Here is a 72,089-nt window from a genome sequence, read left to right on the forward strand (position 1 = left end):
TTGTAACAAGTCTTGACATGTGAAGAAAGATTGTACCAAATATCATGCCTGGTATGCAAAGAAAGGTATCATTCTTAATCTGGTCTGTTCTGAGATTAATTTAACTTCAACAAAGGTATAATTCTTAATTTGGTCTGTTCTGAGATTAATTTTACTTCAGTACCTAGAAACGCTTGGTAGATAGATTTTGGTGCTACTACTCACATAAGTGTTTCTATGCAGGGTTGCTTGAGTTACCAAAAGCCAAGTGATGGTGAAAGACACATCTTCGTAGGTGATGGAAGCGATTGGGCATTTTAGGTTGTTATTAGGAACTGGTTTTTATTTGGATTTAAAAGAAACTTTTATTGTACCGTCATTTAGACAGAATTTAGTTTCTGTTTCTTCGTTGGACAAATTTGGTTATTATTATTCATTCGGAAACAATCAATTTAGTTTGTCTTTAAATTTAAATGTTGTTAGAACTAGTTATTTAAATACTTATGACAACATTTATTTGCTAGAAACAGTTGCATCCTATAACGAAACATTGCATGTGGAATCACGTGGTATTAAACGCAAATTAAATAAGGAAACTTCAGCATCATTATGGCATAAGCACTTAAGTCAAATATCAAAAGTTAGAGTTGAACGTCTTGTGTCTAATGGTATTTTAGAGGCCATTGACTTCACAGACTTTGATGTTTATGTCGATTGCATTAAAGGAAAACAGACCAAAACCAAGAGATTGGGTGCCAACAGATCTTCATACGTCTTAGAATTAATTCATAGATATATTTGTGGGTCATTCCTTACGACATCCTGACATGGTCAACAATATTTCATAACATTCATAGACGATTACTTACATTATGGGTACCTATATCTCATTCATGAGAAATCTCATTCTCTAGATGTGTTCAAAGCTTATAAAGCTGAAGTTGAGAATCAACTCAACAAAAGGATTAAAAACGTCAGATCTGATCGTAGTTGTGAATACCACGGTTGATATAATGGCTCAGGTGAACAATGTCCAGGACCATTTGCAAAATTCCTAGAGGAATGTGGTATTATCCCACAGTACACCATGCTAGGATCACCTACTATGAATGTTGTAGCTGAAAAATGAAACAAGACTCTTAAGGATATGGTAACGTTCCTCTAAGGAGAAGCATTAAAGACAACAACTTACATTCTAAATAGAGTACCCAATAAAGCAGTTGCAAAAACACCTTATGAGCTTAAAAATCAATTTCTATTGAAATTACCTAATAAAATCATCTCATAAACAAATTAAAGCTTTAATTTCATTCTATTTCATCATAATCTTACAGCACTAAACCATGGTGACCTTCAATTTCATCCATGAAATCAAAACTAATGAATTTAATAGTAGGACCTAGTTGTAAAAGTCTTAGAAACACAAAAATTACAAGAAAAAGGCAAGGATTAACTCACTTGGTGCAAAAAGTATGGAATACCAGCTTAGATAACCCTCCAATGGCATTTTTTGCTGCTGGAATTGAAGAGAAATGAAGAGAAATCTAGATATTTCCTATTTAGTCCTAGCTTTATTTAGTTAATTTTGCAATATTCCGATTTTACCCTTAATTTATCAATTTTTCTGCTGATTTCATACCCTTTCCGTCCAGCCCAAATAACTTTTGGGTCTAATTGCCTTTTAAATCCTTTCTCATTAGACTCTTAAGCTATTTAATCATTCTAGCAACTTTTACACCTATTACAATTTAGTCCTTTTCGTTTAATTGACTACCCAAACATTAAAATTTATTAACAAAATTTTAATACCACATTAATAACATTTCATAAATATTTATAAAATTATTTTTGACTCAGTTTTACGAGATAGAGGTCTCGATACCTTGTTTTTACCCAATTTCTTCAATAATTTCTTTTTCCATCTAATCACTAAATTGGTAAAATTTTTCTATCAATATTTTCATACGATTTTCCTATCATATCAATTTTCAAGCAAAAATATTGAAATAAATTTCTCTTTAAATCGGATCTATGGTTACTAAACCATTGTTCCGATAACCTTGAATTTAGGCCATTACAACTCCCCCTCTTTAAGGATTTTCGTCCTCGAAAATCTTACCAGTAAAGAGGTTTGGGTATTGTTTCCTCATTACCTCCTCCGGTTCCTATGTCGCTTCCTCAATCCCGTGCTTTTGCCACAATACTTTCACCAAATTTATCTTTTTATTTCTAAGCTCTTTTGTCTCCCGTGCCAATATCTTGACCGGTTCTTCACCGTAAGTCATATCCGGTTGAATCTCTACTCATCGGAGAAATAACATGTGAAGGATCTGATCGATATCGTCGTAACATAGATACATGAAAAACATTATGGATTCTATCAAGTTCCGGTGGTAATGCCAATCGATAAGCGACCGGTCCAATTCTTTCTATGATTTCATAAGGCCCGATAAATCTTGGAATCAGTTTACCCTTTCGACCGAATCGGAGGACTTTTTTTCCAAGGAGACACTTTTAGAAATACCTTGTCACCGACTTGAAATTCAATCTCTTTTCGTTTAAGGTCGGCATATGATTTTTGACGATCGGAAGCTGCTTTTAGACTATCCCGAATAACTTTTACTTTTTCTTCTGTTTCCAGGATCAAATCAACCCCATGTGTCTTCCTTTCACTAAGCTCTAGCCAATATAACGGTGTTCTACATTTTCTACCATATAAAGCTTCATACGGAGCCATTTTAATACTAGACTGATAACTATTATTGTAAGCAAATTCAATCAAAGGTAGATACCTCTCCCAATTACCTTCAAACTCTAGTATACAACATCGGAGCATATCTTCCAATACTTGAATTACACGCTCAGATTGACCATCTGTTTGAGGATGAAATGCAGTGCTGAAATACAACTGAGTACCCAAGGCTTCTTGCAATTTGTCCCAGAAACGAGACGTAAATCGGGATCTCTATCGATATCTTCGAGACAGCACTCCATGTAGCCCGACAATCTCAGATATGTACAGTTCAGCTAGTTTATCTAAAGAATAATCCATACGTACCGGAATAAAGTGAGCTAACTTTGTTAATCGGTCAACAATCACCCAAATAGCATATTTTTTCCTCGGAGACAAAGGTAGCCCCGATACAAAATCCATAGTGATTCTTTCCCATTTCCATTCTGGTATAGTAATTGGCTAAAGTAACCCCGAAGGTACCTGATGTTCAGCTTTAACTTGTTGACATATTAAACACCTTGATACAAACTCAGAGATATCACATTTCATTCCCGACCACAAGTACATCTTTTTCAGATCATTATACATTTTATTACTCCCCGGATGTACAGACATAATACCGCTGTGAGCCTCGCGTAGAATCTTCTGTATAAGCTCTGAATTCTGAGCTACACATACTCTACCTCTAAATAATAAACAACCATCATAACCAATCTGAAATTCAAAATCATTACCTGACTCACACTGTGCCCGTTTAACTTGTAACTTCTCATCATTCTTCTGAGCTTCACATATTTGCTGTAAAAATGTCAGTTTAGCTCTTAATTCTGCTAGAATTGAACCATCATCAGTCAATGATAACCGGATATTCATAGCTCGTAAAGCAAACAGAGATTTCTGGCTTAAAGCATCAGCTACAACATTATCATTACCCATATGGTAATCAATAATCAAATCATAGTCCTTTATCAGTTCAAGCCACCTGCGCTGTCTCAAATTCAAATCTTTCTGTGTCATCAAATCTTTCAAGCTTTTATGATCAGTATAAATATGACATTTCTCACCGTACAAGTAATGCCGCCATAACTTCAGCGCAAATACAATAGCAGCTAATTCAAGATCATGTACTGGGTAATTTCTTTCATGTGGTTTAAGTTGTCTTGAAGCATAGGCTATTACTTTTCCTTCTTGCATCAAAACACAACCTAAACCATTTAATGAGGCATCACTTGTAAATAAAAATTCCTTACGGTTCAGTTGCACTAATCTGGTGCTTTCATTAATAGGTCTTTCAATCGGTTGAAACTTTGTTGACATTCATCAGTCCACTCGAAATTTACATCTTTCTGTAATAATCGAGTCATTGGAGAAGCTATCATAGAGAATCCCTGTACAAATCTTCGATAATAACCAGCTAAACCCAAGAAACTTCTAACTTCAGATACATTCTTCAGTGGATTCCAATTGACAATAGCTGATATTTTACTTGGATCTACCCTGATGCCTTCGGCAGATACAATGTGTCCAAGAAAACCCACTTCTAGAAGCCAAAATTCACATTTACTGAATTAGCATATAACTGCTTCTCTCGTAGAATTTTCAACACAATTCTCAAATGTTCTGCATGTTCTTCTTCATCCCGAGAATAAACCAAAATATCATCAATTAATACTACTACAAATCTGTCTAAGTACGGTCTGAATATCTGGTTCATCAAATCCATGAATACTGCAGGTGCATTAGTTAGCCCAAACGGCATAACTAGAAACTCATAATGCCCGTACCTGGTTCTAAAGGCTATTCTTGGCACATCTGACTCCTTTACCCGTAACTAATAATAACCTGATTGAAGATCAATCTTTGAAAACACAGTAGCACCTTTCAGCTGATCAAATAAATCATCAATCCGGGATAACGGGTACTTATTTTTTATGGTTACTTTATTAAATTGCCGGTAGTCGATACACAATCTCAAAGACCCATCTTTCTTTTTCACAAACAGAACCGGAGCACCCCAAGGTGAATGACTCGGTCGGACAAAGCCCTTGTCAACAAGTTCTTGCAACTGTGTCTTTAACTCCTTTAATTCTGTAGGAGTCATACGATATGGAGCTATGGAGATCGGAGTAGTTCCCGGAATCAAATTTATAGAAAATTCCACTTCTCTTTCTAGTGGCAATCCTGGTAATTCCTCTGAAAACACATCGGAAAATTCACATACCACTGGAACTGCCTGTATTTTTGACTTAGATACTTTGGTGTCAAGTACATAAGCTAAGTAAGCATCATACCCTTTTTTTGACATACCTCTATGCTGCCATTACCGAAATCACATCAGATAACCCCTCTGTCTGATCAGATTTAACCCGGAGCAACTCACCATTTTGACATTTTAGCACAATATATTTTTGTCTACAATTTATTACCACATCATGCTGGGTTAACCAATCCATGCCCAATATCACGCCAAATTCATCAAATGGCAGTAACATCAAATCAGCCGAGAAACAATAACCTCTTACCATTATTGGAAAATTTTTACAAATTTTATCCACCAACACAGACTGGCCTAGGGGGTTCGAGACTTTAACCACAAATTCAGTAGGTTCTACAAATAAATTTTTAATAATTGCAAGTTTAACACATATATATGAATGCGTAGAACCAGGATCAATCAATGCAGTAATATCAGTATCAAGTAAAGAAAATGTACCAGTAATAACATCGGGTGCTGAGGCATCTCCTCTGGCACGAATGGTATATGTCCTAGCAAAATTTCGTGCCTCAGGCCTACCTGCAGTATCTTTTGTAGCTCCTCGACTACCACTGACATTACCGGATGGTCGAGGTGGTCTACCTCTCGAAACTGGATTACTCAGCTTCGATATCTGTTCAGCTTCTTTTTCACCCCTTTCTGGACAATCTCTGAGGAAATGTTCAAAAGAATTACATCGGTAACAAGCCCCGCTCTTTAATCGACATTCACCAAAATGAGCTTTATTACAGTACTGGCATCTCGATTTAGGAGTGCCAACACTGCCAACACTGGTCACTGATGGAGTAGAATGCCTTAGATTAGTGCGTTGAAAACCTCGCTCTTTGCCCGAATACCCAATGGCTGAAGTAGAATGATCCTGATACTTCTTCAATTTCTTTGAAGCAGAAAACTGGAATTTTCCCATCGGTCTTTTACTAAAAATTCGAGCTTCCCTCTCAGCCTGTTTCTTTTCTTTGCTCAATTCTTCTGTTTTATAAGCTCTCTCTGCCAATGTAGCAAACTCTCGAATTTTAAGAATTCCGATCAGTAGTTTAATGTCTTCATTTAACCCTTCTTGAATCGTTTGCACATTTCACTTACCGATTGTACTCCATTCTCGAGCATATTTACTCAATCGAACAAATTTTCTTTCATATTCGAGATCTCGATCATTACCCTGTTTCAACTCAAGAAATTCTTTTCTTTTCTGATCGAGAAACCTCTGGTTGATATTTTTTTTCTGAACTCGGTCTGAAAGAATTCCCATGTAATTTCTTCTTTCGGAACAACTGAAGCTTTAGTATTCCACCAATGGTAAGCTGTGTCTTTTAGCAGTGAGACGACACATTTCAGACATTCTTCTGGTGTACAAGATAATTCCTCCAGAACCCGAGTAGTATTTTCTAACCAGAATTCAGCCCATTCGGAATCATCATCAACTGCTGCTCGAAATTCTTAGGCCTCATATTTTCGAATTTTATCTACTGGAGCTTTCCTTTTTGATGATTCGAAGCACTGCCTTGTGGGATCTCGGAACCGGTTGAGGAGCGGGAGGGGAGCTTGAACTTCTGCACTACTGAGGTTAGTTCTTAAGTATTGATTAAACCATTCATTCATCATTTGAAAGAAGGCCGTTTTGCCTTCTCCCTCGACCCTCTGTCTCGGGCCCTCTCTCGCTAGTTTCTTCTCTTTGTCTTGAAGCGGAGCATGACTCGACTTCCTCAGATTGAGCTCGGTCGGATGACATTACTATAAGAAAAACACATTTTAAATGGTCAGGAGATATCACACTATCAATAATAATTTAAATGGCATGTATAGCTAATCCCGTATTTTTTACATCGGTCCTAGAACCGGCTAAACCGTAGCTCTGATACCAATAAATGTAATACCCCTACCCGTTTTCATTGCCGGAATAGGGTACGAGGCATTACCGGAGTTTAAGAATTAAATTTTTTTTTATATTCAATATATCCCCTTTATAAATATCTAACCTTCCCTGCAATATTAAATCGAGACCAATCTACATCAATCAAATCAATTCAACATATTTTCAAGATAAATTCATGCATATTTATAAGATAATGTCATCACATATCTAAAACCAGGTTTGTTAACCATACTAATGGCTAACTTTACATTCATTTCACGTTAACATTTACTTTGTTAGCTTATACATGCCATTGATTTTCAAAATAAAGTTTCTTTATATACCGAAATCCCGAGGTTGATAAATGTGATGTGTCTCCCACCAAATCGGACCTCCGAGCTCTTAACACTACAAAACAGGGAAAAAGGAAGCGGGTAAGCACTTTGTGCTTAGTAAGCTCATGTAACAAGAATTATACTTACCTAATATTTTCAATACAATATAATAAACATTCATATATCCATTCAATGCATTATTACCCTAACATGCACAAACTCAACATTCAAGTTAGTACAATAATTTCCATGTATCAATAATATATATACCATGATTGATGAGCTCGTCAATACCATAATTTCCATTTCCTTGTTATTTTTCCATATTTATCCGTTGAATTTATAGGAATTTCGATGGATTTTCGGAGGTACACATTTATTGTACAATTCAGGTCCGTCAATTCATATTCATGTGCACATATCCATTTCAGAGAGCACACTCCGTGAACCTCAACCTTGCGGCGGGATTACCATTCAAAGCTAAATCCTCGCAATATAAACTCATAGAGTATTGTCGGGATTACCACCAAAGCTAAATCCCAACGACAATTACTCTAATGAGCTTGGATCCAATTACCAGTCCAAAGCTAAATTCAGACCCTAATTCGGATTACCCGTCCGGCTAAATCCATTTTACACATATTCTTGGAGGGCTATATCAGATAGGATCACCCGTCCTGCTAGATCCCTTTACCGTCAATTCCTTTTCGAGATCCATCGAATTTTCCTTTCATTCAAACGAGATTTCTTCCCATTTTATCAAATATATCAATGTTTCATAAATTTCCATATAATGAACATTCAAATCACATTCATATCAAAAACATGCATTTCAAGCATTTAAGAATATAATTCAAGTTACACGAACTTACCTTGATACTTGTTTGTAAACAATAAAAATCTACTAATCCCGAACTTTTTCCTTTCCTCGATCTAGCTTCATATTTGAATCTTCCGGATCTAAATAAATAAATTTAATTATCAATTTAATACATTTCATGTTCATATGCAACATTCTCTATAATTCAACTATTATTTATAGTTCACTCAAAGCTGTCTACTTGAGTCATAGTCACTAAATTATTTATAACTTGAGCTAAGGAACTCCAAATTAAGATCCGTTAATTTTCCCTGAAACTAGACTCATATATATATTTACCATAAAATTTTTAGAATTTTTGGTTTAGCCAATAAGTACAGTTTATTCTTTAAAGTCACCCCTGTTCTGCTGTCGAAAGTTCTGACCCTTCTTCACTAAAAATTAATTATCTCTTCATACAGAATTCAAATAATGTTCTTGTTTGTTTCTCTTAAAAATAGACTCATTAAGGATTCTAGAAATATAATTTAAGCCCATAATTGTTTTTCTTAAATTTTTTATGATTTTTCAAAGTCAGAATAGGGGAACCCGAATTCATTCTGACCTTATCTCATAAAATTCATTATATCTCAAAATTTACAAATTCATTGCTTACACTATTTCTTATATGAAAAACTAGACTTAATAAGCTTTAATCCCATATTTTTTTCATCTTCTAATTCAATTTCTACAATTTATGATGATTTTTTAAAGTTAGTCTACTGCTGCTGTCCAAACTGTTTTCGTGCAAGCTGTTTATTACCATTTTTCCCCTAAGCTTTTAATAAATGATAATTTCGTCCCTACTCAATTAGCCTCTCAATTGAGCTGATTTTTCTCAATTAACATTTTATTCTATCACCTTAAACTAGTTTACAACCTTTAGGAATCATAATTTCAGCAATGGACTTTAATTCCAAGCATTTTTACAATTAGGTCCTAAAAATCAATTTCTATTGAAATTACCTAATAAAATCATCTCAATAACAAATTAAAGCTTTAATTTCATTCTATTTCATCATAATCTTACAGCACTCAACCATGGTGACCTTCAATTTCATCCATGAAATCAAAAACTAATGAATTTAATAGTAGGACCTAGTTGTAAAAGTCTTAGAAACACAAAAATTACAAGAAAAAGGCAAGGATTAACTAACTTGGTGCAAAAATTATGGAATACCAGCTAATATAACCCTCATATTGCGTTTTTAGCTGCTGGAATTGAAGAGAAATGAAGAGAAATCTAGATATTTCCTATTTAGTCCTAGCTTTATTTAGTTAATTCTACAATATTCCAAATTTACCCTTAATTTATCAATTTTTCTGCTGATTTCATACCCTTGCCGTCCAGCCCAAATAACTTTTGGGTCTAATTGCCTTTTAAATCCTTTCTCATTAGACTCTTAAGCTATTTAATCATTCTAGCAACTTTTACACCTATTACAATTTAGTCCTTTTCATTTAATTGACTACCGAAACATTAAAATTTCCTAACGAAATTTTAATACCACATTAATAACATTTCATAAATATTTATAAAATTATTTTTGACTCGGTTTTACGAGATAGAGGTCTCGATACCTTATTTTTACCCAATTTCTTCAATAATTTCTTTTTCTATCTAATCACTAAATTGGTAAAATTTTTCTATCAATATTTCCATACGATTTTCCTATCATATCAATTTTCAAGCAAAAATATTGACATAAATTTCTCTTTAAATCGGATCTATGGTTACGAAACCATTGTTCCGATAACCTTGAATTTAGGCCATTACACTATCTTTCTTAATGGCAACATTGAAAAAACAATTTATATGATGCAACTAGAAAATTTTGAGTTGGAAGACTCAAAGAATATGGTTTGAAAATTGACAAAACTCATCTATGGACTTAAACAAGCTTCTCGTCAATAGTACTACAAGCTTCATCAAGTATTGTTTCGTTCGATTTTGAGATGAATATTGTTGATGATTGTGTGTATCACAATTTCAATAGGAGTAAGTACATATTTCTGGTTCTATATGTCAATGATATTCTACTTGCCGCTAATGATATAGGTTTATTGCACGAAACCAAAAGGTTTCTATCTAAGCATTTTGAGATGAAAGATGTTAGGGACGTCTCTTTTATTTTAGGAATTTAGATACATTGAGACTAATCTCAGGATATTCTTGGATTGTCACAAAAGAGCTATATCGATAAAGTACTCAAAAGGTTTGGCGTGCAAAGTTGTAGACCAGGTGACACCCCTATCGTTAAAGGAGAAAAATTTAGTCTTACTCAATGCCCTAAAAGTAACCTTAAAATTTAGGAAATGCAAAAGATTCCCTATGCATCACCTGTTGGGATTTAATGTATGCTCAAGTATGTAAGCGTTCGAATATTGCGTACATTGTTGGGATGTTAGACAGATATTTAAGCAACCTTACTATAGACCATTGGATAATAACCAAAAGGGTTATGAGATATTTTCAGAAACTAAAAGATTACATGCTTACTTATAGGAGATCAAATCTTTTGGAGATTGTAGGGTATTCTTATTCTGATTTCACTAAGTGCCAAGGTAGTAGGAAATCTACATTAGGCTATATTTACCTGTTAGCTGGACGAGCTATATCTTAGAAAAGTGTCAAATAGACACCTGTAGCTTCATCCACTATATTTACCTGTTAGCTGGAGGAGCTATACTTACAATAGAGGATGCCTCTGTACCAGACATCATTGCTGGTACTTTTTCTCTTCTTAATACTGATATTACTGCTTTGATTGATCTTGGTTCCACATATTCATACATATGCACAAATTTAGTGTCTGTTAAAAATTTACCTGTTGAATTCACTGAATTTGTGGTTAATGTTTCTAACCCCCTAAGCTAGAATGTTATGGTGGATAAAATTTGTAAAAATTATTCGTTGATGATAAGGGGTTATTGCTTTTCAACTTATTTAATGTTGTTACCCTTTGATGAATTTGATGTGATTTTAGGAATGGATTGGCTAACCCAGCATGATGCAATGGTGAATTGTAAACAAAAATACATTGTATTAAAATATCAGAATGGTGAGTTACTTCACGTTGAATCTGATAAACTAGATGCGTTATCTACTGTGATTTCAGCAATATCAGCACAAAAATATGTCAGAAAAGGTTATGATGCTTATCTTGCACATGTGTTGGATACTAAAGTATCTGAGTCAAAGATTCAGTCAGTGCCGGTTGTTTATGAATTTCTTGATGTATTTTCGGAAGAATTTCCTGGTTTACCACTGATTAGAGAAGTAGAGTTCTCTATAGATCTTATTCTGGGGACAACACCGATATCCATAGCATCCTATAAAATGGCTTCTATCGAATTGAAAGAGTTGAAAGCACAGTTACAAGAATTGATTGATAAAGGCTTCACTCGACCTAGCTTCTCACCTTGGGGTAGACCGGTTCTGTTTGTAAAAAAGAAATATGGATCATTGAGATTGTGTATTGATTACAGGCAGCTTAACAAAGTCACAATAAAGAATAAGTATCCATTACCTCGTATTAATGACTTGTTTAACCAGTTGAAAGGTGCCACTGCATTTTCGAAGATTGATATTCGTTCTAGTTATTATCAGCTACGGGTAAAAGATTCAGATGTGCCAAAAATAGCTTTTAAAACCAGGTATGGGCACTATGAGTTTCTTGTAATGTCGTTTGGCTTGAAAAATGCACCTACAGTATTCATGGATTTGATGAACAGAATTTTCAAACCATATCTAGACAGGTCTGTGGTGCTATTTATTGATGACATCTTGGTATATTATCAATATGAAAATGAACATGCTGATCATCTAAGAATTGCGTTGCAAACTTTGCGTGAGAAACAACTATATGCCAAGTTCAGTAAATGTGAATTTTGGCCGCGAGAAGTTGGTTTTCTCATACATATAATATCTAATAAAGGTATTTGGGTGGATCTAAATAAAATTTCAGCTATTGTTAATTGGAAACCACCAAATAATGTGTCTGAAGTTAGAAGTTTTTTGGGACTAGCTGGATATTAACGAAGGTTTGTTAAAGGGTTCTTAACGATAGCTTCTCCAATGACTCGATTGCTACAGAAAGATGTAAAATTTGAGTAATCTGATAAATGCCAGTAAAGTTTTGACAGATTAAAACCTTGTTGACTGAAGCACCTGTGTTAGTTCATCCTGAACAAGGTAAGGAATTTATAATTTACAATGATGCATCATTAAATAGTTTAGGATGTGTATTGATACAAGAAGGAAAAGTAATAGTCTATGCTTCTAGACAGCTAAAATTAGATGAAATAAATTACCTAATACATGATCTTGAATTGGTAGCTATTGTGTTTGCATTGAAAATATAGAGACATTATTTGTTTGGTGAAAAATGTCACATATTTACTAATCACAAGAGTTTGAAGTATTTGATGTTGCAAAAAGACTTGAACTTAAGACAGCACAGGTGACTTGAATTATTGAAAGATTATGATCTTATTATTGACTACCATCCGGGAAAAGCCAATGTGGTTGCTGATGCTCTAAGCAAAAAGTCTCTATTTTCTTTACGAGTAATGAATACTCGGTTATCATTGTCTGAAGATGGTTCAGTTATAGCTGAATTAAAAGCTAAACTGACATTTCTGCAACAATTCTATGAAACTCAGAAGGGATATGAAGAATTACAAGCTAAAAATGAGAACAGTGTGAGTTGAATCTTGATTCAGAATTTCAGATTGGGTTTGATGGTTGACTGTTATTCAAAGGCAGAATATGTGTACTGAAGAACTCAGAACTGCTATAGAAGATTCTACTTGAAGCTCATACTAGTACCATGTCTATTCATCTTGGTAGTAACAAAATGTATAATGATTAGAAAAAGATGTACTGGTGGCCGGGTATGAAACGGATATTTCTGAATTTGTATCTAAATGTTTGATATGTCAGCAAGTAAAAGCTGAACATCAGGTGCCTTCAGGATTATTACAGCCAATTACGAAACCGAAATAGAAATGACAAAGAATTACTATCGATTTTGTATCGGGATTACCCTTGTCTCTGAGGAAGAAAGATGTCATTTGGGTAATCGTCGACCATTTAAAAAAGTGTGTACACTTTACTCCGATACGTATGAATTTTTCTCTAGATAGTTTGGCTGAATTATATATTTCTGAAATTGTTAAACTGCATTGAGTACCGGTCTCTATTATTTCAGATAGAGATCTTCGATTTACATTCTGTGTAACACCCCACGCCCGTATCCGACGCCGGGATAGGGTTCAAGGTGCTACCAGAATTACAGACTAATAAAAAAAACAAAACCGAGTCATAAATTTGTATTTCAATTTAAAATTTCTTGAATTTCATCTTTAAGTCCCTAATATAGACCTATAACGCCCAAAATATGCTTAGGAAGTGATTTGGGACTAAACCGGGTACTTTGGAAACTTTTCCTTGAAAATAGGGGCACACGCCAGTGTGGCCTGCCCGTGGGGCTCCCATGGCCGTGGGTCTAGCCCGTGGGCAGATCTATTTTGCTCATATGACCGTTGGACTAGCCTGTGGGCTATTCTGACTTTGCCACACGGCTTGGGCATACGCCCATGTGACTTGGCTGTGTGAAAACCTGATTTTTCACCATTTTTAAGCTATTTTCACATATCAAACACACCTAGTTCATGCCCAAAACATTGACTTATAAATATTGATCAAATAACATTCATTTATCCATTTCCTGTACCTAAACACAATTATACACTAATAGAATCCAACCAATCAATTATTTCAAGCCAAAACATGTACATTTCATTTTCAAACACAAAACATCACATTCAACATACTTTGCGTACTTAATCATTTATACAATTACATTATCAAATCACCTCCTATACATGCCGTATAAATCAAAAAGTTGTTTAACAAAATCTACCAGAGTAAATCTGGATAGTGTGATCCTTATTGTAGATCCGATCCTCCATATGTATATAAGTCAATCTACAAAATAAATAACATACACAAGTAAGCTTATAGAAGCTTAGTAAGCTCATAGGCATAAATACACAAATCTTACCAAATATTGTACACAATCATATATCTATTAGCTTATATAATTCATCCTACAAATCACAATTTCATTAATAAACTCATTTGGATAATTTCCAGGTTGCTATTCACAAATTTAACTCCCTTTGGCCCACTTCTCATTTACTTCCATTGTCAAATTAGGGAACAATAAAGGAATTGAGTGCTTCATTATCACATTTTCATAGTAAACTATGGACTTTCACATTGTCACACATCACACACCGAAGCCATAGCCCTACTATGGTCTTACACGGATCACATCACACACCGATGCCATATCCCAGCTTTGGTCTTATACGGGAACACATATCACATTGCACCGATGCCATAGCCCAGCTATGGTCTTAAACGGGTGCACATATCACATCTTTTCCGTCGATTGATCATAGTCACAGAATTAAAGCACTCAAATCCATTGTTCCAAATAATATGTACTTTTAGTTAAATCCTATTTCATACTTTTTACAATTTAATAGTATTAATCTACAATAATATACTCAAAAACCATAATATTTTCATAACAAAACATTAAATTTTCCATATGAACTTACCTGGGCTAATTTGCAAAAGGCGTAGAAATTCAGGGACTATTCTTGAATTTTCTCCTTTCCACAATTCACTTCGTTTTCTTGATCTATAATTATAAAATCATTCCTTCATTAGCATCTATTTTGATTCTATTCTATTTCAAAACTTATGCCCTTAAATTTTTAAAATTACACTATTACCCCAAACTTTTTAATTTTTACAATTTAGTCCCTATTCAATTTATTCATCAATTAAACTAATTCATTTCAAATATCATTTTATCTAAACACTACAAACTACTTCACAGTCTTTGACATTCCAAGCTTTAACACAAAACCCTAATTTCAATAACTTTCACAATTAGGTCCTAAAATTAATTTCTATGAAAATCTCTTCATAAAATTATCATATAATAAAATTAAAACTTCAATTCCATGATAAATCATCATAAATTTTCAGCACTTATTCATGGGAACTTTCAAAATTACCCATGAAATCAAAAACTAATGAATTAAACAAGTGGACCTAGTTGTAAAAATCTTAAAAATACAAAAATTATAAGAAATAATCAAGAGTTGAACTTACATGCTGTAGAATATAAAAATCAGCTTCTTAACTCTAATGGTGTTTTTAGTTGATGAAGCTGAAGAAAAATGTTTAATTCTCTAGAATTACCAACTACATCATATTTTACTATTAAATTTTTACCCTATTTCCAATTTTGCCCCTTGTTCACACTTGATTTTTATTTTTCCTGCACACACATGCCATCCAGCCCAATAATAGGTGTTTAGTTGCCTATTTAGTCCTCCTTTAATTATTACTAGAGCTATTTATCACATCTTACAATTTTGCACTTAATTCAATTTAGTCCTTTTTACCCAATTAACTACCGAAACCTTAAAATTTCTTGGCGAAACTTTAATACTAACTTATTAACACTCCATTAATATTTCTAAAAATATTTATGGCTCGGTTTATGAATTTGAGGTCTCGATACCTCGTTTTTATCCCATTTTATCTACAACTTCCTTTAATTCATAATTTCACTATTTCAAAATTATTTCTAAAACCACACTTAACATTTTCTTACTAATATCTAAACTCATATGTTAGATTTAGTGATTTCAAATCACTATTCCGATATCACTAAAATTTGGGCCGTTACATCCTGATTCTGGAACAAATTGCAAGAAGCTCTGGGCACACAGTTACATTTCAATACTGCATTTCGTCCTCAGACTGATGGATAATCCGAACGTGTTATACAGATTTTTAAAGATATGCTTCGGTGTTGTATTTTGAAATTTGAATGTAATTGGTAAAAATATTTGCCTTTAGTTGAGTTTGCTTATAATAACAATTACTAGTCCAGTATTAAAATGGCACCATATGAGGCTCTGTATGGTCGTAAATGTAGGACTCCATTGTATTGGACAGAGCTCAGTGAGAAAAAAAGATACATGGAACTGACTTAGTCCGTGAAACTGAATAAAAGGTGAAAGTAATTCAAGATAATTTGAAAGCATCCTCTGATCGTCAAAAGTCTTATGCCGATCTTAAACGAAAAGATATAGAATTTAAGGTCGGTGATAAGGTCTTCTTGAAAGTATCACTTTGGAATAAAATTGAGTCCACGATTTATCATGCCATATGAGATTATTGAAATAATTGGACCTGTCGTATATCGGTTAGCATTACTACCAGAACTTGACCGGATTCATAATGTTTTTCATGTGTCTATGTTGCGACGGTATTGGTCAGATCCTTCACATGTTATTTCTCTGACAGAAGTTAAGATTCAACCTGATATGACTTACAGTGAGGAACCGATCAAAATCTTAGTACGTGAAACAAAAGAGTTAAGAAACAAAAAAGTGGTTTTAGTAAAAGTTCTTTAGCAACGACATGGCATAGAAGAGTCTACCTAAGAACCAGAGGACACTATGAGAAAGCAATATCCAAACCTCTTTACTAGTAAGATTTTTTAGGACGAAAATTCTTAAAGGATAAGAGTTGTAATAGCCCATTATTAGTGAAATCGGAATAGTGGTTTCGGGGCCACAAATTCAAGCTAGAAAGAAAATTTATTTTAATATTATTGCATGGTTCGTATTATGATAAGAATGTTATATGAAAATTCTAATAAGAAAATTTTACCGATTATGTGTTTAATTATGGAAATGACCAAATTGCATAAAATACAAGAGTTAAGTTCTAGTAGCTAAAAGGATCAATTAGCTCTATAATTCAAAATAAAAGGTCTTTATATGGTAATTAGATCATTAAAGAAAAGTTAGTATATATTTTTGGTGATTTATCCATGGAAAATTAGAAAAAGGTAAGGACTAAATTGGAAACTAAAATAATTAAAAGATGATAATAGAAAATATCATCTTATTTTCACCATCTTTCCCAAATTAAAACAAGGAAACCCTAGGAAAGAGAAAAGTGCTCAAGCAAGCTTTCTTGGCTTAATTGGATCTGGATAACTCAAATTCGAAGCTAGATCGAGGAAAAGAAAAAGTTATAGATTAGTAGATATTCATACACAAACAAGTATCGAGGTAAGTTTGTGTAACTTAAATATGTATATCATATTAATATGTTTAAATCGAATGTTGTACTTGTGTGATTGTATAAATGTTATAAATATATGAAATAATCATATGTCTGATCATGTCCGGAGAATATTACGTTCTGTTTGAATGATGAATTTTAATGGAGTTAAGTTTCGTTTGAATGATGAATTTCGATGGATATATGTGATTTCCTGTATTGAATATGGTCTTGCATATTTTGCGAACAGAATATAGCTTAGACGAGCAATCTTGTTATAGCCCTCTTGAGCATCCTGTTATATAGTTCCTGTGAGCATCTTGATCGGTAGCTATTTTGCATGTGTTACACACTACCGCAACTCTGTATGAGTGTCCTGTTACATGATTCAGTTGGTTCTGATCCAACATATTATGCGGACACAAACGTAGCTCTACGTGAGCATCCTGATATAGGCTCTTATGAGCTTCCTGACATGGCTCGCTTGAACTCCCTGCTACCTTATTCGTTGCTTCCTGATAATCACTCTTCGAATTTATCTGATAAGCTCTATGAGCTCCCTGATAAAACTCTTATGAGTTTCTTGTTTAACCCTGATAAGTGTCTTGTTACATGGCTCATCTGAGTATCCTGATATGTGGCTCGAGAGTGTGCTTTTTGATTAAGTGCTCTAATGGGTACCCCTGATTATGAGTTAACGGTTTACAGTTTTTTACACCTTGTGTGTACTACCTGAGAATCCATCGATATTTCAATAATTCAACGGATAAAACTCCTGACATGAGAAATTATGAGATTAAAAGAATTATGTCTCGAATGGTTCTGAAAATTTATAGCATGATGAGCTCATCCATGCTTGCTTGATGTACATGTGAATTATGTGACTGACTTGCTTATTTGAGTGTATGTGATTAGACAAATTTGCTAAATTGTTGGGAAGCATGTTATTGTATGCTTATCTTAAATGAATATGATTGGTAAGTTTAATTCTTGTTATACAAACTTATTAAACATTAAATGCTTACTAGGTTTTCTTTCTTTATTTTGTAGTGGTCAGAAGCTCGCAAAGGTTGGAGATCGGTCAGAGCATCATCACACTATCTACTAGCTCGTTTTGGTATAAGTAGTAAACTCATTTTGGTATAATGGCATGTATAGGCTAACTTTGCCAATGTTGGTATTTAAATGGTTGTTTGTAATCTAGCCATTGAAATGGCTAGCAATGGATTGATTTGATATATTTATAAGGTTATATCATGGTAATTACATATGTGTTTAGTATGGTTTGATTGAATTATGTTAAACATATATGTATATAAAAAGGTAAGATAGTAAACATGATTGCATATGATGATATATCATGTTAGATGTTAGAATTGGCTTGGTTATAATATTTGAATTGGCTGGTATATGTTTGGAAGTATTGATGTAGGTTGTTATCAAATTTGGGTAAGAAATAAAGCTAGGAAATAGCTTTATTTTGTCCACACGGGTAGACACATGGGCTTGTGACTTGACCGTGTGTGACACACGGCTTGGTACATGGGCATGTGGATTGGCCGTGTGTCCCCTACATCTTAAAATTGAGAAACAAAATGCTCAAAATTGGGCACACGAGTAGAGACACAGGCGTGTGTCTCAGTCATGTGTGATACACGGCCTAGAACACTGGCATATATGTTGGCCGTGTGAAACCTGCACCTAATTTGTGAAAATTAAAATTTACCACACGGCCTAACACACAGGTGTGTGGCAGACTGTGTGGCACAAGTCAGATAGTTAAACAGATAAGGACACGGGCTAGGACATGACCGTATGCCTCATATCGAATGCCCACACGGCCTGAGACATGGGCATGTCACCTCACACGGCCTACTTACACGGGCGTGTGACCCTTGTACATAAGAAAAATTTTGACATTTTGCAAAAAAAATTTTGAGTCCCCGATTTAGTCCCGATTTGTTTCTAATGCTTAAATCAGGCCTCGAGGGTCCATTCAATGGATGATATGATTGGTTTCAGATATGAATAGTAAATGATACGAATTATCTAAAATTGTTCTGTAAACTCTAGTAATGCTCTATAACCCTGTTCCGACGACGAATAAGGGTTAAAGGTGTTACATCACATATCCGACAATGTCCAACAAGAAATAAATCTCGTTTGAACAAATGAAATTAGATGGATACAGGGCTCCCGAAGTGGTTGTGGTTTTGCATATGTTGCGAACACACCATAGCTCGCAAGAGCGTCCCATTATAGCTTACATGAGCATCTTGATATAAGCTCTCTTGAGCTTTCCAATACATGGTTCTTCCAAGCTTCCAGTTTATATGCTTTTAAGAGCATTCTAATCGGTAATGATCCTGCATGTGTTGCGGATACGCTGTAGCTCTTATGAGCGTCCTGATATACGGCTATCTGAAGCTTCCTGATTAAAAGCTCTTTCATGAGTTTCCTGATAATAGTTCTTCGGAGTTACCAGTTAAGCTCGCATGAGCTTTCTGATTTAAGCTCTTATGAGCTTTCTGCTATTAAGCCCGAATAAGCTTCCTGTTACATGCTCACAGAGCTTTCTGTTATTTAGCTTGGAAGAGCTTCCCATTTAAATGCTCAATGAGCATTCCTAAATATGAATTGACGGATTTCAGACTTTTACACTTCATGTGTACTACCCTTGTATCCATCGATAATTTAAATGATTCAACGGGTAAAGTTATGATGTGAGATGATATGAATTCAAGATGAATTACTATGATAAATACTTGAAATACAAAGATATGGTATGTACATGTTCATGAACATTTGAAGTAATAAATACATGTATGTGAAAATTGAATATTGATGAGCTCATATATATTTCTTGGTGTTTATTTGACTAACATTGTAACACCCCTTACCCGTATCCGACACCGGGACAGGGTACGAGGCACAAGCATTCATACAAAATCGAGACATGGATTTCAGTCCAAATTTAAAACTTTTCATTCACATGCATACCATCCCTTATATGGGTCATCGAGGCCCAAAATATATAATGGGTGTGGTTCGGAACTAAACCAAGAACTTTCGGAACTTTCATACCACTTAGAAATTTTTCCTCAAAACAGGAGTCACATGCCCGTGTAGGCAGGTCGTGTGGTCACACATGCCCGTGTGGATTGGGACACGCCCGTGTCCTCAGCCTGTGTAACTCTCTATTTATGACGTCACCAATCGAAATAGGGTCACACGGCCAAGTCACACACCCATGTGCTAAGGTCGTGTCCTTTACACGGCTGAGACACACGGGTGTGTCTTTGCCCGTGTGGCCAAGAAAATGGCTATTTACCAAGATATTTGCCACCCTCATTTGCACACTCACATACAAACTTTCAATGGAACTTAACATGGCATAATTAAGCTACCAACACAACCATAATCAAGGCTTAAGCATATCAAAATAATTATTTACTGTTCATAGCAAAACTGTCAACTTGAGTCATAGTCACTAAATTATTTATATCTTGAGCTACAGAACTCTAAATTAAGATCCGCTTAATTTTTCCGAAATTATACTCAAGTATATTCCTACCATAAAATTTTTAGAATTTATGGTTTAGCCAATAAGTACAGTTAATTCTTCAAATTCATCCTTGTTCTGCTATTTGACAGTTTCAACCTTTCTTCACTAAAGATTAATTATCTCTTAGTACGGGATTCGGATGATGTTACTGTTTGTTTCTCTTGAAATTAGACTCATTAAGAAATTAAAAATATAAATTTAAACCCCCAAGTATTTTTATACAATTTTTAATGATTTTCCAAATTCATAGCAGGGGAACGCGAAATCATTCTGACATTGTCTCACAAAAATTCAAATATATCATAAAATGAAATTCTTTTGCTTACAATGTTTCTTCTATGTAAAACTAGAGTTAATAATATTTAATTTCATATTTTATTAAACATATAATTCAGTTTCCAAAATTTTTGGTGATTTTTCAAAGTTGAACTACTGCTGCTATCCAAAACTGTTTTAATGCTAATTTTACTCTCTCATGATTCCCTTATACTAAGTCCCTATACATGCCATAGACTTAATATACTTACATTCACTTATACCCCAAATGATAGCCTGATAGTGTGATAGAATCTCCAACGATCTCCAACCTGAGCTAGTTGAATAAACTTATGATATGTGGGAAAGAAAAGGGGGTAAGCCATATAGCTTAGTAAGTCCACATGCAAAAAAGATGCAACTTAAACAAGCATTAATCATATATTTGACATAATGAACATAATCTTGCATTTTATCAAATCTATTAAACTCATTCTTCATATATATATATATATATATACATGTTCTCACTACAAGTTCATCATGTCTCTTGTCATTCTCATGAGTTTGATATACATACATGTGCCCACTTGCACATAATAACTTACTTTCTCATCTTCGATGTAATCATCAAGATTACCCATTAACTTCTCTTAGAACTACCCATTGAGCACTTGGAATACTATCAGATGCATCAGAATCTCGCACCTAAGTGCCTCATATGTAGCCAACGCTACCTCATATCACATATCACATGTTGCTCGCTTTCGAGCTACTCACGGGTCTGCTCACATAGGCTGTCAGGTATCCACAACACATGCCAGACTATCCAGCCACCGGTAGAATATGCGAAACCTATACCCGAACGCCAAAACATGTGTCACATACATCATGAACTCAGACCACAACTCATGAGCTCAGATCACATAGTTCCTAGTGACATATCACTTATATCCTAAACTATTCCTAGGTTAAAATGGGATTCTTCGATATAATATTTCCATTGAGCTTGCTTGTAAAGTCGATTTCAATATCCATAGCACCAATCACATACTCATGGAATAATCAAGCATACTCATAATAGTAATAAAGTATTAAAATTCACTTGATGTCAAAACAATAGAAATATGACATAACATCTCATATAAACTTACCATACATGCAATATTAAAGCATTTAAAGTATGGCACATGTTGCAATATTTGCAAATGCACTTACCTCGACACCAAAATGGCAAAAAGGGACCTAATCGTTAATTTCTCGTTTTTTCCCGTTCTAGGTCTGAACCTTGCTTTCTTTGATCTATAATATCACATTTAGTCTATTTATTAGTCACATTAGTCAATGTGATCCAAAAATTATAGTATGGAAAATTTACATTTTTGCCCCTAAACTTTGTCATATTTACACTTTTTCTTCTAAGCTCGTAAAATGAAATTTATTCAATTTCTTTGTACTTTAAGCCTAGCCAAACCATTTTCATAACTATAACAGCCCACAATTTCCACTAGAACACACTTTTACTACATATTTTATAACTTTTACAATTTAGTCCTTTTAAGCATTTTCACCTAAAATCACTTAGCAAAAGTTGTTTCTCCAACCATAAACATGCATAATATACCATTAAACATCAAAATGCACAAATTTATAACATATTTCAAACCCTAGACCTTCATCATAATTCAAATAAATGGTAGAAATAGGTAGATCTTTTTACGAGGATTTCAAAAACGTAAAAATTATTAAAAATGGCACAAGAACAGACTTACAATCGAGCTTGGAAGCTTGGAAAAACCTAGCCATGGTTTCTTCATGTAAAACTCGGCCAAGGAAGAAGATGGACAAGAAATTTTGGCTTTTATTTTGTTTTTAATTCATTTTAATTACTAAATAACCAAAATGCCCCTAACTTAAAAATATTCTATTCCACCTATTTCACGTTCATTTTTGTCCAAAAAATTAACTAATGGTATAATTACCATTTAAGGGCCTCCAATTTAAAATTTCATAACAATTGGACACCTCTAATGTAGAACTCAACTTTTTCACTTTTTACAATTTAGTCCTTTTGACTAAATTGAGTGCCCAAACGTCAAAAATTTCAAACGAAATTTTTAAAAAATCATTCTGTGAAATTTTAGACCATAAAAATATAATAAAAATAATTTTTTTCTCATCGGATTTGTGGTCCCGAAACTACTGTTCCGATTAGGCCTAAAATCGGGCTGTTACAACATGATTTTTGAGGATATGTGTTAGGCTTTTGGCCATGTTGTTTGGAATATGTTTTATTTGCTTACCTTTAATGTGATTAAATGTTAAGTTAAATTCTTGTTATAAGAATTTACTAAGCATTAAATGTTTATTCTGTTTTATTTCATCTATTTTATAGTACTTTGAAAGCTTGTTGGGTTTGAAGCTTGGCGGAGATACTTCACACTATCCATCAACTCGTTTCAGTATAAAAAATAAATACATTTTGATTATAATGGCATGTATAGGCTAAAGTGGTCATGGATGGTATGTATATGTTTGGTTGAAATTAGCCATTTGATATGGTTTGTAATTTGGTATGTTTTGATATATATAAAATGATTTAATATGCTTAATGTGTGTTTGAATTGGAGGATTAAATCATATAGGCATACTGATTATGATGGTAAAATTGATTGAACATGCCTATATGTACATATGATATTTTGGTAAGTATAGATAGTTGAATATATGTGTTGATATGTTTTACATCAAAATTATTTTGGCTTGATTAGAATGATTTATATTGGATTGGCAATGTGTTTAAATGTTATTGTAGGTGAAAGACAAGTTTGGGTGAGAAATAAGGCTTGGAAATGGCCTTATTTTGTCCATACGGATAAAGACACGAGCGTGTGTCTCAACTGTGTATGACACACGGCCATGCGCACGGGCATGTGGATCGGTCGTGTGTCCCCTGCATCTTTAAATTTTCAATATAGAATGCTCAGGTATTTTCACACGGGCAGAGACACAGGCATGTGTCTCAATCGTGTGTGGCACACGGACGTGTGACTTGGTTGTGTAGTCCCTACAACTAATTAATGTAAATTAAAATGTTCACACAGGCATGTGGCTTGGCCGTGTGAGTCACACGGCTTGACCACACGGGCGTGTGTCCCTTGCATTTTGGAAAATTTTTGAGATTTTGAGAAAAATTTTCTGAGTACTTGGTTTAGTCCCGACTTGTTTTTAATATATGTTTTGGGCCTCGAAGGCTCATATAAGGGACAATATGATTGTTTATGATTGATTTCTGATATAAATGAGAAATGATATGAAATATCTGTATTTGATCTATTTATTCCGGTAATGCTCCGTAACCTTGTTCCGGCGACGGATATAGGTTAGGGGTGTTACAATGGACATCACATATATAATAAGGGTAATTACATGTTATTATTTACTATCATGATAGGTTAGCCCAACTTAAAAGTGATCTAAATTTGGTTAAGGTTTATTTGTTGGGCTTTAATTATTAAATAAAGTATGGGTCAAATATGTGTAGATAATCTAGTAATTAATTCCTAATTAATTTCTAATTAATGATAGGCTAATTAGGAATTAGGGCTAATGTGCCAAAGTTATATATATTAGGGTTATGGTCTACAAATTACACATAAGATAACTTTTCTAATATCTCATCCTTAGGAAAGAGAGAGCAAATATTCTCTAAATTTCTTGTTTGCTAATTTAGAAGATCAAATCCCCATGATCAAAAAAACTTCAAGGAATTCATGGATTCAGGTATGCTTTCGTGTCTAGTTTTGTTCTTGATTTATTCTTGATGATTTGACATGACAGATCCTAATTTATGATTTATTAAGTTTTGTATCAAGATTTTAACGATTCTAACACTATGATCTAAATCTTAAATTCTAATTAAGTCATAAAAGTAACAATATCATGTCAATAAAATTTTTCTATTCATCTAATCTAAAGGTGTTCATGGGTCGTTGGGTCACCTAACCTGCATTGGGTCAAGCTTGGGTTCATTTTTCAACTTCAAATTAGCTTTACCCATTTACTTTTCAAAATAAATAAAATAATTTTACTTTCATATTTATATATATTTATAATTAAATTTAAAAAAATGTTTTTTTTAACATTAAAACAAGCAATTTGGGTGAGTCTGAGCTCTTGCTTGAACTTGAATTTTTTTTTAACATTAATATTATTATAGGTTTTTATCATATTTTCTCTTTTTGGATACAATGTCTAAAACTATTCATAGCACATTCTCAACTCTTAAATAGGAAGATAATGCACTTCAACGCACTTGAACCTATGTCCTCTCGCACTGACAACAATACCGATACCAATCGAGTTAAGATTTAATCAGCCATGAATACCTATAGTTTAACCATTTGCTTGGATGCTAAGTTCTAACTTAAATTTAACATGGAGCATTTTTTATACATGTGATTGAAATTGTAAATACGTTTTTATTTATTATATGATTGAATCTCACATATTAAAAGAATAATCCTTTATTTCAAATGGTTTAGCCTCAAATTTTAAAATTGATGGCTAAATTAATTTAAAAATCTCTCAAAGTTTAAAATTAATGGCCAAATTAATTTAAAAATCTCATTTTAACAATACTAATACTTTTGAAGATTCAATTAAACATTTTAAATTTAAAAATCACTTTAGAATATTTAAAATAATTTTAAAATGTTTAGTGTAATTAATTTTATTCTTTAAAATCTAAAACTTGAATTTTCTCCGAATAAAACGATAAACGACATTGTTATTGAATTTATATTAAAATGTAATTTTTTGAAATAAAAATCAATTAATCTTGAGGGAGGAGGGAGGCGAGGCAGTGGCCTTCACCCCAATCATGGAAAATCGCCCTTTTAATTTTATAGGAAATTACAAACTAGTGGTAAAATTTTATTTCAATTTTCAGAACTTTTTATTCATTTCTGGACCGAAGCAAATTTCCCTACTAATTTTTTTTTTTAGAAAAAGTTTATGGGAAGGATTTTTACATCGATATAAAATTAATATGATTTCACATCATTAACTTTTTTATGATTCATATATTAACAATTTAGCCATCATCTTTTAAATTTTATTCATATAGATTATGCATTTTAAGTTCAAGTAAAGAAAAAATTAACTATTTATTTTATGCAAAAAATCAATTATTAAATATATATTAATATAAACAATATTATAGATAGATATGATAGATATATTGCACATGACAAGTACAATTATATTAATAAATTTAATAGTTGAACTGTTAAAATATGAATAATAAAAAAGTACTTCTATGACATGTTTGGTTACTAGTGTAATAATATGAGTAAAAAGTTTATTTAACACATATTCTAAAATAGTTACATATAAAATAAAAATAATTTTTATAAATTTAAACTTGAAATGAGAATGATGAGTAAAAAATCTTTTTAAAAATAAAATCTCTACAAAATAAGTAAAAGAAGAAGAAGAAGAAGAAAAGAAGAAGAAAGAATCATTATCTTTACCACAAACAAGTCATGTGAGTGGCTAAAATTACCAATTGTAATTAGTTTATTGCTTACTTATGTACTAAAACATTTGGAAAAATAATACTCATATCAAACATAGTATTATTATTAATGAGACAAGCTTAAATTTTACCTAACTCAAGTCAAGTTTATTATTCAATTTGTATTATAAGTCAATTAAATATTAATTCAATTATGGAATTAAAAAAAAACTCATTATTTTTAAAGTAATATTTATTACGAGAGTACTTTTGTTATTTTATATTTTTGTATAAAATATCAAAATCTATCTATAATAAGATTTGAACTTAAACACTATAATTTTAAAACCTCCAACTTTACTTTTTGAACCAATGTATTATTTATTTTTATATCAATTTATTTATTTATGGTCACCCTATAATATAGTGTCAACAATCAACCACTAAAATAAATAAAAACAATTTTTGTTGGTAAATAAATAAAATTGATAAAAATATATTTGAAGTCTCTATGTTTAGTGTATATTTTGAATTTATTTTATTTAGTATTATTTTTAGGATTTTAATATTTTTTAGATTTAAAAATTCAATTCTAATTATTAGCATGATTAAAATTATTTAATTAAATTTGTCAATGTGACATTTTGAAACAATAAAAATACACATTTAATAATTATGTAATAAAATAATATTATAATAAACTTGAATTTAATAAAAAATTAATAATATTAATAAGAATAGTAAAATTTTAAATCTAAAATTTTAAAAATAGAAATAAAGAGAATAAATTTCCACAACAAAAAGCATATAAATTTGAGCATATTTTAACCAGAAAACTATCAATCGCCCGATGCATGGCAAAACCTGTGGGAAGGAGAATGATGTTATACACTATAAAGAATACAACGAATGCGGCGCCACCTGTTTTGTGCGCTACACAAACCTGGGAATGGGACTAGAATTTAGATCCAAAGCACAAATGACACGTTTTATATTTTCAAGTGTTTTCTCGCACATTTGATTATATCTTTTAGGGGAGATTACGGGTTTTTTTTTCACCATCAATATTTTAATGGTTAAATATTTATATTTCATATTTCATTGATATAAATAATACTAAAATTTTTAATTAATTTATATTAAATATTGAATGAATAGTTTTATTTATTTTTAAATGTTTATTGAATGGAATATCATAAAAGTACAATTTTATTTAATTTCCATATAAACAAAATTTTCATTCTTACAACTATTCTCATATTTGATAAATAAAATTGCTGATACCAAATCTATTACGATTTTAATTATTTATGAAAATTAAATTATAATGAATTTTCATATATCAAAATTAGGCAAAACTAAAATTTTAAAATAAATTTACAAATTTAAATTTTAAAATATTACAAAATTTAAAATATTCTGTACGATGTACCCAAAAAAAAAATAACACTCTCCGAAGACAATCCCTATATATTAGCATTACCATTAGCGGCCAATTCCTTTTCCAGTTTTTTCTAAAGTAAAAGAGAACACTAGTAATATAATAATATATAAAAGCTTGTCCAACTATTCTCCGAGAATTGAGAGAATCGAACCTTCACGTTTTCCTTGAGAAAGCTAGCGATGGGAAATCCCGGCGATACGCAGATGAAGTTAGCCACCGGCGAAGGCGGTTACGTCCTCGAAGATGTTCCTCACCTCACCGACTACCTCCCTGATCTTCCTGTACTTTCTCTTCTTTTTCTCTTTTTATGTATCTATTTTACTTGTTTAGTACTGATCCGGTTTACTTGAGATCGATAGAGACGAGGTAGCGGTGCACATTGTTGAGATTTTTTGTTTAGTAGTAGTTACTTACTTGATCAGGCTTTGGATTTCATTGCACTGTTGGTTGCTGGGAGCTAAGATTTTATTTTTTTTCATTTTCAGTACCTTTAAAGTTAACGGTTTTCCGTCACTTTAGTTCAAAAGAGCCGAGGTGCACAGTGTTAAGATTTTTTTTTTTAATGATAGTAATTTTTCGGTTTTCGATTTCATTGCTCTGTTGAGTGCTGAGAGCTCAGATTCATTTTTTTTTTGGTCCCTTTCATTTTGAGCATCTTTATGTCATTATTTTTCTTCACTTTAGATAAAGAGAAACGAGGTGTACGTTGTTGATATATTTGTTTAGTGATAGTAATTTGATCAGCTTTTGATTTCATTTCTCTCTTGGTTGCTTAGAGCTCAGGTTCCTTTTTTTTTTTTTCCTCCATTTTGAGTACCTTTAAGTTGCTGCTTTTCCTTTTAACTTTCTCTCTTGTTATTTCTCTGTTTATATAATATATATATATATATATATATATAACATTTTATTTTATCGGTATATATTTACGTGGCAGAGCTATCCGAATCCTTTACAAGACAATCCAGCTTATTCAGCTGTCAAGTGAGTAAAATTAAAACTGAAAGGCTACATCAGCTAAATTTTGTATTGTGGTTGACGGTGGTTTATTTGTGCGGCTTTTTTTATTCTCAGGCAGTATTTTGTTAATGACGATGATACCGTCACTCAGAAGGTGAATCCTTGTCTACTTGATTGGATTTTGCATTTTAAGGAAAATTTATTTGAAGTTATACTCTGTTTTCTAAGGCTTGCATTTCGTTGAAGTTGAGGTTTATATGTGGTCAAGAAAGGATGCAGTGAAACCTTTAGACAAAAACAATTGTTTATTTTATGTGTTGCAACTAAAGTTATAAATTCTTAGTTACCTATATACCTTTTTAATCAATTGGTTAAGTGATTCACTAGTTTTATTACAGATTGTTGTTCACAAGGACAGTCCAAGAGGGGTGCATTTTCGACGTGCAGGACCTCGCCAGAGGGTAAAAAAATTCTCATCTTGCCTACATGCTATTGGGTTGAAGTTAGTGAATGATAAGCTATGGACAGTTCACTGACTGGCAGTTCTTATGTTTATTAGGTGTATTTTGAATCAGATGAAGTGCATGCATGCATTGTAACATGTGGTGGTCTATGCCCCGGGCTCAACACAGTGATCAGAGAAATTGTCTGTGGCCTCTATCACATGTATGGTGTTAAAAAGATTCTTGGAATAGATGTAAGTAATTTTGGTACAATACGTTGGGTTATTTGTTTATGATCAGCAAAGAGAATACCATCATCTGATAATCTCACTGACAACTTTTACTTGAGACATCTTTAGGGAGGATACAGGGGTTTTTATTCAAAGAACACTATCACCCTAACTCCCAAAGTTGTCAATGATATCCATAAACGTGGTGGTACAGTCCTTGGGACGTCAAGAGGTGGTCATGACACCTCAAAGATTGTTGACAGCATTCAGGATCGCGGAATCAACCAGGTGCGAATGAGGTGCAAGTGTAGAGTTTGTCAGAGATCCCCTTTGTTTGTTTGAATTTATGTCTCATATTTATTTATTTCAAATGTCTGGTATCATGTGGCTACTTTTTATGGGTTCTAATTGTCTCCTTTAGTGATTCAGGTTTATATACTCGGAGGTGACGGGACACAAAGAGGAGCAGCAGTGATTTTTGAGGTATTAGCATTTGGCATTTTTTTTTTCAGTTTCTGAGTGTCAAATAAGAAATTTGTTCCGTAGAGGTTGATCAATATAACCAAGGGTTAGTCAAGGATGCTTCTATTAAGTATTGTCTGAATCATCTAAGCTATTCTTCATTAATTTGAATACCAAACAATGGAACTAATTGTTACTCTTATGTTTAATGATCTTGGCAGGAAATTAGGCGACGTGGCCTCAAAGTAGCTGTTGCTGGAATCCCAAAGACCATTGACAATGACATTCCGGTACTTCACATATTCGTAGTTGTAGTTCTCTACAAATTTCATTGTTGTTACCACTTGAAAGACTTGTCAATTAATCCATGAGATGACATGGTGCTGGGTTGCTGATTTTGGTTCAGGTTATTGACAAATCATTTGGTTTTGATACTGCGGTTGAGGAGGCTCAACGTGCCATTAATGCTGCACATGTTGAATCACTAAGTATTGAGAATGGCATTGGACTTGTAAAGCTAATGGGACGCTATAGTGGTATGCTTAGTTTTAATTATAATGGATGGGTTCTTTACAATTATGTAATCGATGCTGCCTGGTGTCTCTAGTTTTGTTTGATTGTGGAATTGGTATTTTTGGACCCCTTCTTTAATTCTCTTATTTAACTGCTGCTGCAGGTTTCATTGCAATGTATGCTACTCTAGCCAGCCGAGATGTTGACTGTTGCTTGATTCCAGAGTCACCATTCTATCTTGAAGGAAGTGGTGGACTTTATGAATATATTGAGAAACGGCTCAAAGAAAATGGACATATGGTTATTGTGATCGCTGAAGGAGCAGGACAGGATCTTGTTTCAGAGAGCTTGCAGTCCATGGACCAGCAAGATGCTTCAGGAAACAAGCTTCTTCAAGATGTTGGACTGTGGATCTCTCACAGGATAAAGGTGCTACCTTCAATTGATGCATGGCTATCTAGTAGATGTCTATGTAAAATCTACACTAAAGTCTTTAACAGTCTTTTATCACTTTGTGTAGGATCATTTTGCGAAAAAGAAGATGCCCATTAATCTTAAATATATAGGTTAATGTCTCATCCACGCTTTATTTACTTTGTTCCTACTAAATTCAACCTTTTGATAATGTGCAAAGATATATGACATGAAAAATTGGCTTGCAGATCCTACATACATGATCCGGGCTATTCCTAGCATTGCTTCCGATAACGTCTACTGCACCCTACTTGCTCATAGTGCAGTTCATGGAGCAATGGCTGGGTATACAGGCTTCACTGTTGGTCCTGTCAATGGCAGACATGCTTACATTCCATTTAATGTATGTTCCACGATTCCTTTCATAACTTCTCTGTTTGTGCACACTGTTAAAAGCTATAAATTATTGTCCAAGTGTCCATAGAACCCATCAACCATGAATGTTGCTAATCAATTTTTGTTTGTTATTCTCGCTTTGTTTGAGACAGAAACTTAGAACAAAAGTTAAATACAAGAAGGGGAAAGAAAAAACTGTGGTAGGTTGGATGTATATTTGCCAAATTTGACCCGAATCCGAAAACCTGAACCGATCAACCCGAACCCAAACCCAAACCCGATTCAACCTGATTTTGACTATAAATGTCAACAACCCAAACATGAATTAACTTAACCTGATTGAAAAGACCTGAACCCAAAATGATCCAAACCCACATTGACTTGAAATTTTCAAAATTTGAATTGACCTGATCAAGATTGGCTCAACCCAAAAGTAACTCGATGAGTTCAATTGACAGGTCTAGTTGCAAGGAAGTGGCATATACGTAGGTTTAGCCATTGAGTTTTTGTTGTTCGATCTTACTGGCAAAAAGATAAATCATCATGGAGAGCTTCATGTGGTCTCCCACTAATATTTAAACACTTTCTTGGCTGAATTTATTAGGATGAGAATAATTTTTTTCTGATGGTAATTCGCAGCGTATCACCGAGAAGCAGAACAAGGTTGTGATTACAGACAGGATGTGGGCAAGGCTGCTCTCTTCGACTAACCAGCCAAGCTTCTTGAACCCCAAAGACATTGCTGAAGCCAAGGAAGAGAAACAACCTGCAACTGGCTTGTTGGATGGGGAAAATTGCAAAGAGAAAAAGTCAAATACCGAAGAAGATCCTTGTATGGTTTGAAAGTTCCCTTTATTCACTCGGAATTAGCACTCTTTATCATCCTTAAATAATCAGTTAAATAGTAACTCGGGCTGCATGGATTACTAAATAGTTTGAAATTTTGGTGGAGATGGATATTAACATTAAGAAGTTCATAGTCTGCTTACATGAGTTTTGAAATGTATGATCAGCTAATCTAGGCTGCCATGGAACTGAAAGTACTGATCAACTTGGAATTGCATCATTTTTGTCTTTCATGTTCCTTTGTGTTATGTTATTTCTGTATGCTGTAAGAGAAGATAACTAATGGTTATATCACTATTCCTGGTTAGAAGATGTTTTATGAGTAATTTATTATTATTATTTCTTTTTCTGAATCCATTAATTGGGGGCCAAAAGAAACACAAGAAATTTTATTAGTCTGCTGCTGCTGTTGTATGAATTACTTATAGTTTGAAATTTTGGTGGTGTTTTAATCAATTGGGTAAGTCAAAGTTGATTTCGGATTAAGTCAATTGAGTTTTTAAAATAATCTGACTATTTATTCGTCTTTTTGGAGTTAGAATTGTTTTTAAGTTCTGTTGCGGAAACTTCAAGTGAAGCAGAGAGAAAGGGACGAGAGAGAAACATAAGAGAAATTATGACAAAGAAAAGACTTGATTTGATTCAAAATTCAATGAATGCTGCTGGCTTACACTGTTTCCTTAAGTAGCTGAAAAGGGGATTAACCAACGCCATTCGGTTATCACAGTTGTATATTAACAGCCTGTTAAAACTTACCGTTTAGCTTAATATACAAACGCATCGTATTACTTGCTAAAACTCACCATTTCTAAGTAGTGTTTTTCCTCTCTAATGTTTAATGGTTACAACTGAATTTTAAAACCATCAGCTATCCTATCCTTGCTCCTTTTTTCTCCTGTAACAATTACCCTCCTCTGTCAAAAGATCATTCACCATTGATGACATAATAATTCTTCTCTGTATTTAAATCAAATGTTTACTTTAACCTTTTTACAGGATTATAGACTCGTTTAGATTATTTACTGAAGTAAGTTGTTTTTCTCTTAATGTAAACGTTTTTACAATTTCACTTATCACCAATTTGCAAGAAAAATAACTTACTTCAATAAATAATTTACAATTGTGAGAAAAAATTAATAAAATCATATTTCTATAGAAGAAATTTATAAAATATCCAAATATAAGATATCTGTCAAAGACATATAGAAAAAATAAGCGATATCAAGAGCTAAAGATACTAGAGGTGGATTAATAGAAATCTCACTATTTAATAAAGATAAAATTAAGAGGATTAAAAGAAATACCCCAAGTTAGATATATACATTTAGGAATAGTAATGATAATTATAAGAGTTTTGTTTAAAAAGGTCATAATATATCAATAATAGCAGTTTTATTAGATAAAATATTTGAAAATCCAATAAAAGCGTTATTGGAGGAATTCAATCAAATTTACATGCCGAATAATAAGATTTAAAGTTAAATCAAATTACTTTATATCTATTACAGATCATTTGATAGAAGAATGTTTATACCTTAAAATTCAGGCAAAAAATTATGAAATTAATGATTTAGCAGAAGATTTAGCAATCAGTTGGACTTCTATTAATGAATATACTAATACAGCAGAAGTAGAAATTAAAGAAATTAATAACAAATTATTGAACTCTTTGTACCCAATAAAATCACTGCTGAAATACAACCAAAATTATTACATTTAAGAGATTTATCAATACCAAGAGATTGGATGATAGAAAGAATAAAGTAGTACCAGTACTTATAAACCTGTAAGTACTAAGTACAATAGAATATATGTATTATATTTTAAAAATACAGCTATAACAAATACCAATGATAATTTAGTTTTACCCTCAAATGCTCAAATAGAGATAATTTGGCTTTACCCTCAAATGCTCAAATAGAGGAAGATGAGGAAAATCCAAGTAAAAGTTCTATATCTTCAACACCAATAAGAATGAATTCAAATTTCCAATCCAGGAAATATTACACATATATTGAAATTACATTTCAATTTAGAGAATATAAAACATATTCTTTACATGCTTTGTTAGATACTGAAGCTACAACTAGTAGTTACAGAAAGAAGTCATTCCTTTAGAAAAATGGGAACCTATGAAACATCCAATAAAAGCCACAGGAATAAATGGTAATGAAACCATAATTCAATATAAAGCTAGAAATATATCAATCTACCTAAATAACGTAAGATTTGTGATACCTAAAATATTGTGCTTTCCAGCAATGCATGGAGATATATTATTAGATAATAATTTTATATATCAACATTTACCATTTTCTATGGATAAAAATTTAATTATGTTATTTGTAGAAAAAACATATGTAGAAATACCATTGGTAGAAAATCATAAATTTGTTTGTGATAAAAACTTTACATACCAAGAAAATAACAAATTAAACAACTTGAAACAAGTCATTGGTTGTTTAAAATATTAAAAATAATTTTAGTGAAGAACCATTAAAATTATGGCAAAATAGCCCTAGAAATTGTGAAATTAAATTAGAAATTCCCAATAAAATTATTAGAGTAGTTAAACCAATGATCTATACTAAACAAGATATAGATGAATTTGATATACAAGTTAAAGAATTATTAGAAAATGATTAATAAAAACAACTAATAGTTCACATTCTAGTTCAACCTTTATGATTAAGAATCATGCGAAATAAAAAAGGAAAAGCTAGAATGGTTATTCATTATAAAAGATTAAATCAAAATATTATTTTTATGGTTATTTTATTCGAAGAAAGGATTTTTAATTAATTTATGCTAAACAAGCAAAATATTTTAGTAAATTTAACTATAAATTAGGATTCTTGCAAACCATGCTAACAGAAGAGTTCAAGCCTTTGACAGCTTTTAGTGCACCTAATGGATGTTATTAATGTAAAGCAATGCCATTTGGATTATGGCATGCACCACAAATCTTTCAAAGATGGATGGATTCTATATTTAATAAATATAAAAATTTTGTGTAGTTTTATAGATGATATTTTAATATTTTCAGATACATTAGAATTACATAGAAAATATTTAAATATCATCTCTCAAGAATTCATAAAAAATAGAAATAGAATTCTTAGAATTAAAATTATCTACATATAGTTCTAAACTATAAAATCATATTATAATAAAAACAAAAAAATTAAAAAATTGAATATAAAAACAGGTTCAACAATTTTTAAGAATTATTAATTACGGAAGAAATTCCTTTCGTATAACTCAAAGGCACCATATTACTTAATACTAAAACTCACTGTTTGGAAGCAGTGTTTTCCCTCTCTACTGTTGAAGGGTTACAACTGAATTTTAAAACCATCAGCTATCCTATCCTTGCTCTCATTTTCTCCGGTAACAAGTTGAGTTTGAATTTGAAGATATATTCAAATAAAAATGGATGAATTGAGATAAAATTTCAGGTTTCTTAGGTATTATTCACTTAAATGCATGCGTAGTAATGTTATTAATTGAATTATGATTTATTTGGTAAATGAAAATAAAAAAGCCATAAAGAAATTGGAAGCACCGATAAGGCCACAAAAGGTGAGAATAAGGAAGAACACCTAGCCCAACGGAAAGCTGTTAGATGAACCGAACAATTGTGGGAGCAATCGAAGTTTTCGACCGACTTGGGATTGGTGTTTCAACTTCTATTAATTGTCAAATTAGCTTGATTTTAGTGGAATGTGTCAAATCTAATCTTGGTTTTAGCCATCCTAATAAAAGATCCGAATGTATTACTATTAACTGACCTTAAACATCATTTTTTACGCCCTTAGCTCTATTGCTGTTTGAGAAGGGAAAGTAAGCGTTACTAGAACAAAGCGGCCTTTATTAACCACGCGTCACCCCCTCGTAATCCCACAACCATGCAAAGCAGCTAAACCGAACACGCGCCACAACGCCACCACGCCCACCACCCTTAACACTCTGTTCTAGATATTTGATACCCTCACCCCCTACACACATTTCAATGTCACCCCACCCTCCGCCACGTACCCCCCCCCCTTTCTCACTTCCTTATATCACCCTTTCCCCCATATCTCTCTCATCTTCACTCTTGTTTTCTTTTCTTCCATTTTTTCTTCCTTTCCCTTATCATCATCATAATCATGCCGATCAACGATCAAAACAGACCCATGGCTCAAAAGCTCTACGACTCAGCTCCGTCGTCTCGCCAGGTGGCTAAGTTCTTGACCGCCTCCACGTTGGGCGCAACGCTGCTTTTCTTGTCTGGGTTAACCTTGACCGGTACGGTCATTGCCTTGATAATAGCTACGCCGTTGATGGTTATCTTCAGCCCGGTTCTAGTCCCGGCCGGGATAACCATATTCTTGGTGACGATAGGGTTCTTGTTTTCGGGCGGGTGTGGGGTGGCGGCGTTAACAGCGTTGTCGTGGATATACAATTACGTGCAAGGGAAACACCCACCAGGAGCTGATCAGCTCGATTACGCAAGAAACAAGCTGGCAAGTACGGCTAGGGATATGACAGAGAAGGCTAAGGAATATGGACAGTATGTGCAGCATAAAGCGCAAGAGGTGACTCAAGGGCAAGCATCTTGAATTTAGGGTTTTAAGAATGAGGGCGGGTGTGTTTGGGTGGTTTGAGATGTTTTATGCTTTGTTTGGTTGGTGTTTCTCTTTACATGCATTCACAGATCATATGTTTTAAGCTTTGTAATTTGTAAGGGATGGTTATTAGCATAGAATATTCTGGTTTCTTTGTCAATAAAAATGGAAGAAGATTGTAAAACCAACATCACTTCAATCTTCCTTCTTTTTTAATTTCATTCCCTCACTCAGCAAATCATCTTCTTTTATGATCACTACGGATCTCATCTGCATGCCTTTCTTTTTTATTATATGTTTTTTAACTACCTTGGAGTCAATTTAAATTCAAATTTATTCAATAATTTTTTAGATCACATAAAAATAATATGAATAGAATACATGATTGTAAAAATTTATATACAAATTATTCAAAATCCAATTTCTTTATTTTCTAAATGCAACATAAGAAATCTTTTTCAATTACAATATGGAATTAGTTTATGAGAAATATATTATTTTTAATTTTATTTATCTCTCACATTTATTTATTTTAATAACGATTATTTATTCTTTCAAAAGAATAAATATAATCAAAATTATAATAAAATTTACCTTCATCTTCATTTAACACACTTACTTTAACTATATCAAGCTTAATCATTTTCTAATTAATTATACTAACATAAAAAATACTTCAATTTATTATAAACCATGCTAACTAATCATATCATAAAAATAATTAAATAAATGAATTATGATAAATGTAATAAAAGGTATTTCAGTCTTGAAACATGTAAATTAGTTTTTTTTAATTTTTACCTGTTAAATGATGACATAAAACATTAATTTAAATGTTTAATTATTAATTTAATTTCTAAATTATAACTAATATCATTTTTATTTTTAAATTTTTCTTAATGATAATTCTAGAAAATTTAAAAATTTTAATAATAAATATAAATTTTAAAATTATTAAAAATATTTCATATTATTTTAAAACAAAATCAAGCCCAAATTTATTAAAGTCAAAATTTTGATCTCTCTTTGTGTGTGTGAATCATGGTATTTTTATTTTTTGAAAATTTGAGCTCTCTTTCAACAATCCGACAAATTCTCGATTTGATGAGAATTATCTAATACAATGAGACACTAATATTACTTGTTGAAGACGTTCTCCGGTGAAATTCTAAAAACATCTATTTTAATAAAATCATAGTTTTATTAATGTTGGCATACAACTAAATCAAAGAAAAAAATATATTTAGAGTAATTAAAATCTTTCAATTTTGCATGTCTGTGGTGACAAAGAAAAAGATGAAGACAAGGAGCACTATTGTTGCTTCTCCGCCCATGGGAATGTGTTGATAGCTTTGATGTTTTATTTTAATTAAAAGTTTACTTTTTATCTTTTATTTCTTCCCATAGATTTAAAATATTATTTTCTAAAATTTTAAAACTCATCGAGTTCTTATTCAAAATCTAAAATTTATATTAAAATTCAAAATCTAGAAATTGTTAAACCCAATAACTTAAATGATAAAACCCTTTAGGTATTAAACAATAAGATCTTCAAATGGGTAAGTTTGTAATAATAAAGGGATGCAAAATGAGTATTCACTAAAATAGAAGAACGTAAATATTAAATAAATTTTATGTATCTTTTAGTTGAAAACATGAATGATAAAATAAACTTTAACGAAAACATAAGAAATTTAAAAGTGACTAATCAAAACTTTCAGTTGATTTTTTTTTTAGATTCATAAAATAGGGAAGAAAGTCTTGTAAAAGACAATGGTTTCTGGATTCCAACTTGAAAGTTTAGTAAAAGGTATTAAGGTTTCTTTTGTACATCTTTAATATTTTTTACATATATATTTTGAATTTTAGAAATTTTTATTTATAATATTTATTTTTAAAAATAATTTAATCTTTTAGAATTATTGTTAAGAAAATTTTCAAGAAAATGAAAATGATATTTTAATTATAATTCAAAGACCAAATTAATAATTAACCGTTTAAATTAATGTTTCACATCATCATTTAACAAATAAAATTTAACGAAAAGATTAATTTATACATTTTGAGATATACAAGAACTAACAAACCTATTTTTCAATAAAAATATCAAAATACAACCCAGTTTTGATCTAAATTCAGGGCTTCCTTACCTTCTCTCCCCAATGGCTCCACCAATTAAATAATTAAAAGAAAAAAAGTAGGTGTCAAATGCGGAGCTTGACACTTCTACAATAAATAGGAGTGAAGTCAGAATAATTATTTAGAAGGTGGAATAAAATTTTAATTTTTATAATTTTAATAGGATTAAAATATAATTTTATTTTTATTAATTTAAAATTTAAAAAAATTAAACAACTTAAATAATAATTTCTCATTTTAGGAAACGAAGCGTAGCCATATATATGTGCGTGTGTGGGGTTGGCAGTTATAGTAATTAGTTTTTATATTATAAATGTTTATTCGGCAGCATTTCATTTTAAGGTTTGGAGCTCAACATTTGGTTGTTATAGGTATGGGCTTCATGTTGGACCCAAAGTTTGACAAAAGTTAATGTTAAAATTTGGATTTAATCCCTTATAAAATATGGTTTTAATTTAAATTTGGATTTAATCATTTTCAAATAACTAGTTTCTAATATCATATGATTTTACATGTTTATTTTAATTTTTCAATTTATTATTCAAATTGGTAAATATAATTAACTTATTTAACAATTCAAATATAATGTTCAAATACCTTATTAAAAGATTGATATTTTAATAGTTCAAATCATCAAATGAAACAAAATAATAATACAAAACTTGGAGAAATAGATTCTTTAACTGTGATATAAAAAGTGAATCACTATTCATATTTATTATCAACATCAATAAATTTATCATAACAATTTTTACTACACCATTTGTAATTGTATAAGTTTTTCCTTGTGAAAATTATTTTTAAAATTTATCTCAGCCTGAATTTTAATTCCCAACAATAATTCAAATTAAATGTAAAATCAATATTTAACTAAAAATCAATTAAACATCAATTAATGCATAAAACTATTAAAATAAATCAATTTGAAACTATACAAAAAAAACACGAAACATATTCACAATAAAATAATAAACACATTTAATAATAATGACTTAAAATAAATGTTTAAAGTTGACTTTTTTAAAAAGTAAAGCCACGTAACATTTTTCACCTACACCAAACAAATAATAGATAATAGAAAACAATTTTTAGATTAATTGATTAGCATAGTGATTCATAAAATTAGCATAACTTAAAAAAAATTAGCATAACTTTATATGTTATTATAATTATTTTTTACAAATAGAAGGTACTGATGCATTAAATAAAAGAAATAATGACATAAATCCTAATCTTAATTATGCCTCTATTCAAGTAATAAATCTATTTTAAAATTAGCACAACCTTTTTTAACATCAATTTTTTAATAAAAATTGTAAATAAAATTATAAATATTTTAAATTTATAATTATCACAACTTCTATTAAAATATATTTAATGTTGAACGTATAATTATCGCTTTTATTTTACATCAACTTTTTAACTAATACATCTAAATTAAACATTATACAAACAAATTCGAAATTAAACTATGTTAGAGTTAAATTTGAATTAGATTTTTGGATTGTAATTAATGATAATTAACTATTGGGCTTGGAGCATATTTTTACCATAATATTATAAAATTTACTGAAGTCAGAATTAAACCAAACTAAAATATATTACGAAATTGGGCTACTGCATGGTTGAGAGATTCACTAATCCAAGTAAAATGAAGTTGTGTTGGAGTTGTCAAGCTTCAAAGATTGATAGATAGCAGTCTTTATATCAGGACAACTTGACCATATCATAATCTGGAGTTTGAGTTACGTTAAACCCTGAATATTTGTTCCCAACAAGAAGCAAAATACGTGCTTTTCTTTAACTTTTGACATGTTGTAAACAGGGAAGGAGTAGTAGCGTCTGTTTTAAGCCCCAAATCATGATCGAGGGCTCACCCGACTCGAGAGCAGAAGAATGAAAATTTTAAAACATTACAACAATGCTTGCATCCATAGAAAGGCAAAGAACAAAATTTACAGGCACCAAATGAAATATACAAATGAATTCTCTTAAACCATTAGTATAATAACCCCCAATTCTTTTTATTTACATTGCAACTCCCAAAAATTAATATGAAAAACAAATTTTTAGAACTTACAACAAATAAATGCCATTCTAGTCGCACCTTTTTTAACCCTCTGTTTCTATTTCTACTTGTCAAGAACTGGATTTGTTAACCAAGTTACATACAAAAACAGTAAAAAGTAAAAGAAAGAACCTTGTTAATGCGTAAGTCTATATGTCTTTTAACAATGGTGCTTTATGACTGCCAAAATAGCTCAAAATCATTACTATACAATGAGCGGTCTTGTATCTCTAGATTCGCTATATGCCAGTTTATAAGTTGTGATTGGAAAAGCTTACACATTACCAGTCCAACCGGGAAAATCCACCATTCGCTTTCATCCCTGCATCCAAAACCATCTCATGTTAGAACCAAAGAACAGTAAATCCAAAACCTAAGGCATCGACTGTTACTAACATGTTAATATTCCATGGCTGAAGATTCGGGATCGTTTTGCTTGATGACAGCTGATGGTGATAGTGAACATACCCACAAAGGAATGCAACACCCTGGTGTAAACATGAGATGATGATTACCATACAGATATTGGTTAAAGCAAAAGACAGTTCACTACTTTTAACTTGCACTTGAAGCAACTCGGAATACAAAAGGATAAGAAATTTGGAGGGGAAGAGGAAAATATCTCCTCTAGCCATCAAATAATCATTGATAAGAGCGAGAAAAATGTGTGATTTAAGGGTTTTATAAAATTGAAGGAATATAAATTGTATCTTCCTCTATACTTATTTATATCTACACCTTGACCAGGTCCCTCATTCGTAGGTACAGCCTACAAACATTCCATTTTTACCTAGGAAATATCATTCCAGTCAAATCCTACCTCCCAAAGACAACTTAAAATAAAATATTAGATTTGATTAACCATTGAGATAAGCAAATTAATCAAAACCAGACAACACAATTTCATTACCAAGACCAGATAACACAAATTCATTACCAGCTATTCTATTCTTTCTCATAGGAATTGTAGAAAAACAAGCAAAACGATGTTAACAAGTGAAATGAAGATCAAAGTTACAGGAACTTACAACATTAATCAAGGATGTTAAGTTCCACAAGGCGTAAAAACGTGCCAAACCTGCGGATCGCCTTGGTCCATGACTGAATAAAGCATTTATGCCAGCAGGAAACGGAAGAAGAATCCCCAGAGGTAAAATAAACAAAACTAGAAAGACTTCCACCAGTGAAATTGAATACAACTGTAGGAAGGTAAGCAACACTAAGCTAAAATCTCCTAAAAGTAGCATTGATATGACTAAACCAACAAGATCCTGCAATCATAGACAATGTGTTAGGTGATACAAGTAACACTACTATAATCTTTAAATTCATGTGATCTACCTGGTGACAACCAGGTTTAGTGTTATGGAGTATGAAAGAGAGAAGGTAAAATATATCTCTCTTCTCTTCAAGCTTTTGTAAGCTGTTAGCATCTATAAGCCCTCTGTAACTCCTCTTCCGCCTTGCAAAACCTTCGCTGCTCCGGTGACCTTGGGTTAAAGGCAAATCTTCTCTTGGAGAACCAGATTCATTTGGCATGTCAGTGATCTTCACACTGAAGTAAATAGAATAAGTAACCAAGTTAAGTTCCATATAAGTAAATAGAATAAATAACCAAGTTAAGTTCCATATAGTCAAGCATCAAATGATTCTATCATCCTATTCTTGCACTGGGATGAATTTCTATTTATTCACTCAGTAACTGCTCAACTAGGCCAACCTGACTTCGGTACCAATTACATGTGTAAGTTCAGACATATAATGACACATAACATACACATGTATTATTACCGTGAAAAAGTCTCAGTTTTGACTCCACCATTGGTATTTCCCAAGCATAGAGGTTCATTTTCGTCTTCAACAGAACACACCAAAAGTCCATACTGGCGATAATTCCCAGGTGTAGCCTGAAACCAGGCAAGATCAATGCGTACACCATGGATTCTCAAAGCAGGATTAGCATGCGTTTCAAGCCATCGAAGAACAGGCCGAAATGTTGCTCTCAGCCGTCCACGACGAACCAGGCGTAATTGTGCATTCAAACCTGCCACCAGTCGATACCAAGTAGTAGGGGCCACCAGCTGTAAGAGGTATAACAATTAACAGAACTTCATTATAACTAAAGTTTGGAAGATGAAAAATACTTGCACAAAGTACGAGTAAAATATAGAGCTAACCTGACTCATAAGACTGGTAAGAACGTTATCAATCTGAAGGGAAAATGGAGCCATATAGCTTCCATCACCTCCAAATATTATAGCCATAGGAAATCTCTGAAGGAGGCGAGGAGGAAGGTCTGTTCTCTTTTCGTCTCCACCAAGGAAGAAGTCCACATAAGCCAGCATTAAATCGGTAGTTGCAGAGACCTACAGTGACAGAATGCCACAATTGCAATTTAAAGCTACAGCCAAGATTTAGGCTTGAACAGTACTTGTATCAAGATTAAAATAACTGTTCAAACCAGTAAATATAGGATTTACGCATAAATCCAAAAAAGGTTAAAACGGAAAGACCAGTTCTCTTTTCTTTTTTTCTGGACTCAAGCATCTCCATTGCCAGATATAGCACTAGCTCTACTGATGATGTGCTTCAGTCTTTGAGTTAGCATTTTCACCTCCAAGAATATAGCATCCATCTAACCATGTATTAAAGGAGTAATGTAACATTACTCCTTTAATTTGGTTTCTTTTTTATTTATAAACAAAACCAACAAGTTGAACAGGAAACTTAAAATCTCCAGAATTTATGAGAACTTCAGGATGGTATGATTAATGGGAAGAATTTTAATCTGCCATTCCAAATTATACACATAACAACAAGAGCCTCAAATGTGGAAACTTAAAATCTCCAGAATTTATGAGAACTTCAGGATGGTATGATTAATGGGAAGAATTTTAATCTGCCATTCCAAATTATACACATAACAAAAAGAGCCTCAAATGTGGAAACTTAAAATCTCCACAATTATGAGAACTTCAGGATGATATGATTAATGGGAAAATTTTACTCTGTCACTCCAAATTATACACATAACAACAAGAGCCTCAAATGTTTTACAATTACACTAGAGAGTTCAGAGCATAAAAGGCATCTATCCGAGTCCACAGACATGTCTATGTCATTGGTTTACAAAAGACGACAATAAGAGAAGAAGCAAAGACAACTCTAAGCAAACCAAGTAAAACGAAGCATAATAGTAAACAAATGAAATGAAGAGTAAAAGCAAATAAAGAAACCTTAAGCCCCTCATAAAGAGCCCGTGAACGGCACGAACGTAAGCAGGCATGATCATATTCTGATCGTACAAACTCACGTAGTCGTTGCAATCTCATTCTTCGGCGCCATTGCTGCCATGACAAAGCAAGAGGATAAGCAAGAATGGAAAGAATGGTGTAAATTGCACCTTCCCACCACTGGTAAGCAGCAATTGCATTGATCTCATCCACGAATGTATTGTATGCACCCTCATATCTGCAAGATCAAGGAAATAAAATCAATATGCAACAATGATGATTAAAAATATTAATAAAATCCAGTGCACAGCACAATCAAAGATCACATGCTGCTGTATCAGAAGCAATTCAACAGAAAACTCAGCAATATACTCACACAATCTCTTTTATTTCTTCTGGAGGAGTGTGGGGCAGATGCCAAGGTTCGCTGAAAGTATTAGGACCCATGAAATACATTCTGTGGACGTGGCTCTGTGACTCTTCAACTCTGTTTGTTTCTAAGACCTGTAAGGGAAAAAAGGGCAAAACTAAAGTAAACCAAAGGGAGGAATGGGCAAATGGACAAGGGAATCAGTATACTAACAAGGGGCAAATATAAAGAACAAAAATATCAGCATATAAGGCCAAGAACTATGAAAGAATAATAAAAGTGAACATAGAAAACTTCTATACAACCTCATTCAATGACTCCAGGAATGGGAAAGAATGATCTCTCTGAGAGCCATGCTGAGTAGGAGCTGGGCCAGGTAATTCATCAACACCAACAAATTTCATTCGTGCAACACTAAGCACCAGTGCTAAGAGGATGAGAAGACCTAGAAGTAAAAGACCAAATAACCAAGGTCCCCCAAATGTGTAGATTAACTCTTCGAGAGCTGTAAAACAGTGTGGCATGTGATATCTGTCTGAAATGCATTCAAAAGGGCAAGGGGTTTCAGCAACACCACCTGTGAAGGAAGGAGGAGGTTTTGAATATAGAATTACCATAATGAAGGAAAAAATTGAATTTAATTTATGCTAAATAGGACATAAAACCAGAAGAAAAACCAGTCAGGACAAAAAAAACAAATCCAACAACAGCATGTATAAGAGCAGTGCATCACTTGAATATAATCTGGCTTGATACTGACAACAATGAAACGTACCTCGAACATAAACATAAACAGCACGGCGGGGAAGCTGTGAAGCAGGGCAAGGGCGACAGAGAGAACTATCAGATCCACTAACATTCTTGTAAGTACCAACAGGACATTCCTGGAGAAACAGAAAGTTAACTTGAACAGCTAAAAGAGATTTTTGCACGCTAGTAGAAAGAGATGGTAGACTTGCTCCAACCAATTTGAACAAGTGGACAACATTATCAGAATAAACTTCATCCAAAAAATGCATTCATATTCCATGGGCCTATAAGCTGACAATATGATTGGATAGGTTTTTTAATCCTTAACCTTCAAAAGCGTAAGCAGTTCAATGTAGAATGAAAATTTGGTGGTTAAATATTTTAAAGTTCCAAGTGTTTAAAGTAAAAGTATAGTCACCAACCAAACTCCACATCAAATGAAAAGAATCTGAAAATTTTCAAAATGCAACAGATTTGCCAACTTACTGCACAAAATGTCCCATACAGCCCCTTTGGACAAGTTTTACCAGTCACAGTTCCATTTTCTCCACCACCACTCTGGTCTCTGCCTGATCCTCCCCTGTACAAGACGATCAAAACATCACCATGATACCAAGAGGATAAACTTCATAAACAAGTGTCTACGGCAAGCATTAAGTCACAAATATGAAGTAGAAGGAAGTCCATTTTGGCAAGCGGTGACTGTGCTGGTTGTAAGTTGCAACAGAGAGCTTGTTTGATACAATTTTCTTTTTTATCAAAACCATTCCATCAAGACAAAGCACCAGCTAGGTGCTTCAATGCAATGACAAAATATAGGGATCAAATACTAACTAATGCAACCAAAACATCAAGTTCAATTCAAAAACATAACAGCATTTGATTCAAATGAGATTAAGCATTACAGCATAACCATTAGCCCGCCACCCAAGTCCCAAAGCTCCAGAGAGCTTGTTTGATACAATTTTTTTTTTTATCAAAACCACTCCATCAAGACAAAGCTCCAGCTAGGTGCTTCAATGCAATGACAAAATGTAGGGATCAAATACTAACTAATGCAACCAAAACATCAAGTTCAATTCAAAAACGTAACAGCATTTGATTCATAGCACCAAAATGAGATTAAGCATTACAGCATAACCATTTAAGCCCGCCACCCAAGTCTGAAAGCAAATCTTATATAATTATATTTGCAGGTTAATGCCTCGTTCTACAACACTTAAACTATATAAATCAAAACATATAAATTTAGTGAGTTGCATAACAGTAACTCCATATAAAACCATTGAATTTCTAACATATCCATAAAACATTCCCCATTGAAATAATATTTAGGAATGGACATTTCATGTTAATAAATGGCCATGCTTCTGATTAATTTTAATATTCCTCTTTTTATGGGGTTAATTTCTATATCAACTAATGCCCTCAATTGAACAAAAAGGAAGACGCTACTCGATAGTCAGAGAATGAGACAAATTCTAGGTTGAAAAGCTTGTTAGCAGCTATCATAGAATATCATTTTATGGTCACAAACCACCTGTAGTATTGATTGCCAAATATATCAAGGATGCAGAAATGTTATCAAATGATTAGGACCAATAGTAACCTAGCATTCAGAAAAAGAAATTGCATTGGAAACAAACCTAGCATAGATGTTTCCCTTCACACTAGCAATTGGCTGGTAAACATCTCCAGTGGGAATGTCTGACCAGTGAAAATGAATCCTTCCACCCCCTCCTCCTCCACCACCTTTGGAACTACCATAGCCTCCAACACTGGAAAGACTAGCAGATTTGCCAAGAGTCAACTTCTGCAGAAACAGAAGTACAGTACCACCAGAGCCACCCCCAGGAGCTATGCTTGAACCATTAGAAACAGAATACTCTTGTTGCCAGACAGTTTCTTCAAAACTTTCTCCATCAGCCCTCACAGCACCCTCAACAGACAAACTTGGCAAAGGATGCTCCATGGAACCCATCACTGTCCAGGCATAACATCTCATAAAAATTTAAGACAAACTTAATAAAACCAGTAGCTATTCACTAAGGCTATCTGTGGTAGGGAAGATGGAAAGAAGGATGATTTTTTTTTAATCTAATGGTTGAGATATATAATATTTTCTTTTTTGTAGCTCAAACACTATTAAAACTTTTTACTTCCCCCTTCCCATCCTACCTAAAAGACCATACAACAACTCAGATATCCTCCTTTTTTAACATACAAAAGGAATTAAACCTTTTCAACATTTTGTAATGCAGATTATAAGCTAAATAATTAAAATACTCAAATCCTAGGAGATGGAAGAGTTCACATGTCAGTAACTGCAAATCAACCGACCGGTTGCACTAAAGTTCTAACTGCCCACAGCATGATCAGTAAAATTTTACCTATTCATATAAACATTTCAAAGGAGACAGACAACGAAGTTAAAGGGTACTCAGACAACCTTACTAAATGCAAAAAATAGAGCCATAAATACATGCCCACAGAAAAAACCCAAAACCCTTACCTATAACACCACCGCCTGCAGATGAATCAGCTGAGCTCTCAGTTCCACTTCCACTACCAAGTTCACAGGGCAACTCTGAATTCCCATAAGAAATACCACCCTCAACACAACTACCATTATAACATGCAAGCCCCCCTCTACCACCATGGCCGCCGCCGCTGCCAATACCATTGTCTAAAAAATTTCCTTTACCAGCACCGCCTACACATCCTGTACAATAACAAAAAGAAGTCCATCCAGAAATGACTTTTAACAAGTTTCTGACTCATCTTTATTTTTCTTGAAGACAATTAGAGTCACTAAAAAGGTAGTAAAATACCATCTTCATGTGGAGTTAATTTGCTACATGCACGTACATGTTTGTAGATATATTATGAGAATTTGAACAAAAAATATAACCTAAACAAAATGGATAAACATACCCATCCCAGATGCACTAATTACTCCAGAAGACTGCACAGATATGGTTCTTGCCCAATGGAAATGAACAACGGATCCCTTAATAAGACCTTCGACAGTGATGTCCTCAACTCGGCATATCTAAAAAATAAACTAATGAAACAGTTAAATAAACAGAAGCAAGCATATTTCTCAGCTCATACTGCAAGACAATATTAACTAAACACCTGCAGAGTAAAAGGCAGAGACGAATTCACATTGCAATCTTCAGGTGGATGAAGTAGTTCAGTGGGGCAATCTTGGAGCTCACAATAAAGCCTTGGTGTACTGCCAAACGCAGAAAAAGGAACAGTGAAACAAAATAAGGATACAAAACTACAATACAAGGGTGAAGGAACCAAAACCAGAACTTACACAGCATCAAATGATGCAGTCTCCAGGGGACCACGTAAAACAGATCCAGGTCCAACCTTCATGCAAAACAGATATTATTAATTCATTAATCGTACGAGACAAAAAGACACTCTCCCAGCCTAGAGTATTAAATCCCGCAGCAAGGACTCACAACAACTAACAAATGGCATTCGCAAGTATTTATACCATACATGTGGCCATGTCCATGTGAAACACCTTTCTGTTTAACCGTCATTTCAATAGTCATGATGCCTATCCACCAACATCAACATGGAGGCAAGGAAAATCACAGAACTAAGAAGCATGAGAAAAAATATGCGTTGCTTTATTTTGATAGCTGACGTCTAATCCACCAGTTTGAATATGGAAGCAACAAAAATCATGAGAAAAATTTGCATTGATTTGTCCACCATGTAATGGGAAAAAAACCCAACAGTCAAATTCATACTTCCATTCAAAGAGGCTTCCATAAAAAATATATATATACTGTGCTTGACATGGTAAATCACATGGAAGCAAAAAATAAATCATCATTCTTAGTAAAACTGAAGGAGCAGAGGGATCACAAAAGAAGGCAAGTTTAGAAAGAGAAGTAAAACTTAATAAGCTACAAACAGAAACTAGAGTAATATTCTTATAACCCAAAACTGTTGTTCAAACAGTTAGAAGTTTAACCAGTTATACAGCTTAGCCTCCAAATTGAAATGTTCCCAGAATATACGATCAGAAATTCACAGGCAAACAAAATTTATGAAGTTTTGAATCAAAAACAACAAAAGAATTATCACAATAAAATAATAACTCACATGAATACTGTAAAACAGAGACAGGACTAGACGTTGCGCCTGAATCGTATCTCCAGGTCCAGATAAATTCAATAAACCTTGTCCATGTACTCCCAGATTTGCATTTGAATGTACTACTGATGATTCCTGGGCAAGGGAAAGGGAAGCTGTCAACAATGTTTACATTCTGAGAAACATGCAACATAAATAGCAAGGTAGTGGATTAAACACCTTGAGAACAACTAAATTACTAGCCTCAAGCCATGAAGTTGCAACAGTTGTGTCTTCACCACCATCTATTACCATTTTGGAATTCCACATCAAGAATATTTTCACAGTCATGCGTAAAGCCCCATAGACCTGATACGAGTCAAACAGAGAGATTAGAAAGTATCAGAAACATAATATAAATGGGAGAAAAAGAAAACTGAGATAGAAATGGTCAAATAAAGCAGAACCAAGTAAAAAGCAGCTGAGATAGCTTATGTATAATACTGTCACTACAAATCATCTGGCCGCTTCTATAAGGATATCTCAGAACTTACAAAGACTCGTTAAAAACATTAAAATGTGTCATATGAAGAGGAAATATATGGTATAGAAGATGGAACAGAAGGGCAAAACATCAATTAAAATAAAATGAGCAACTTCAAGAAAGGTATCTGTTTTTTAAAATGTAACCAAGTAAACAACGTAGCAATGTGACAATGCTAAGACTTTTAGAAGACAACTGAAGAGTAAATATGGAGAATATCGCATCACATAATGATACAAAAAAGAATGAGATTTCATCATTGAAGACCAAAAGAAAATGCATCAGTCACCTCGATTATAGAATCACTCATTAACAGTTCTTCTGCCAATAGTTCAAACTCTGAAGATGCATAATGTGCTAGCCCAAAGCTCAACATCCCCCCGCTCAGAAGACTTATCTGCCCTTGCACCTATATAGGGAGCAAACACTAGGATTAGGTTCCTCATGCCAAACCTAATTTTACAAGCATAATCATAAAAGATGTAATACAGGAGGTCCAGAAACAGTAGCTATACCAAAAAAGGGGGAGAAAACCTAAAGGTAGGTGTTCAAATATTTCAGGTGTATACTCAATTTACTGTTAGCTTTGCTGAATAAAAAAGAAAATAAAACACAGGAAGCCACTTTGAAGCATACAAACCAATAATCATGAGTGCCAGGCGATATCGACATTACTTAGTATCTTGTTACAACAACAAAAACTTTAAATTCTCGAACCTGAACACGACTCCAAAGCAACGGAACAGAGGCTCTGGCACGATTTTGAATATAGACATTAGTCCAAAGTGGCTGATAAGGAAACTCTAGAAGAAGAGTATCCGTATCTGTTGACAAATTATTATTGTTAACAGTGAGGCTTCGGGGGACAGCATCATAAAGGGTTCCAGCCGCACCAGCATTCTCAAGGCAGCCACGACTAGTTCCTCCTGAAAGATAGTAATCAATTGATTAAGCAATTACCAAAAATGTACTAAGTGGGAACAGAAAATAAATAACAAACACAATATTAAATAATGAAATCATAAAGCTCTCAAAGGTAAAGCCATTTCCAAGCTTATCATCCAACAATAGTTCATTTACCATGGAAGTTATTCATTTATTTCAACTTCAAAAGGCATCCCTATAGCTCAAAACAATATAATCATCAAAAGTTGCCTTAAACTGCACTAAAAAAATCTAACCAATCTTTTGCTTCTTGGTCATGTGATTTTGTCTCTTCTTTTAGCAACTAGAAAGTAATAAATAATCATAAAACTCTACATAAAAAATAATGTGTTAATTTCTTAATCTTTATACACACTGAGCTTCTTCCCATGGTCAATTATAAAATAAGATGAGAGGAAAAGGAAAAAAGTTTACCATGCACATATATTTTCGGTTCATCATGCCTGCTGAAGATATTGACTGAAACTCTTCCACCACCCCCACCACCAAAACCATCACCTCCACAAGCACTTATCCTGCCACTTCCAGTCCTGCTCTTCACAGAACAACAGATACTTTGGCATCAAACCCTAATTATGGCAGGTATAATGACATGTAACCCGTAGTTGCAAATCTAAGAGAGAGAGGTAATTAAAACCAAATGCAAAGAAAATCATTTCCAGAATTGCAGCCACTAAAGCAAAATAACAGGCCAGGTGGCCTAATGAGTACATAAGGGAGAGATCTTCAAGCGCTCCAGCCTCCACATTAACTAAAATTAAAGTCCATTTCCAAATCCAAAATTATTCATATCTGCCTTGCTAGATATTAGAAATGTATAGCATGCAATACGTTCAGTTAAGCAAAACATTGTTTAAAAACAACAAACAGTAGACGCAAGGTGTGTTTCATCAATATCCAGCACTCTGACTCGTACGCATGATAGGATAAGTTGTAGAGCCTTAAGAAGTTTCATCAAGTAAGTCCATTTTATCATATATCACAAAGGCCTGTTACAAGCCTAATTGAACTTTCATAGTTATTATTCGATAGTCTTAAATCTTAAACACAAAGAAATTCGGTGTTTTCAATAACGATTAACATGTTAGAATTAATAATAGTTTACAGTTAACACCTTAGCTGGGCTACATAAAAAGCCGCTTAAGAATCAAATTAGCGCTATTGGGTAATCATTTCTTGTCTTTATTCCCCAAATTTCTGTTTTTTACTTACCAAACGAAGAAAACAAGATAAACACGAACTTCTAAAACTAAATAAAACAAACAACACTAAAAGAAAGAGACAAAATAAACAAGAGAAACATTACATTTTATGGGATTTAATATAGATGCTACCACCTGATCCACCACCTCCTTTAGTCCCTCCATCGCCCCCATCAGCCAACAAGCTCCCATTCACCTCCAACAACTCTTTAATCTCCATTTTTACCCAGCCACCACCTCCCCCTCCATAATCCACCTCCTTACTCGTTGTCCCTCCCTTACTCCCATAACTGCACGGCTCCTGCAATGATGACCATGAATAAGCATCACCGCCCCAGATATCCTCCGGTAGCTTCCTATCATCCACCAAGCAACAAGCTCCGCGGCCCCCATGACCTCCACCCGCTCCCTCCACTCCCTGAGGCGTCCCACTCGTCTGTGGCGGCGGGTCCCCCGCCCATCCCGTAGTGTTCACGGCCGAGCCATCGAAAAAACTAGCGTTATAAGCCGCGAGCTGGAAAGTTCCAGTTACTACAGTCGAATTCTCGCCTAAGGAAAAGTTCCCGCTGATATTCACGGTTATTGAACAGCCCAAAATGGGGCAATGGAATCTAACTCCAGGAAGGATGTAGAAATTACCCTTTCCCTGTATATACACGTCACGAGTAAGGTTCAAATCGGCCACAATCTGACACGTTGAATCCAGAGAACCTACCCCGCCGAGGTCATCAGTGCAAGAGACCGACGGCGCGTGAGGCGGCGGCGGAGGAGGCGCCGGAGGAGAGTAATCACGATGAAGCAATAGACCCTCGGAATCGGAATCGATTATCGAAAAATCCGATTCGAAACTCGAACGAGAAGCTGAGACGTAGGAGGCGTAGAAGAGGAAGACGAAGAAATGGAGAAAACGGAAGTGAAATCGAGCCATTTACTACTGCTGAAAGTCATTAGAATGGAAGGTTAAGATTCGGCTCTAGAGTAAATTCCTCGATTTGGAAACACAGCAATACAATAACCGTCGAAACCACCATGAAAAATGAATGTTCTTTTCACAATTACCCTCTATAAATCTCGATTTATCTCCAAAAACTTAAAAAATTTATAAAAAGAAAAAAAAATTGAAAACCCTATAAATTTTTATTTCTCTCTAACGCTCTGCAACAACAAAAAAATGGTTTGTAGAGAGAGAAAGAGAGAAAGTGGTCTTTTCACAGAGAGATGAAGTAAAAGATGAAAAAATAAAAAAGAGAGCGCTTTATTAGGAGTTGAAGAAGACGAAGGGAAGATAGAAAACGGTCAGCATTACGTGAGATCGGTTCGTTTTCGAGTTGTGTTTAAGACGATTGGTTAGAGTGTTTAAGATTACATGTTTTTTCGGATCTTCAATTTACTTTTTATAAATTTTCATTTTCAGTTTCCTTTTTGTAAATTTTGATAATATTTATATTGAGGAAAACGTTTTCGGAAACAAATTTTGATAACATAATATTCACTTATTTTCTATTTTTTAAATATTTTCACATTTACTAAATACGATATTCAAATATTTGACTATTGATTTAATTTAGGTTAAATTACAACAACAGTTACTCAACTTTAGAGTAGCTAATAAAACAGTCACTCAGGTTTCAATTCAATCACTTAACTTTCAAAAAATAACAAAACAGTTACTAATGTTATCAAAAGGTGACAAATCAATCACTTATTAACATTTTCCGTTATTGTCTTAATGGGACCGTTGACGTGGTAAGTTAACTAGCTGATGCGACCGATTAACTTACCACGTTGGTGAAGCAGTTAAAGGGTCAAACTTTACATGTGTTTAGGGAAAAAATACGAATAAGTGGGTTGGTTTAGGGTAAAAAACACAAATTGATTGTGATTAATGGGAGGAAAAGAAAATTAGAAATAGGGTGTTGGGTTAAAGATCGATTCAAAAATCGATTCAAAAATCGATTAATAGTGTTAGTTTAGGGTTGGAAAATCTATTCAAAATCGATTAACAAGGTTAAGAACATTAAGGATTCTGGTTTGAGAGAACACCTATAACCCTAAATTGAGTGACACTGTTGCACTCTTCCAACTGCAAACACTTAAGAGAACCGACAGACTTGGCAAAAGCCACCAATCCATCACCAAAAACGAAGCAACACCTGCGAAGGCACATTTGCTTCAGGTTAACGCATCTCTTTTCAATGTCTTCAAAAGATCACATCAGTTACCCCTCAGCAATAAGCAATTGTAAAAAAGAGTAACTTTTGCAAACCCTAAGCATTACCCATCCCCCAAAATCTATTCTTGCTCACATTTTGTAGACCACCCAGCATTAGATTAGTCACAAATTTTCCATAATGCCTGATCACAAGAAGAGAAAAGTTCATTATGCTCAAACCACGTAGCTTAACCTTTGAAAGGACAAAAGATGCTAATGACAATAGGCGTGAAACTCTGTGATCCCCAATAAGTGGGCAATCCTTGATAGAGATGGATTGTAGCTTGAGGCAAAGCTTTTCGATAGCTTGGAGGCCCTCATTACCAATCTTTGGGCAAGATTCGATGCTCAACACAATCAAATTACGGCAGTTGGCAACAATGGCAATTAGCCCATTGTTTGAAACGTGGGGGCACTAGCAAAGATCAAGCTTTTCCAACAAATGCCTTTCTTCAATCTCCAACATGCAAAACATTTCACAAAGAAAGTACCTTTAGAGAAGGAAAACCACAAGTTACAACAACAACCCCTCCATGTGAAGAGCTGCTTCCCATAATAGAAAGCTTTATCTTCTCCTATTTTTCTTTTTCTTTTATTATTTTACTGCATAAATCCTAAATTAGTCATAAAGAGACTGTTCAAATTAGTGCTAACAGGCCAGCTAGATGGTTAATGGCTAATGACAAGAAGGAATCTGTCAACTGTCATGTCACATTAATGTTACGTCTGTAATGGAAAATGTTTAAAATAATTGATTTGTTATTTTTTGAAAATTGAGTGATTATTTTGTTAGCTATCCCAAAATTGAGTGACTGTTGATGTAATTTACCATTTAGTGTATTTGGATTTAAATGTAATGCAAATAGTAAATAAATTTGGATTGCAAATAGAATTTGAGTTTGGCTTAGATTTAAAATCGAAATTTATAAAAATTACAAATATATTAGTTATTGGCATTGCTATCAATTTTATCAAAAGTAAATTGCAAACGAGTAATTTGATGGATTTGATTAATGATAAATAATTGAATAAAAATGGTAAAAAAACATAAATAAATATGAAAAACGATGATTCAATCGAATAAGATTTGGGGAAAGAAGGAAAATCAATTTATAAAATTTTGATTCAATCGAATCATTTGAACCGAAAACAGGAAGATCCTCGGCTCGGTTTGATTCTTACCACAATGATAGCGGGTGGAAGGGCCTTTTATCAGTTTGGAAATGCCGATCCGTTGTAACGTGTGGACGGGTGTAATCATATTTGGCTAATATTGGATGTTGTGGATTTATTTCTTTATGGACTTCAATCTTTTGTTAGAGACCGTTTAAGCACCTCCTGGCAAGTGGCAAAAGAAGCAGTTTTTTAAAACGACGGCGTAGAATCTGTGTAAGTCGGGGATTACTAATTAATTAGTTTTATGAAAATTACCCTTCCAAGCCTAACCTTTTAAATAAATAAATGGGTAATATGGGGGTGGGAGTGATGTTTACGCGCGGGTGGGTGAGAAGGGGAATAGAACTTTTGGAGGCAATGCAAAAAGCGCAGCATCAGGATTTGATTGAATTACCCGCATGGTATCTAAGCTTGGTGTGGGATTGGACCAGCACAAGAGACAGTTACTGTGATTTTTATTAATTATTAATTGTTTTACTTAGCACAACGGGTAAGACACGTGTAGTAATTCAAGCCAAGTGAAAAACCATAGCTTTCCTCCAGAAGGTTTCTGTTCGTCCAGTAGTTAGCCTTTGCGTTTAGGGATGTAAACGAGGAATCGATGCTTATAAGATATACGAGTTGGACATGAAAATTTTCCAATTTCGATTTCAATTTTTCAAGTTGTGCTCAAATTCAAGTTATCAGTTGAATCAATTTTATAAATTTAGTCGAATTTTTCATTTAACATTAATTTATATTATGAAATATATTTTGACTTTTGATCTTTTATATTGAAAGAGTTTTAAGTATGAATCTGTTTAACCGAATTAAATTCAAGTTTGAGTACGAAATTTAATAAAATAAATTTAATCAAGCACAATTTAGAACTTAAAAATAATGTTCGATTAAGTTCAAATTGATTGTTGAGTATTAAATGTTGAGCTAAAAATATAAATATAAATATAAATGAACATGGTATATAGTAAAAACAATATAAATATAAAAGAAATTGAACACACGATAATTGTTTAAGTTATGCTTGTAGAGTTAAAAACTATATTATTAATGTACCAAATATTGACATATTAACTCTTTATAAATGTCTAAATAAATATATGGTTCTTAATAGGTACATAATTAAAAATCTCCACATACGGATTTAAAAATTGTCATAAATGTTATTTTTAATTACTCTTTTAATATACTTCAATGAAATTTGGCAACTTTTTAAATTTAGTTTGTGGATTTTGTAGGTCAAATTTGTTGTTAGTGTATGTATTATGGATAAGTTATGGATTAGTTAATGTATTCTAATTTGGCATTTTTATTCCCTATATTTTTAGGATTTTAGTCTTATTGAAATAGTAGTTGTTAAATTTGTTAAGTTAAATTATGAGATTTCCAAAATTTAACGAGACAAATATATTATTACATGTGCATTATTATATCAACTTGTTTCACATAATACATGTAAAAAATCCATGCCATTTATATATCATTTGAGTTAATATTGAAATTTAAAAATCGAAAATTATAAGAACTAAAAATAATTAAATTAGAGAATAAATTAAATTCAGAATTTATGCATAATATGGACTTAATAGCGAATTTGATTTAACGAGTTTAACATTCATTTTTTTGGTTAAGACAAAAATAGTAAAATTTAAAAGGTAAAGATACTAAAATTGATTAAATTAGAGTTAAAGAAACAAAATTCATAATTTATATATAGTTTAAAGATTATTAACAAAAATTGACCACTTGTCAAACCGTAGTGAGCATCGAATTATCTGTTTTAATTTAGTGGATATGATACAACTCAAGTCATGTTTTAAGCATGAATTTATGTGTTGGATTTGATTTGAATTGCTGTTTAATCAAATACAATTACTTTATTTTAAATTTGGATGTGAAATTAATATTAATATAATAATTTGAATTCCTGAAATATTTTAATATGTCTTAAATAATAAAACTGGCTTTTCAAAGGCCCAAATTTAAAAAAGAAAAAATTAATAATATTATTATTTGGATATGCGGAGGGACGAAAACGGGAACTGAGATAGAATTGTTTGATCTATTTTTTTTAAATAGAAAAATTAGTAACTCATTTCATAGATGGACTATACAATTTGGGAGAAAAAAATAATAAATAACCGTCATTGGTGGCGAAGAATTAGCTCTATCAACATGACAATGGTTTGGTATTACCATCAATAGAACATTACGACATGTTGACAATTGATTTTGTCACAACTAAAGTATGACATATTTGAAGTAATTGCAAGAAAAATCAACTTCAAACGGTCCAAAGCAATAAACAAAATCGGCAAAAAAACCAAGCATCCACCAAACTAGATAGGACAATGATAAAACAATCCCTAATATCACGTGCAAAATCACGACTATATGCATAAGTAAGACTAAAAATCTTGTAAAAGATAAAACAAAAACTTTCAAAAGTGAAAATTTATTAAACAATGTTGAAAACAAACAAAAAAAAAATATAAAACTTAAGACAACACGAATTCAAACTGACTCATGAAATCGTTTATTATTTTGAAATACTTTCAAAATAGAAACAAATTAAGAAGTCGACAAAAAGTCACTATTTGAGTATCTACGACCAACTCACTTCCAAGAGAAATTGTTGGTGGCTAGTGGAGGTTTAGTGACAACATGTACCGTCATCTATCTTATGAGGACAACAAAGATACTCACTAAAATAAATATGCAAATTGAAAAGAAAGAAGACACGTTGGGTGAATAAAGAAAAAAAATAAAGAAAAAAAGGGAGAGTGATAACAAAACAAGGAAAAAACATCCTCATTTATGAATATTGATTTAGTTTCTCCACGCCATTCTATCTTATTAATCAATCTTTAATTTAATATTATAAGATTATATATTTATAATTTACTTCACACAATTTGATATATATATTTTTGGGAAGGATGGTACATATAATTTTTAATATACGTACTCTACAAACATATATATCATCATATTTAGGTATTTATTATGTAATACTTCTTGCCTGACTCAATCGTCGGGTTCAAGTTATAAGATGCTACAATCGTTGCCTGAACAACTACTATCAAGCATACTGTAATTGTAACACCCCTAATCTGTCTCCAATATTAGATTAGGGTTACAGAGCATTACAGTGCAAAACAAAACCTTCAACATCGCAACATGCACCAACATGAAAATAACATAATTAAATATTATATAAATACTTTTACGGGCCTTAAATCGAGCTTAAATGGCCCTAAAAATAGTTTCGGAACAATCAATGACTTATTCAAATCAAAACAGAAACTTTAGGGCAGAATTAAAAATCTGCAAAACAACGATCACATGGCCGTGTGGTTTAACTCAGGCCGTGTTGACATTCAAAGTAAGGGACACATGGCCGTGTCCCAGCCCATGTCTTAAATTGTGTAACTCACTAACTTGTGTCACACGGTCGTCTCGTAAACAGTGTAATACCCTTTAACCCCAAACTGTTGCCGAAACAGGGTTACAGAACATTACCGGACCTATTGGACAATTTACAATTAATTCAAAATAAATGACATACATATCTTGATTTAATTATAAAGTCTCTATAATGGACCCTCGAGGTCCAAATCGCACGTTAGAATCGAATTGGGACTTGTTCGGATACTCCGAATTTTTTTTTGTGCGAACTCAATATAACCCTTTTATAAATATCTAACATTCCCTGCAAATTCAAATCGAGACCAATCCAAATAAATCAATTCATGAATACATCTCTAATTATAACAAACTAATAATATAAAGTTCTAACATTTTTATGTTTATAACAATCTAACATAAGATGTCTAATTGATTCATTTAAATTATCATTCAACAAAATTGCCCATAGCTATGATATAGACTATATTTAAGACATATGTAATTATATGGAACAACCATTACCATCATTTATCATTAATATTTATGTATCAAAATAACAACAAATTATAACCTAGGTACATGCCATTTTCAAAAGAAAAATACATCACCACATATTTGAGTTCGGGATTGACTTAGATGCTGAGTCGTTAGTCACTTTGGTACTTAACCTGCGGACAGAAACAAACCGTACGCTGAGTATGCACTCAGTGGTATTTCTATAAACCAATACTTAAATCAATTATTAGCTAATATCCATTTTGACTATAAAACCTTATTTACATAACAATAGATAATTTCTTAGCTCTTCCTCGATAAAGTATATGATTCTAATCATATTTAATCAGTAACAATCAGTTATTCAGTACAGTAATTTAGTCATTTAGTAACTATCAAATATTTAGTGCAGTAGTTTAGTTATTCAATAACTATCAATTATTCAATACAGTAATTTAGTTATTCAGTAAAATCAATTATTCAGTACAGTAGTTTACCCCTATTAACATAACTCAAACCTAGACGAATACACGAATCCAACCAACACACCAGTACAACACTTAGTGCCTCATCGGCTTTGCCGAAGTAAACAGTAACAGTACGGTACTTAGTACCTCATCGGATTAAACCGAAGTAACAGTAACAGTACGACACATAAGGTGCCTTATCGACTCGAAGTCGAAGTAACAGTATGACACTTATAGTGCCTCATCGACTCAAGGTCGAAGTATCTCTGAACACTTCCAATCCTATGGCATGCCAATTATATCCGACTCACTCCGATACAGTTAATAGGGTATTTAATTCATTTCTCAATTCACAGTAATTAATCATTTCACAATAATCACAAATTCACATACATTCAATTCGATATCAAACACTAATACTTACCTTAATATCTTTCCATACACATATAATAATAAAAACAACAATTTAAATGTTAAGTTCGGTTTATAGAAATACAAACCGTAATTCTCGAATTACTCTTCGTCAACCTTCTCCTTTCCTTTCTTTGTCGAGGTCTCCGGTATTGCGTTAGCTACCGAAATTAAAATAATTATACCATTAATTACAGCACTTATTATAACAAATAATTGAATTTCTATTCAATTTATACCTTATTTTCAATTAGGTCCTAACTAACTCATTCACTTTACTAACTTAATTCATACTTCATTCTTATTCAAATTCCTATCAAATTCAACTTAACTATCAAGTGTTCATAATAAAACCCTAATTTAAAAATTATTTCAATTTGATCCCTCAATTACCAAAACTTATAGCCTAGTTTACAATTTAATCCTTTAATCAATTCTAACTTAAAATTCATTCAATTAAACCCCTAATTTATTATTTTGTTCAACATGAACTATGTTCAAAAACCTAAAAACTTCCAAAACCTCAATTTCAACAAAACTTTGTTCTAAAGCTTCTAAAACATCAACTTTAAATAAAAAGGACTTAATTGACTTAACAATTAAAGCTTAAAGCTTCCAAACCTTAGTTTTTCGTTTTTCTTTCTTTTCTACTTTTTTCCCCTTGTACTTTGGAATAGCCTATTCTGTTTTGGTTTCCTTCTTTCTTTTATTTTCTTTATTTGTTTAATAATAATATAATATCTTAATAAATATTTATTTAATAATCAATATATTTATTACAATTGTAATATTACTTATATTTAGACATGTACTATATCATCATCATACATTTGTCATGTTTTAATTTATTTATCACATAAAAATCTTATAATATAATTATTTAATTAATAAATATCTTTTACTTAATAATAAATGATAAATAATAAATATCTATTTACTTAAATAATAAGTAATTTAAATCCATGAATTACAATTGTATGCTTACTTTTATTACAAATGTATATTTTACTACCATACATTTGGCTTTAATTTATATATATTTCATTAATTTAATAAGATAATATCAATTAAATAATTATTTATACTATTATATTCTAATATTAATTAATAATAACTTAAATCATTAAAAATCTTAAGATTTTTCTCATTATTTGCTGCCTCAACTATTACTTAATGGCATATTTGCCATTTTGGTCCTTTATATTTTCTTTTAATCTATAATTCAACTTTTACCCCTTATTCAATCTAATCATTCTTCCTATTTTCTCTTAATTAAGTTAAATTCACCTAATTAAAACTTAACTAAACACACTACTAGACTCATAAATATTCCTAATAATTATTTTCGAACTCGGTTTACTAAGACGGAGGCCCGAGAATGTACTTTACCGATGCCCGTGAACTTTGGGTCATTACAAACAGTGTCAGGCCGTGTGTGTATTCGAAATATGGTCACACGGTCGTGTCACAGGCCATGTGAAACCTGCGCGTAAAATTTAAAAGACACACAGTCGTGTGAAGTGACCATGTGTGGCACATGACTGGGTGACAGCCTGTGTCCCAGGCTGTGTGCAACATGTGTTGCCTCTAAAATAGGCCATTTCAAATACAAACCTTGCACACCAATATACACTAATTCAACCATCTTTCACATGTTTAAAACATACATAAAACATCCAAAAACATACCAATTTCATGCTCGCCCTATATCTAGCCAATGTGCCATTCTTATGGCACCTCAATCACAACCTATCCAATTCATTCAAACATACATTATAACCTAAACAAATATCTTTATATTCATACACACCATTGAACCATTTGCACCACATATAAACTTGTCTTAGGCCACATATTTACACAATACTTAAAATGACCAAAAGACACAAACATGGCAAAACATTATGAGTCCAAACAAACACATATACACAAAAGGGCATAACCAAACCAAGTTGACTAAATAACATAATCAAAAACTCCCTTTATAACAAACGTTATACATGCTGTCTATAACCTGGAACTTATATACCAAAAATCAACAAAAAAAAATGTTTGGATGGTGTGATCATGCTTCAATGAGATTCCAATCAATTGAGCTTTCCTATGACCTAAAGAAAAAAAGAAAATAAACTACATAAGCAACTAATACTTAGTAAGCTCGTATAATAGAACTTAAACTTACCATATACATTAGATAAAACAAATAAAGATAGATTCATTTCATTGTAAGCCAAATGCTTTTCCTACACACAAAAACTCATAGAGTTTGTTGGTGAAACATTGCACTTGTAACGCCCCATACCTGAGACCATCGCCGGAGTCGAACACGAGGTGTTAACAGACTTAATTCATTACTTAAACAGCTCAAACAATTTATTTTTAAAATTTCTAGTTAAACTAGCAATCTGCGTCACAGTCGCTTAAAAATTCATATCTCGAGTTACGAAACTCGAAATCCAATTCCGTCAATTTTCCCTGAAAATAGACTCATTTATCTATTTACTAATTTTTTTATAGAATTTTTGGTCGAGCCAATTAGTACAGTTTATTAGTTAAAGTTGCCCCTGTTTCAGGGTTCGACTGCTCTGACCTCTGTGTATTACGAATCAGATATCTCTCTGCACAGAATTTCAATGACTATGAAGTTTGTTTCTCTTACAACTAGGCTCAATAAGGAATCTGTACATATAAAGAATGACTTCTAATTATTTTTGTATAATTTATTATGAATTTTTAAAGTCAGAACAGAGGATCTAGAAATCACTCTGGCCCTGTTTCACAAGGTTTCAAATATCTCATAAAGTATAATTTATATGCCTGTTTTTTTTTTATCCATATGAAAATAGACTCATTAGGATTCAATTTCATAACTTTCTCATCATTTAATTCCATTTCTACTATTTTTAGTGATTTTTCAAATTTACATCACTACTGCTGTTAGAATCTATTTTATGGTAAATTTTACCTATTTCATGGTTTCCATGGATTAGCTAGCAATTTGACATACATAACACCAAATATGATCATGATTAGCCATTCCAATGGCTAATCATTACCAAGCATTTCCATACCACTCAATAACCATATCATAAGACCATATATACAAAATGATTATAATGCTATACATGCCATACTCAAAATATACAAGCCATTATGCCAAGATGGTATCTGAGATAGTGTGAGCGAACCTCCGACCGTTCCGATTTCGAGTTGGCTTATCAAAACTACAAGGAATGAAAAGGACGGAGTAAGCATAAATGCTTAGTAAGTTCACATGCAAATAGCAAGTAACACAACTATATACGCAAACATAAAACATCATTTGCATAATCATCACAGAGACATTCATATCACATTTTCATTTATCATCTTACCATATTGTTGTTATATCGAGTTTTCAACCCGAGGGTTAAGTATATACCTGTTCAAAGTATTCATTTCACAACACTTACCAATACGTCCCTTTCATCTCGAGTATTCCTCCATTTGAGTAGAATTTTATCCGTTGAACACATCGGAATATAATTCAGATACATGGAAAGTTTGCACATAAGTGCCACATATGTAGCCAAGCTACCATGTAACCCGCCCATAAGTGAACTCAGACTCAACTCAACGAGCTAGGGCGTTCGCATCCATAAGTGAACTCGGACTCAACTCAACGAGCTCGGATGCCTAGTTACATCTCTCGAACTCGGACTCAACTCAACGAGTTCGGACATTCGCATTCATAAGTGAACTCGGCTCAACTCAACGAGTTCGGATGCCCAAATATCCTAGTGACATGTCACTTGTATCCTAATCCATTCCTAAGGTTCAACGGGACCTTTTTCCCAATCATGTGTCTCAACCATCTTCTACGGAATGCCGATACCGATACTTGGTAGTATTTCACATTTTCCAAGTATATCACACAATTTGACATATTATCAAACAATTATCACAGTATAATATTTCATAATAATTATCATATCATTTAAATAACATAAAAACATTTAAAATAATAACTATGTTACCAACATTTACATATGGACTTACCTCAAATGCTGAAAATGACTACTTTTACCATTTCGTCCACAACTTGGTATTTTCCCCATTTTAGCCCGAATTTTAGTTTTCCTTGCTCTATCATTTAAAATATAGTCTAATTAGGACTCACATTATTCAAATTGACCCAAAATCATATTTTGGAAAAATTATAGTTTTGCCCCTAAACTTTTGCATATTTACACTTTTGCCCCAAAGCTCCTAAATTAAACTTCAGCCTATTTTCTTATGTTTTATGACATGCTGATCATTTTTCCCTTCTATAGAAACATCAAATTCTCACTCTAACATGTACTTATAACTATTAGGTATTTTTACCGATTAAGCCCTTTTGCTAGTTTTCGCTTAAAACCGAGTAGCACAAGTTGTCTAACATAATTTAAAACCTCATATTCTATCATAAAACACCAAAATACACAAATTTCACCTATGGGTATTTTTCCAAATATGAACCCTAGGTTGAATTATTGCTAGCATAAGCTTAATCGAGCTAGGGACTCAAAACGTAAAAATCATTAAAACGAGGCTAGAACGGACTTAAAATCGAGCTTGGAAGCTTGAAAACCCTAGCTATGGTTTCTCCTTGCTATATTCGGCCATGGGGTTGAAGATGAGCAAAATTGGCTTTTAATTTTGTATTTTAATTCATTTTACCCTAAATGACCAAAATGCCCTTACTACTAAACTTTCCAAAATTCCATCCATGTCCAATTTTTGTCCATAGACTTAGAAATTGGTAAAATTTCTATTTAAGACCTCCTAATTAATATTTCAAAACAATTTCATACTAGAAACTTCTAGAATGCAAGTTTTACAAATTATTCGATTTAGTCCCTAATTTCAATTTAAGCACTTTATGCATAAAATTTCTTCACGAAATTTTCCAACAATCATGCAATCATATCATAGACCTTAAAATAATCATAAAATAATTATTTCTATCTCGAATTTTGTGGTCACGAAACCGCTATTCCGACTAGGCCCAAAATCAGGATATTACAGCACTTATAAACTTCACTAAAACATGGCATAAAACATATCAAAGTTTCAACTTGCTCAACCATATTCATCATATACTATGCACTTGTATTGACATTACATTTAATACTTCATCTTTATATATTTCCTTTATGTAAAAACATAGCTAATAATATATATATTTTCGTTTCAACCTTAATTACCTGTTGAACCAAATGAAATAACTTTGATAAATTAGAAAATAATCATATCACCATTTCATTTTCTAAACACCACTACCATCATAACTAGAAGACATAATTATAGACATACGATACATATAATCACACCATAGTATTAATATTCATTATCAAACCATACTAATCAAAATGTTCATCTCATATTCAAACTTATAATACATTCTACAACAAAACATGTTACCTAAATAGCGACTGGTTGAAGAATGAAATGCCAACCTTTTCAGTACTATCATTTTGACCTTTTCATTGATATCATTTTTGTATATCATCCTTTTTAATATGTTATTGGTGCCCAATACTTGAAGAATAAACTGTAACAAAGTTTTGCGCCTAGCGTTAGTCGGATAAATCGATGATGTCAAATGTGTGCCAGTACTAGTCGAATAAACCAACAATATTTTGCGCCCAATACTAGTAGGATAAACTAACCATGTCAAATTTGTGCCCAGCACTCGTTGAATAAATCGATAATATTTTGTGCCTGGTGCTAGTCAGATGAATCGATAATGTTTTGCGCCCAGGGTTAGTTGGATAAAATTACAAATACATATGTAATTACATAATCCATAATTTATCATTTCGTAATTTAACCATTTGCATATATATATATATATATATAATTAAGATATCAAGGTAATAATTAAAGTATTTGAAATAAATAAATAAAGTTTGAGTTAAATGGCTACGAACTTACCAGGACTAAACTGCAGTAATGACAAAAGTCCAGGGACTATTCCGAAATTTTCATTTTTCCACGGTTGTCAACTTATTCTTAATCTATAATATAATTTTATTTCAATTATTAGCCCCAATTTCACATATACTGTTCAATTTATTACCTATGACTTCTTATTTATAAATTTACACATTTGCCCCAAACTTTTTTTATTTAATTCAATTTAATCTTTAAACCCAAAACATACAAATTTATAACACCCCTCACTCGTATTCAACGTTGGAATAGGGTTACGGAGCATTACCGTACTTACAACACATTTAAACATACTTTTCACATACACTTAATCAATTCATACAATCATCATTCAATCTCAATCAATTTGTCTTTAATACGAGCCTACAAGGCCCTAAACATGCTTTGAAAGTGGTTCAGGACTAAACCGATAACTTAAGAAACTTTCATGTAGCTTAGAAAATTTTTCTCAAAACAGGGGACACATGCCTGTGTGGCTAGGCCGTGTGACACGCTCGTGTCACAGATCGTGTGGACATTCGAAATGTGAGCACATGGCCGTGTCCTAGCCTGTGTCCGACCCCGTGTAACTCTTTGACTTGGGTCACACGGCCAACACACATGCCTGTCTGCCCTAAAAATGGCCATACACGCCCGTATGCCAGGCCGTGTTAAACTTGTAGGGTATACTGGCTTATGCCACACAGCCAAGTCACATGCCTGTGTGTGAAGCCGTATGGAGCATGTTGACTTAATTTTAATTTCAACATGAAGGGACACACGACAGTGTAAATAACCGTGTGTCACACACTGCTGAGACACACGCCTGTGTCTCTGCCCATGTGGACAAAAATAGGCTATTTACCAAGCCATTTTGCCACCCCAGATTGTACACACCTACACAATCCAATTGGTACACATTCATAGCATATATAGATATCCAAATCAACCACAACCAATACTAAAACGTACCATTTTAATATAAACAATTAACATACTTTTAACACCATAATTTACCTACTCAAATCATGCCAATTCACATTTCCAAAGCATTCATATATATACTATATCAACTAAGCATTTCTTAGCTTAAAATCACAAGCACAAACATTCTCAATTTTTCAACCATTAGCTACTATGAAAGTTGCATTCAATAAGCCATTATCTATCAAACATGAACCACATCACTAAGAGGCATTAATGCTTATATATACATCACATAATTGCCAAAATAAGCTAACCTATATGGCTAACACAAAACCAAACACTTAATATATACAAGCCAATACAAATGGCCAAAATCATGCTACAAATACCAAAATAACTTAAAGTCCCTATACATGCCATATAATTAAAATACCAAAGTTCAAAGGTACTGAGTGATAGGTAGATAGTGTGAAGCGATCTCCGATGATCTCTGAATCTAAGCTAGCTTGATAACACTATAAAACATAGAAAAATAAATGATGTAAGCTATAAAGCTTAGTAAGCTCGTATGACATAAATTCGATATAATTATAAATACATAATTCAACAATTGATCATAAGTATAAGAATTCACATCAACTAATAAACCTCTCAATTACTCATTCACAAAACTAAATACTTTTTTCACCATTTCTTCGATTCAAAGCTAATATGGTTTATGCACATACTTGTACCATCTCGTACCAATCTCATACACATTCTCGTCTTTCTTTTACCCGTTGAACCATTCAGAATAGAAGTCGGATACTCAAGGGTCTCACACGATAAGTACCTATACCATGGCCCGTAGCCAAATCAAGGTAACTTATCTTCGAAGTACTGATATCATGGCCCGAAGCGAAATCAGCTAATATGCATGGCCCGAAGCCAAATCGTTATCTCTTGCACCAGAAGTGCTAATATCATGGCCCGAAGGCAACACATGTATCTTCTAATGACATGCCACTAGTATCCTAAACTATTCCTAAAGTTCAACTGGGATTTTGAATGCCGAATTACCATTGAGTCATTGTCGAACTCATCCGAAGTCTCATATTCTCAATTCACACAATATCAGAGCATTTAAAATACATGTAAAATGAAATTTATCACATATGAACTTACCTTGAATATGGAAATGATGAAATAAGTCAATTAGTCGATAACTTTAGTTGTTCCCCAATCTAGATCTGAATTCTGCTTTTCTTGATCTAAATATATTTAAAATTAACTTATTAAGTCATTTATCTAATCAATTTAATCCAAAACACACATTAGGGCTATTTTACACATTTGCCCCTAAACTTTCACATATTTAGTCCTTATTTCATAAAATCACAAATTAGTGAAATTCAAAATAAACCCATGCTAGCCAAATTACTATAATACCCCTAACAACCCATATTTTTCATTTATTTTACATTTTAACCATAAAATTTTAACATTTCTCAATTTAATCCCTATTTTACATTTTAACTAAAAATCACTTAACAAACTTGCTTACCTATCAACAAGCATTCAAAATCTATCATCGAACATCAAAATACACATGTATTCATCAATGGCATCATTCAAAATCTTTAACAGTTTTGTGGAATAGTCCTTAGGCTAGCTACTACTAGTTGCGACGATCACAAAAATATAAAAATCATTAAAAACGGGACAAAACACATGCCTAATTGCATCAATTTTCCTTAGCCGAATGAATAACCCTAATATTCTCTTTTCTTCTTCTTCAATTTTCGGTTAAAAGATAAGAATTAATGCCTTTAATTTGGTTTTGTTTTATTTATTTTATGTTATTTACCAATTTACACATGTACCCTAATGATAAACCAAATAAAACATCCATTTAATGTCCAATATTGTCCACTTACCAAAAAAATAGTCTAATTACTGTTTAAGGACCTTTACTCTATGGTTCTATAGCTATTTGACACCTTTAACTAATAGAACATAAGTTTTACGCTTTACGCGATTTAGTCTTTTTTATCAAATTGACCAATCAAACAATAAAATTTCCTAACGAAATTTTCACACCAACATAATATCACACTGTAAACATTAAAATAATAATAAAATAAATATTTTGACCTCCACTGTTTTGATTTGACTAAAAACGGGCTATTATAAGATTAATCATATTTTTACACAACCTTTGCTAACCGATTATCTAAAGTTTCAATATAGCCCTCTATAAACTATAATTTCATAGTAAAACCTTGGGATTTTACCATTTCAAAAATTTAGTCCTTAAACATTAAAATAAATAAAAAAACTACTTTACAAAATAATCTTAATCAACAACCAATATTAATATTCTACCATTAAACTTAAAAAACACACTAAATTCAACAATAGCATCTTCCAAAATATTTAACAGTTTTACAAAATAACCCCCGGTTTAACTAGATTAAGCTAATACGACATCAAAAACATAAAAATTATAAGAAACGATTAAGAAATAAGCTTACATGTAAGAGACTAGGTGCTGAACCATAAAGCTACTTCCATGGCTAATTTTCTTCTCCCCAACAATGTATCAAGAAAAATATGATAACATTGTTTCTTTTATTTGTTTATACATTATTTAATTATTTACCATTTTACCATTAATTGAACCTTCAAATTACACATTAAAATACCCATTTACCATCCACACCCAATTTTCATGGTCTAATTTCAACATAAGTCCCCCTACTTTAATTATTTAAACTGTTATGTTAAAAAATCAATAATAAGTGACTTTTCCACCTTTTGCAATTTAATCATTTCCCTTTAATTAACTAACTAAACATCAAAATTATCTAACCAAATTTTAATACCCCTATATAATCACTCTATAACTATTTAATAAAAATATTTATGGGCTTGGTTTATAGAAACGAGGTCTCAATACCTCATTTTCTAAACCACTTGACTTTAGAAATAACCCATTTGAACTTAATTAATCATTCAATTAACTATAATTATCAATTCAAAATTTACTACAATACTATATTTGACTCATGAATGTTAAATAATAATATTTTAGACTATTTCATCGAATTTGTGGTCCTGAAACCACTATTTTCGATACTATAGAAAAATAGACTGTTACAATAATTATCATTTAAACAAACATTCATGTCATAAATACATTTACAATATGATATACAATTAAATCTGAGCTTTAATCGAGTTTACGAAAGCTCTTTTATAGACTCGAGTATGAAATATGACTCAATTATAAAGTTTTAAAATTTTAAGGCTGATGTCGTGACGTCACTTTCTCCATGTCGTAACATTGCAAAACAGTTTGTCACGTCATGATGTCAGGCCATTCGACGTCGCTACGTCACATATTTTCGGCCAGCATTGCGACAAGGAGATGTGGTTGTCGGGACAAGAACTTTGTTTTTTATACAAATTAGGCCATTTGGTACTTATTTCATGTTAACCTTTCAATTAACTCAATTGGTGCTTATTTGCACCACATTTTCCCGTTGGAAAATATGGGCATCACATATATATTAAAGGTAATTACATGTTATTATTTATTATCATGATAGGTTAGCCCAAATTAAAAGTGATCTAATTTGGTTAAAGTTTTATTGGGCTTTAATTATTAAATAAAATATGGGTCAAATATGTGTAGATATTCTAGTAATTGAATTCTAATCAAATTCTGATTAATGATGGGCTAATTAGAATTTGATTAAAACTAATATGCTAAGGTTATAAATATTAGGGTTATGCTCCCAAATTATACACAAGATATCTTTTCTAATATCCCATCATTAGGAAAGAGAGAGCAGATATTTTTTTAATTTCTTGTGTGCTAATTTGGAATATCAAATCCCCAAGATCCAGTAAAACTTTAAGGAATTTATGGATCCAGGTACGCTTTCGCATCTAGTTTTCTTCTTGATTTATTCTTGATGATTTGACATGATAGATCCTGATTTATTCAGTTTTATTTTTAGATTTATTTTACAAATCTAACAAGTGACATCTGAGTCTCGTCATGTTAAATCATTAGGAATCGATTAAAGTTTCTTCTTTAAACGATTGATTCATAAAATTTTATGGGTTTTATATTTGGATATATATTGATCTTTGAAGGCTTATATTAAAGTAAATATATTTTTGAATTTATAAAAAAATTTAAGGTTTTCCTTTTATTTTATTTTATTTTCGATGGATTAAAAGAAAGTTAACGATAAATAGGCATAACTTGATTCATATATATATTGATTATATACATATATAATAAATGCATGTTGTTTTGGAAATTTATATAAATATATATAATTATCTTTTAATTTGATTGAAAGATGAAATTAAGGTAAATATTTTGAAACAAATAAGTTCAAATTTTGGCTTTTAATTAAGGATATCTAATATTTTAAATAAATTAATTAAAACAAAATGTCGCCAAAGTGACCTCTTTTGTGTAGATTAGTTTATTTGAAATATTAATATGATTATATGTTTTGTGATTCACGCGTTTATTAATTGACCCAAAGGTAAGTTAATATTTGGTAGAATTTCAACGACATCTGTGGTGATAAATGTTTGACAATTATAAGGTATTTTATGTGAGCAAGAAATTAGTCCAAAGATTAATTCATTGTTTGACATAATTTATTGTCAATGTTTGATTGCTACAACAAGAGTACCACTTACTGTTAATGTTACTGTCCAAAGACTTGATATTAATGTTGTGTTTGGATTCTTGATATGAGATTAGCCATTTTCTTGAATTTATTGTTTACTTATGAATATCAATTTAAGCTTGTTTTTGTTCTATAT

At 32.5% G+C, this 72,089-nt stretch overlaps 3 protein-coding genes across 3 annotated transcripts; 2 read left to right on the forward strand and 1 right to left on the reverse strand.

The window, feature by feature from the left end:
* Positions 1 to 27,964: 27,964 nt before the first annotated feature.
* Positions 27,965 to 32,556, forward strand: LOC108486422 (ATP-dependent 6-phosphofructokinase 3-like). The gene is made up of 13 exons (XM_017790475.2): positions 27,965 to 28,266; positions 28,920 to 28,966; positions 29,057 to 29,096; positions 29,341 to 29,403; positions 29,502 to 29,639; positions 29,745 to 29,903; positions 30,045 to 30,098; positions 30,299 to 30,367; positions 30,484 to 30,613; positions 30,754 to 31,019; positions 31,111 to 31,156; positions 31,253 to 31,407; positions 32,040 to 32,556. Exons 1-13 carry the CDS (start codon positions 28,165 to 28,167, stop codon positions 32,241 to 32,243), a joined length of 1,473 nt encoding a protein of 490 aa, XP_017645964.1. The 5' UTR covers positions 27,965 to 28,164; the 3' UTR covers positions 32,244 to 32,556.
* Positions 32,557 to 36,062: 3,506 nt separating this feature from the next.
* Positions 36,063 to 37,072, forward strand: LOC108486423 (oleosin G). Its single transcript, XM_017790476.2, has one exon. The coding sequence runs from the start codon at positions 36,398 to 36,400 to the stop codon at positions 36,848 to 36,850; it is 453 nt and encodes a 150-aa protein (XP_017645965.1). The 5' UTR covers positions 36,063 to 36,397; the 3' UTR covers positions 36,851 to 37,072.
* A 3,897-nt stretch (positions 37,073 to 40,969) lies between these two features.
* On the reverse strand, positions 40,970 to 53,569 carry LOC108486241 (uncharacterized). Its single transcript, XM_017790192.2, has 22 exons — positions 52,313 to 53,569; positions 51,421 to 51,536; positions 50,779 to 50,987; positions 50,351 to 50,470; positions 49,758 to 49,886; positions 49,548 to 49,673; positions 48,742 to 48,797; positions 48,555 to 48,654; positions 48,351 to 48,468; positions 47,929 to 48,138; positions 47,063 to 47,399; positions 45,903 to 45,996; positions 45,442 to 45,550; positions 44,972 to 45,243; positions 44,673 to 44,800; positions 44,300 to 44,534; positions 43,241 to 43,429; positions 42,855 to 43,144; positions 42,405 to 42,618; positions 42,092 to 42,334; positions 41,460 to 41,551; positions 40,970 to 41,385 (listed from the first exon to the last, which is right to left on the reverse strand). The coding sequence occupies exons 1-22, from the start codon at positions 53,134 to 53,136 to the stop codon at positions 41,238 to 41,240; spliced, it is 4,359 nt and encodes a 1,452-aa protein (XP_017645681.1). The 5' UTR covers positions 53,137 to 53,569; the 3' UTR covers positions 40,970 to 41,237.
* Between the last annotated feature and the right edge of the window lie 18,520 nt (positions 53,570 to 72,089).

This window comes from Gossypium arboreum, chromosome 6 (genome assembly GCF_025698485.1).
Source record: "Gossypium arboreum isolate Shixiya-1 chromosome 6, ASM2569848v2, whole genome shotgun sequence".
Classification (NCBI taxonomy): domain Eukaryota; kingdom Viridiplantae; phylum Streptophyta; class Magnoliopsida; order Malvales; family Malvaceae; genus Gossypium; species Gossypium arboreum.

Coding starts and splice junctions, on each gene's coding strand:
- LOC108486423 (XM_017790476.2), top strand. CDS start 36,398: ATGCCGATCAACGATCAAAACAGACCCATGGCTCAAAAGCTCTACGAC.
- LOC108486422 (XM_017790475.2), top strand. CDS start 28,165: ATGGGAAATCCCGGCGATACGCAGATGAAGTTAGCCACCGGCGAAGGC. Junction 28,967..29,056: donor CCAGCTTATTCAGCTGTCAA/GTGAGTAAAATT, acceptor TTTTATTCTCAG/GCAGTATTTTGTTAATGACG. Junction 29,904..30,044: donor AGGATCGCGGAATCAACCAG/GTGCGAATGAGG, acceptor TTAGTGATTCAG/GTTTATATACTCGGAGGTGA.
- LOC108486241 (XM_017790192.2), bottom strand. CDS start 53,136: ATGGCTCGATTTCACTTCCGTTTTCTCCATTTCTTCGTCTTCCTCTTC. Junction 41,552..42,091: donor TAACATCCTTGATTAATGTT/GTAAGTTCCTGT, acceptor TGTTTACACCAG/GGTGTTGCATTCCTTTGTGG. Junction 41,386..41,459: donor CAGCCATGGAATATTAACAT/GTTAGTAACAGT, acceptor TTTTGGATGCAG/GGATGAAAGCGAATGGTGGA.